Source organism: Pinus tabuliformis, chromosome 6 (assembly GCF_031772625.1).
Source record: "Pinus tabuliformis cultivar Carrire ecotype Pingquan chromosome 6, CPIR1, whole genome shotgun sequence".
Lineage (NCBI taxonomy): Eukaryota > Viridiplantae > Streptophyta > Pinopsida > Pinales > Pinaceae > Pinus > Pinus tabuliformis.
This window is the reverse complement of record NC_142292.1, coordinates 1,711,035,053-1,711,107,141: the sequence shown is the minus strand read 5'-3', so window position 1 is coordinate 1,711,107,141 and position 72,089 is coordinate 1,711,035,053. Positions and strand designations below refer to the sequence as shown.

Here is a 72,089-nt window from a genome sequence, read left to right as displayed (position 1 = left end):
GCCACTATCGATGCTTACATTAGCTGTAGAGCTGGGAATATGACCATCAAGAATGGGCATATGTCCAAGTAGTTAGTCCTGTAACCTCCTACTCAGCCATCTCTAGAGCATTATTTACCTTTATGGTTGGAGGAGGAGGAAGAAGATGAAGTTTATTCCACCCAAATTTATACTTTAGAAACAACCATGGGAGGAGGACAACATGATGAAGATGATTTTATTAAATACATACTCGAAAGTCCAACTCCCAGTACATTGCCCTTAGAAGATGTAGTAAAGGAAACCCAGAACAATCATCCAATTGACCTATGTTTGGCTGATTCCAACCCCCTCTATGTCAAAACCATAGAATTCGGCCCTGAGAGAACCTTGAAAATCAATCCATCTCTTTCTGCTCTCCAAGAATAGAAGTTATGCAACATGCTAAAAGAACATCTAGATGCCTTTGCTTGGAGTTACAAAGAAATGAAGGGAGTACACCCCTCAGTGTGTACTCACCACATATACATCAAAGAAGGTTTCAAGCCAGTCTGGTGGCCCCAAAGGAGGATGAATCTAGCTCTTAAAGATATAGTCAAATAAGAACTACAAAAACTGCTAGATGCAGGATTCATTTACCCTATCTCCAACAGTGAGTGGGTCTCTCCTTTGGTGTCAATTCCAAAGAAAAATTGTAAGTGGAGTATTTGTGTCGATTACAGGTGTTAGAGCCTAAATCTACCTCAAGCTGAGGAAGGTAGGATCCAGGGCCAACATCAAACCACTCTTAACCTGGTAGCTAGCCCTACCAAGTCGGGAGAGGGCTCTCTCTGGGTGAATCTCAGCAAAATATGATCACTAAGGGCTTGAGATGACTGATATAATTACTAATCTTAGGATAGGTATGTGTGCAAAAGATTTTGATTGAACAAAATGATGTTTTTGTTGGCTTAAATGGAAAAGCAAATTTTGGGTGTGGGGAATGAGGCTCAGTTTTGCAAAGATCTCAATGGGGCAAGGTAGGCAACTGATTTTGGCACTTCAAATCAAATGAGGTGGAGGGATTAGATAGGTGAGGAGTTGAATAGGGAAAGAGAAGCCATGGATCCTCTCCAAATAGTTCAAAACATCAAGAAACTAAAGCAAACCTCAAGTAGAGCACTGCAATTTCAATGGAATCTACTTTCACTCTTGTTTGATTTAGTTAGGAAGAAACAAGATAGATAATGTCATACATAACACATAAATAAATTCACAATTACAAAGAAAAGAACTGTACCAAAAAAAATGCCACATGAATCCCAAAGAGTGCTGCAAACCCTGGTCTCAATTCCTTAGCCAAAATACTGATATGAGTGTACAATGAAGCTCCTTGCTTTCTGAAGAGTCCAACCATGCTAATGACTGAACCACATAATATAGACAAACCATAGCTCATCCTAGCCTCTAGGGGTCGAGCTCACTAGTTTAGGAGCTGTTCCAACTAATTCTAAACTGAGAACTAGAAATTAGGCAATGGAACAGCATGCCTCTAGAAACAAGGAAACTGATTCATTCAGTTTCAAACAACTTTTTAATAGATGAATCTACCTCCATAAGTGAAAATTTGACATATTTACATCATGATCCATCCATGTACATTAAATTACATCACAAATTTGACATTAAGAAGGTGAAAAAGTCAAACTGGCAAAGCTAGGCGAAAAACAGAGCATTCTTGGTCAAACTGGGCCAAATTTCCTCTATGCGCCGTGCCAAATTCTCTATGCGTAGCGCCTGTTTGAAGCCACTTTTGGAGGCCTTATTGGTGTCCAAATTCACTCCAAGTGTGCTTGTTTGAAAGGTCTTCCTATCTACTTTCCAACCCAAGTGGAATTTCCAATTTGGCCTCCATTGGCCCCTCCAAAAGTCAGTTCTCCCAACACTGCTTCCTGTGTGTCAAAATAGGGGCGGTGAGGTCATTTTGCGAGTGTTTTTGACCTTTTTGAGGGCTCAAAACTTGTCCAAATTTCTTTGCCATTGGGAGGCAAGCATAGTTTTCCATGCCAAATCCAAAAATGCTAACTTTTTTTCATTTGGAGGCACCTATCAAAAGCGAGCGCCAGGTGGCGCGACGCATAGAGCAGAAATTCCTTTTTTTTGAGAAAAAAATTCCAAAAATGCAATAAGTGCCCCAAATTTTTTGGAATTTGGGTTGAATCTTCTCCATCAAGTATTTTGTTGGGCCAAGGAAGCCTCAGCCAATATTTGAAGTCCTTCATGCTCCTTTCACCTCTTTGATGCCTTCTTCAATTTTTCCTTTAAGCTCCTGATTCTCGCCTTGCAAACTTTGTTTCTCACCATATAATGATATGCCATGTGTATCAACAATGTCTTCTCCTTGTTGGCCTTCTCCAACAACCTCTCTAAGTGGATATTGGCTCTTTCAAGCCATGACTCCCGATCGGCATTGACCTCTTGCTCAAGTGAAGTGAGCTCCACCCTCCTCCTTTGGGCAGCTTGGCGATTCTCCCGAATGTTTTGCAACTCGATAATTGCTTGCTGATCTTCAAGCTGCTTATTTCTTTGCTCTAGGTACTTTATTGTCCATTTAACCATTTCCAAGTTGAGGGATAAGGCATTGACGTACGCCTACTACTCTTGGATGACTTCTTTGAGATTTTCTCTTTGCAGGCCCATATTAGTATCATCACCCTCAATGAGAATAAAATTAGTCTCCCGCTCACCTGATGGTCATTCATCCTATAATGGCCTCTTACCTTTGTCCTGAACCTGTTGTGCTGATGATGGAAGTGAGACCGCTTCCATCCCAGGTGGAGATAATACTCGCTTTGCTGCTGCGAACAACCGCCTAGTGCCCTTCTAATAAGTGATAAACACCGGCATACTAGCAGTCTGTGTCTCATGACCCTCATGTTGATATGAAGGTTCACCCATCTCATGCAAAACCTCGGGAGGTCCCGGAGGAGCTGTGAAAAACTCACGAGAAATGAAGTCCTCCCAAGTGATGCCCTACAAGACAAGCTGATGGATGACCATAATCTTAATGAGAGAAAAATGGTAAATACTGTTGAACTGCTGCTGAGGAGTCTTGTGCTATACTAGGGTGGTCATTTTCTCAATATTTCGGCACATGAAGTAAGGGAGGTTCATCATCCTCACCCTAGTAAAATGCATCAGCACCCTGATATGGTAGGTATATAAACAGGAAAACTAGCCCTCACAGCTGAAATACTTCATTATCAATTTCATTAAAGGAGCATATGAATCTTTGAGGTACCGAAAAGGAAAAACTCTGCTGAGTTGTCTCAAATAGCTGGGCTTGATGTATGGTTCATAATGCTGCCGGTCAATTTGTTGCCTCTTGTTCCATTGCTCTCCAATGTTAGGAATACCGGTTGCTAGTGAAATAGATTCTGGTGTTAAAGTGAATGTGACACCAGCTAGAGTGGCTTGACCATCATGTAAATGAAGCACAAACAACGAGCCAACTCATGATGAAATTGAATTCTAGCAACCATCTCACAAAATTCATAGTAGGACTGGTGTTGGAAACAAGTGATGGTAAGAGGGTAGGCATGTAACTCAGCAAGAGTGGTTGGTTCTTCTCGAATATGTTTGCCACCTCAATGAGGCCTCCTAGGTGCATGTACCTCTGTAGGTGAGTCACTGTGTGTCTCCTCTTCTTGATCATATATGGGATCAGATTCCATCTCTGCTAGTGGGTGAGCTGTCTTGATGAGAAGTAGGTGATTTACGATGTTCTTGATTTCTACCACCAAGGGAAAAATATGTGAGGGACTATGGAGGGCGGAAACAATGAGGGATTTTTGGGACCGTTGGGATAGGGTTTAGTTAGGGAAACAGGGGATTAGGGAGTAATTTGGGAGTTTTGGGTATAGCCCTAGGGTTTGGGAATTTGTATTAAGGAGTTGGGAAATGGGAATTGGGATAGAAATAGATGATGTTTTAGAAATATGTGAGTTTAGGGAATGGGGAATCAGGTGAAAAATGAGTGAAGGAGTGAAAGGTGAAAGAATGGGAGAATGTACTTGGCAGCCACAACAACCAATGCAAACCCTAGGTATCAGTTTCTTGGGAAATAGCAAGAGGGTAGGGTTTGATTTTCTTTTAGACAACCACCATAAATTGTATGAAAGACTATTTTACTAGCAGTGATAAAGGCTCAACCTACTTGCACAAATGAAGCTCCAAGCATTTTGGACGATTTGGAGTGAGTTGTTGAAGAATTTTGGCTTGGCAGCTCTATGTGCCACACCTCAAACCCAACGCGCCGCGCCTTGTGTATGCGCCACACCTGATTACTTTTACACTGGAAATTGCAGCCCTATGCGCCGCGCCTGCTAAGTGCACCGCGCCACTTGCCCAGTGCACCACGCCTCTGATTTCGGGCAATTTCGGGCAATTTCTCTTCTTTTACTTGAACAAAACTTTGCTCTTATTCACACTTTGTTGCTTGAATGCAAATGGGCTTTTCAAATTGAAAACATAATTTATATACAAGAAGCTTTAAATATTTGATTCATACAAACCCACTTTTATAATGTTTGGAATATGACTTTATTTTTTAACTCTGTTTTTGAGCTTTTTCACTTTATTTGAGCTTGTGATGAACTAAATGACTTGTGTTTTGTTTGCTTTGCAGGGGATTGGAGCTACTGAGGCTAGGGAAAGTGACTAGGGTTGCAGGTGGAGTGATTTACATATGAAGGAAATAAAATTACATGAATTTATACAATAAAATCTGAAATACTCTGTTTTTCCTCAAAACAGAGTTTTGAGGAAAAATACATCTCTGAGCACTTGATTATGAAATTTATTGATACTGGAACCTCCTCATGTGCCTGTTGGCTATTATTGGACATTTTGAAACCCCTTTTGATGAAACCCTAGACCTAATGACAATGAAACCTTAGAAGAATGACTCTTGAATTTTAAAGAAAAAATGGCGACTGTACATGATTTTGATGAATAAACATTAGCCAGCAGGTAAATGGAATTAGGGAAACTGTAGGAGAAGCCACTACCGTCAGATGATCCATGCGCCTAATGGAATGCAGCTGACTGGGTGGGACACCTAATATGCAATGCAACAAGAGGATTTGATCTCTGACGGAGGGATGAAGATATCGACACTAACAACAAGGAATTGAACAAAGCCACAAAGAAGGACCATTTCCCTCTACCCTTCATTGACCAAGTGCTAGATGGCCTGGCAGGGAAAAAGTTTTTCTCTTTCTTAAATGGATTCAATGGGTACAACCAAATCCAAATCATCCTGGAAGACCAGGATAAAACCACCTTCACTTGTTCTTGGGGTACTTTTGCCTATAGGGTCCTTCCTTTTGGCCTATGCAATGCTCCTGCCACTTTCCAGAGAGTAGTCCTGAGTATTTTTGCCGAGTTAGTCCATGACGCGGTAAAACTTTATATGGATGATTTTACACCTTATGATTGTGATTTTCAAAAGGCTCTGTCCAACCTAGGCAAAGTACTGCACAAATTCACTAAAATGAACCTGTCTCTCAGTTTAAAAAAATGTGAATCCTTGATGACTGCAGGGACCCTGCTAGGTGATTCAATATCTGAGCAAGGACTGCAGGTGGACCCAAACAAAATAGCTATCATCTAAAGGAACCCACGTCCTCAAAAGCAAAGTGATGTTAGAAGTTTCCTAGGGTTAGCTGGATATGACTGAAGGTTGTTAAAAGACTTCAGCAAGTTGGCCTCTCCTTTATTTGGTTTGTTGGCCAAGGATTCTAAGTTTATATGGTCAAAAAGCTATCAAGATGCCTTAGACACCCTAAAGAACAAGTTAACCACTACACCAATTCTCTATGGCCCAAATTGGGCCCTTCCTTTTCATATTCATGTTGATGCCTCACACAAAGCCATAGGAGAATCCCTAGGTCATATAGATGAAAACTTGCCTTATGCTATCTACTTTATCAGTAAGAATCTATCAAAGGCTGGACTAAATTATAAAGTGACCTAAAAGGAACTCCTGGCTGTTATGCATTCATTGAACAAATTTAGGCATTATATTATAGGCTATCAAACATTTGTGCATACTAACCATGCTACAATCAAATATTTAATGAATAAACGAGATGTGAATGCTCGGATTATAAGATGGTTACTTTTATTACAACAAATTGATCTAACTATCATTGATAAGCCTGATAAGGAAAATGTTGTTGCAAAATTTTTGTCCAGATTAAAGTTTCCTACAGGTGAAGAAGGAATGGTTGATGACCAGTTACTGGATGAGCACTTATTTTCTATTTGAGTTCTCTCTCCATGGTTTGTTGATATAGCAAACTATTTGGTATCTACATAGTTCTGATCAAATTTGTCCTCCAAAGAGAAGAGCAGGATAGTGAGGAAGAGTGCCCCCTTCACTTGGATTGGGCGAAACCTCATCAAACTTGGCTCAGATCAAATCTTGAGAAGGTGTGTGAGGGAGGAGGAAGTCTTTGACATCCTTCTGACCTATCATGATGGGCCTTGTGGAGGTCACTTTGCAGCGAAGAGGACAACATTCAAAGTGTTACAAGGAGGCTATTATTGGTCCACTCTTCATTAGGATGTGAAACGTTATACTAGTAAGTGTGATCAGTGCCAAAGGATGGGAAGGCCTACTCCAAGAGATGAAATGCCTCTATAGCCTCAGGTGAGTTTTGAGCCATTTGACAAGTGGGGCATGGACTTCATTGGATGTATTGACCCTCCTTCCAAGAAAAAGCAGTACATCACTATGTGCACTGACTATCTAACTAAGTGGGCTGAATCCAAGGCGATTAAGTCAGAAACAAAAGAGAAGGTAGCTGAGTTCCTAAGGGATAATGTATTTTACAAATTTGGGTACCCTACAGAGCTGGTCACAGACCAAGGCAGCTAGTTTACCTCCAACATGATTGAAGACTTACTCATCCAGCACAAGATCAAGCATAGAACATCCACTCCCTACCATCCACAAGCTAATGGACAAGTAAAGGTGACCAATAGAGCACTGGAGGGCATCTTGACTAAAGACGTAAGCAACAACAGGAAGGATTGGGCAGATAGACTAGTTGAGGCCACCTGGATAATACCACTTGGAAGACCACTACTAGATTCACACCCTATGCACTGGTCTATGGGAAAACGACCCTGTTTTCCATTGAATTTGAGTATAACACATTAAGGATGGCAACCCAACTAAATATAGATCTCAAAAGTGCACAAAAAGAGAGATTGCTCTAGTTGAATGGTTTGGATGAGTCTAGAATGCAGGCTCTCCTACATACAAAGGTAATTAAACTTCAGAGGAAGATCTGGCATCATAAGAACATCAAGGAAAGGTAATTTCAAGAAGGTGATTGGGCTTTGTTATATGATTCTAGGTATAAAGACTTCAAGGGCAAGTTAAGGACAAGATGGCTAGGACCTTATGTTGTAGAAAGATTTCATGATAATGGTTTAGTACATATTAGAACCATAGATGAAGATGCCATTCCTTTACTTATTAATGGACACCTACTGAATAATTACAAGAGACCATTGTTAAAACAAGAGTTCATTGATGATATCAATAAAACAATGATGGTATTGGAGCAAGTTTCAGCTCCTACCTCATCAAATCGCTAAGAGAAAAATAAAAATAAAAAATAAGGACTTAGGTAAAAACCTCCATGAGGCGCCTGAGTCCCACCATTGGGTTGAAAACCTCTTGGGGCAGCCCAATGGTTTCAATAAAAAAAATTCGAGAATAAAATGAGAATAAAAAGATCCCTTGGTGAAAACCTGTCTTGAGGCATCCAGGGCAAACAACTAGGTTGAAAACCTCTCAAAGGTAGCCTAGTTGTTTTCAAAAAAAAAAAGAGAGAAAAGAGAAAAATCATGAAAATTTCTATTTTGCAAGTCATCAAGAAGGACGAGAAGAGAGAAAAGGAGGATCACCAAGAGACCTATTTCATTCACATTTTACTTTTTGACTCATTTTCATTCATTACTCTACCATTTCTTTCATCTTTTCCTCTCCTTTCCTTCAGTTTACAAGGGGGTTGTGTTTTCTACAGTATCCCCTGTAAACCTACACGATCCACTGAAAACCTACATGATGATCATGTAGGAATCACTTGACCTAGAAATCCTATAGGAAGTGACTCTAAAGAAAAAATGACTTGCTATGTTAATGAAATAGCACCCCTACACCATCATTCCATGACCATACTTATGTCCACCTTCACCACCCCTGCATTCACCCTTAAAAAAATATCAGTTTCAAAAAAAAAAAAATATTGAAAAAGAAGGAAATAGAGAGAAATAGGGAGCATCACCTGAGTGTTACTCATTCTCGACACTCCTAGTCTCCCTCTCCATCGATGTCACCATCCTAAAACCCCCAGCAGAAGATATGATTAAGAGTTATGAGGGAGAAACAACTACAGGACATCTTGTAGGAAATCTTGTAGTAGCCTATCCCACAGAATACAAATCATAAAAACAACAAGCTTCTGACATGATGATCCAAGAGCAAAAGGGACTCCAAAGCAGCAACAACACCATCATCTTGAACACCAGGTACCTGCACCACAAAAGAATCATCAGAGAACAACAAAAAAGGGAAGAAGAATAACATGCAACCAATACACACAGCAAGCACCTCCGGTCTTCAACCACTGTAGCAAGGTATTAAGCACCACAGGTAAGTATCCCGCTCACTCTCTCATGTGCATAATGTAGTCAAAAGATTTAAAGGTTACGAGTAAGTTGGTTTATAAGCAAAATGTGTCCAGTTAACTTGGCCACCTTCAATCAGTCAACAAAGACAAAATAATTTGTCCTCTCACATGTGGCAGTAGTCAACTCAAAAACAGAAAGGAGAAGGACAAAAGCAGTTAAGGCTACGGAAGCATGAAGTGGGAGTTGATTACGAGGAAGTGGGGAATGATGAGGTGGTAGTGGGGACCAATGGTCCAAAAATGGAAATTGTACCTTGCCTGCCAGCACACCACCTCACCCCAAATGACCATAAGTCGAAATAATTGTTGTCCCCATGCATTCATGCATTCACTTCCTTGAGGCTTGCTCTCACAAGTTTCTCTCATACCTAGGCAACCTACAACAAGGAAGGAACCATGATTTTTTTGCACAGGAATTCCTACAGGATTGCACAAGAAATCCTACAAGATTACACACAAGATTCCTACAGGATACACAGAGACAGTTTACAGGATAGGCTGAGAGGAGTTTCAAATGGGAAAGCAAGGGTGGGGACCACAAAAAACACTATGAAGAGGTAGGCATTGTAATTACATCCCTCTTTCCAAGTAAATTGAACAAAAATCCTCTAGTTTGAGTGAATTTGGAAGCTATGCAAGAGAATTGTCCACAGAGTCATCTTAGTCTTTTACTTCTGCATTTGAAAATTGTATCAACCATCTCATCTCCTCAAACCTCACCAACCAAGATTAGAGGAGGGTTTAATAAGAGGGATCCCACTAACACTGCGAGAATTCAAGAAAACTCTCAAGTACTAGAAATCTTCACAAGGGATAATCGGATAGGGTTTTTCGAAAAATTAAGGGGGTATGATGATGAGGTGGCCCGAGATTTTTCTCTCTCCCTCATTCCACTTAACAGAGTCCATGCCATTGTTGTGATAAGAGGCCTCTCCATAGAGCTCACCCATAAACTCATCATGAGATTTACCACACTTACCCTAGGAGTACCACGGAGGAAGGAAGACAAAGGAGATAGCGAGGTTGCCGAAAGGAAATACTTTTTAGAATGTTAGGTCCCTATACTACTATTGTAAGCCCTTATTGTTATTAGTGCAACCCCGTTATTATATTGTTGTGTCCATGTAGTACCAATATTGTTATTATTGTACCCCATAGAATCCCACTATTGTTATTGTTGTGCCCTTACATTATTATCGTTATGTCGGCTCTGATTATATTATGACCCCTTATACTCCTATATATAGAAAGGAGGTCTTGTCATTTGTATCTGTCAAGAATTATTCATTTGTTTAATGTAAAGAAGATTTACCCCTCGAAGAGCCTAAATTATAAGGCGTTTATCTTTCTTCTCTATCTTTTTGTGAGCTAGTTTCATAACACTTGGTATCACAACTTTGGATTCTAGGGTTTCGCTGCTCCAAAATAGGTCAGTGTGGCATTTTCGCTATAACTGTTTTTCTGCAATGTTTCAAAAGCTACAAACAAAACCCATTTGAGATGAGGTCGCAATGATCCTCAGGTATGAATTTATAATCTTGTCTCACTACATTTTTGGATATATCATCTGAGTAATTTAGGTTTTTTACAAGCTCCAAAATTCCATCTCAAACAGGTGATCATGGAATTTTCACTATAGGTTTGTTTCTACGAAATTTCAGACTTGGAGATTAAAACCCATTTGAGTCGACATCGCGGTGAAGCTCGGGTCCAAATTTCAAATCTTGTTGCACTATATTATCAGAGATATTGTCTAAGACATTTAGGTTTTTGCAGGCTCCTGAATTACATCCCAAATAAGCGTCCTTCATAAAAATCATTATAACGTTTTCTCTGAGCATCAGATTGAAATTTCATAAGGTTTTATAGAAAAAGGATGGACTGTATTTATTTTTATATAATTTTTAGGTCTGAAGGTTGAAACATTGATACGTGGCACTTTGTACAAGTTCACTCTACTGAAAAAGTATATAATGAGGTCATCTTGGGAGATTGGGCATAACCCTTTCTTGGAAAATCCAATTTCGATCCAACTTTTGGTAGTTGAAGGAGGACACAAAGAGATACTATAGGTGAGAATTACAAACCTTGGAGATCTGAACTTTCAAAGATACAACAGATTGAAGATCGAGATCCTAAAAGCAAGAAAAAGAATTACTCGAATCAAGAAAATAGAAACACCTAGTAATCAAAATTTGATGGATGATTTGAGGAATGTGATAGATGCTAAGATAAATAGTTTTATCTATTCCACAGAAGTTGATATTGATGGTATGAAAGAATATTGGAATAAAGGCATGGAAAATTTGAAGAAAGACATGGAAGGTTTGAAGGAAGGTGGGACAAAGTTGCTACAAGAAAGGCCTCCTAACGATGAAAAGGTAGTACATGAAACTCTTGATGAGAAAAAAATTAATGTTGATCATGATTTCATATAATCTAATGTTGGATTGAAGATCCAACATATTCCAAAGATAGATATGAGGAAATTTGATGGTAAGTATCCCATAACATGGACACTACAGATAGATAAATATTTTCATCTACATGAGGTGCAACTGTTACAAAAGGTACATATTGCATCTTTATATTTAGAACTGAATCAAATTTTATGGTTTGAAGTTCTTTGTTCCTATAAACCACTTGTCATGTGGTCAATTTTCATGGAGGAAACATTATGATGATACAAAGAGAAACACCTTCTTTAGCCAAAATATCAAATAAAAGGGTTCAATGGCAGAGCACATTGAGGACTTTCAAAAATTGAATATAAGGGTAAATGATATTCCCGAGAAGGAAAGTATTGATGTCTTCATAGGGACTTTAAAGGACAACATTCAACATGAGGTTCGTCTTTGGGAACCCGATTCATTGGAGAAGGCATTCAGGTTGGCAAGAAAAATTAAAAGCAGAATTATGGAAACAAGGAGTCCCACTACTCACAACTATAAATATGGAAGTGTTTTTGCTCGTAGCCTTCCACAACCCACAAGGTTTACACCACAACAATTGGACGAAAAAAGAGAAAAAGGGCTTTGTTACATTTGTGATAACAAATACAGTAAAGGTCATAAGTGTGTTGAGAAGAAATTATTTTACATAGATTGTGAAGAGGAGGAAGAAAAGGGTCAAGAAACATCAAAAGAAGAGGATATAAACCAGGAACCAATCCCATAGAAAGAAGAAATGAATATGACCATATATTGTAAAGCATTAGCAAGAACTACCACTCCTCAAACTCTCAAGATAGAACGACATATCAAGAAGAAAAAGGTTCAAGAAGTGAAAGATCACATCGAGAAAGAAGAAATGAATCTGACCATACATTGTAATGCTTTGGCCAGAATTACCATTCCTCAAACCATCAAGATAGAAGGACATATCAAGAAGAAAAAGGTAATAGTGTTGATTAATTTGGGCAGTACCCATAATTTCATTCATTGTAAGATAGCCAAGGAATTGAATTGCTTCTTACATCCAGCACTAGGGTGTCAAGTGATGGTTGCAAGTGGAGGAAACATAAATTGCTTTAGAAAGTGACATAATATTAAGCTATCCATGCGAGAATATGTATTGAATAGCCCAATGCTTTCCATTCCAACTGGTGGTGCTTTTGTTGTACTAGAAGTCTAATGGCTACAATCCTTGGGTATAATAGATTTTAATTTTCAAGAACTTTTCATGAAATTTTCTTCAGAAGGAAAGGAAGTTAATTAAGGGGTATCATAGGGAAACCAGGGAAGATAATCAGATCTAATGGAATGACAAAGCTTCTAAATAAAGAAAAAAGAGGCGTAATTGCACAATTATGTTTGTTAGAGGTTCTCACATCGAAATCATCTATTTCTCCAGATCTCCAAAAAGTCTTGGACAATCATTCCAAGGTATTTGAGACTCTCAAAGGAATCCTACCTATTTTTTATCATGATCATGCTATTCATTTAATTCCAGGAAGTGTTCCTCCAAACATCAGGCCTTACAGATATCCATATGCCCAAAGGAGTGAAATTGAATGTATGGTTGCAAAAATGCTAGAGGTTGGTATAATTATCCAACCAAATTCAATAAATGAAGCAAGGGATGAATGGAAGAATGATGAAGAAGGGTGGGATCTCACTCAAAAGTTGTAGAAGATCCCAGTTCAAACAATATTTCTAGAACTTGACAAGGAAGGAAAAATCATATTGGAACTTGAAGCAGTCACAGAACTGAGGAATCGACAGCTATGAAATTGATCAATTTCAGAGTATCTCATAAAGTGGAAGAACTTACCCGCTGAAGATTCCACATGGAAGGACGATAACTTTATATAGAAGCATCCATAACTACTCAAGCATTGAGGACAACACCTTTTGAAGGAGAGGGGCATGTTAGGTCCCTATACTACTATTGTAACCCCTTATTGTTATTAGTAAAACCCGCTTATTATATTGTTGTGTCCATGTAGTACCAATAATGTTATTATTGTAGACGATAGAAGCCCACTATTGCTATTTTTGTGCCCTTACATTATTATTGTTACATTGGCTCTAATTATATTATGACGCCTTAGACTCCTATATATAGAAAGGAGGTCTTGTCATTTGTATCATCCAAGAATTGTTCATTTGTGTAATGTAAAGGAGGTTGCCCCCTCAAAGAGGTAGAATTCTAAGGAGTTTATCTTTCTTATCTATCTTTTTGTGAGCTGGTTTCATAACAAAGAAGGTGAGGAACCTATTAAGGACAAAAATGGAGTAAAGAGAGCAAGTCTTCCATATACCTGGAATGAGGTGAGCTACCAACTTATAAAATACATTTCATGTGAGGGTAGGTATAGTGTGGTCTATGGCTATCATTTTAGGCTTCTTGAAGAATTGATATTTGGAGTAGAAACACCCCCTCAACACAGGCTCAACATACCATACTTCCTACTGCAATTACTGATAGAATCAAACATCAAGTTACAAGAGGGAAATTCCCAACAGTTAGCTCACCATGGTTAATTAGAATCCTTAGAGAATATTCCTTCCAAAACCTCAGAATTCCTATACAATGGTAAGTTTTCAGAGACATGCAGGTAGAAGAAGACATCAAAGCTCTTACATATGATGTTAGTCCTACTATCAGTGAAGAGGAAGAGGAAGAGACTGAGGTAGAGGAAGAAGAAGTGGAGAAGGAGGAAGAAGAAATAGAAGGATATGAAGCTGAGATGGATGAAGAAGAAGATGAAACAGAATAAAATGAGGATGATGAATAAACAAAGGAGGATGTTAAGGAGGAAACGGATAAAAATAATGAGGATCTACAAGAGGAAGAAGAAAGGAAAGACATAGGTGAAGAAAGCAATGGGATAGAGGGGGAAGAAGACAAGGAGGAGTTACCTAGGGTGTCTCCAGAACCCACTAAGAGAGAGGAAGCAACTGCCCTCATTGCTCTTAGCACCTCCATCAAGAAAAAAGGCAAAAGACATAGGCATACCCCTTTATATTTGAAGACAAGGAAAAACACAAGAATAAGGCAAGGGAGACCCCAAACACCAACCAAAATTCCCATTGTGATTGAAGACTCACCTAAACAAAAGCAAAAAATGCCTTCCCCTAAGTCTCCTATCACCTATGTGAGAAGTCCTATGCCTAGATCCACCTCCTCCAAGGGAAAAGCAATCCTAGAGGATACACAGCAGGATCTACAGGAAGCAGAAGCAGTCTTATAGGATACTCTGCAGAACCTACAGGAGACACAAAAATTGGAAAATGAGGTAGGCCAACAGCAAGAAACTAAAGAAGAGGACTCAGAGTCAAAAGAACCTAGCCCCAAACCTAACCTTGACTCTTACTACAGGGTTATTGAAGGAGGTAGGGTCATTCCTCAAAAAAAAAATATTCCACTGTTCTTCAAGCTTGGGAAGGAGAGAGCTAGAACTCACCAATGGATGCAGATCACCAAATCCAAGGGGGTGGAAGACATTGGGCACATGGAGGATAGGCTAAGGGAGATGGAAAAATAGCTAAGTAGCTTGAGAGACAGAGAGGCCATAATGAAAAATCAACTAGAAACAAAAAACTGCATGGTTGAGAGGACACCTACAAGAAAGAGAGAATCAATTGGCGTGTATGGCTAGTCTCTCTTTAGAAGCAACCTATTGTAGGATGCCAACTAAATCCTATGCCCTATAGCTCAAGGAACAATGTCTATAGTTCCAAATCAAGACCCTAGCAAAGATAGGCACCATGCCATTTCAGGACTACAGATAGTTCATTGATCTTTGTGATCATATCACACTAGAAGATAGGGACAAGATGTCTGAGTTTTATTTTCACAACATGGGCTTAACAGAAATGAATGTATGGGAACCTAATGCCAATCTCGGAGATTTACAGTTGATGGCTTTGGCATCATGGATGAACCATGAGGAATCAAGGGGTGCAGAGCTGAAGAAGATATTGGCAAGAGAGAAAACTGAACCTCTTATGATCAGAGCCGAACAATCAGATCCCATGGCCCCGATCAGTACCCATAATTTGATTGCAAATGATCCTCATCTTTCACCTAGATATCTTGCTACCCAAGAGCAAGCAATTTCACATCTTGTGGACATGTTCAGGCTGTTTCGGGATGATAGCATACATTATTGCTTGAGGATATGGAACACATTGCCATACATCTTAAAGAGAAGAGAGTACCACTCTCCTCAAAGATTGAGAGAAGCACTAAACATGACACCCATGTACAAGAAATCTATGAAAAGGCTGAAAGTAAATTGGATTGGCCTGAAACTTAGTCCACCACTACTCTTAGGAATGCTAGAAGGAAGGAAGGAAGAAGAAGAAAATAGGTAGTGGGAGGACATAGAAAGGAAAGTAGGTTTCTATGAACAAGAAGAGGAAACCAGAGCAGAGGCATGGGATGTCAGGGACGCCACTAGAGCTATGAAGGATATAGATATTGATTGAGTTGCTCAATGGATGAGCAACACTTTCAGCAGGGGGGTGAAAATGAGTCTCATCATTGGGTAATTATATGGGCCTTAATTCACCTCCTAGCTTAGTCAAACCAAATTTTCTTACAACTTATTGCATGCTTTTATTATATTTTGTTTATGAGATGAATTAGAGTTGGATATTATGCCTAGTGGACTAATATGCATTGAATGCGGGATTGAAGGAGAAAATCAAGGATTTTTGACAAATAATAAGGTTAAAACTTGAATGGGACAAGGGAGAGGGATAGTAGGAGGTAAATACTCCTCATTTACTTCTCCCCCATTCGAAAATTCCTCCATCCATCACACAAGTTTGGAGTGCAAGCAGCTAAGCCATGAGGATTAGAAGGCAGCCGAGCAAGTGAGAGACAAAGAGCTAGCGTATCTTGAGTTTGGGAGCCAAGCCTCCCTAATTTTAAGGAAGTCACTAGGTACTTCAGTTCTATAAGTAGAGAGGCCTAGAGCCTCATTAGGATTTGAATTTTTGTTGTAAAACTATAAGCTATTTTTGAGCTCCAGACTTGTGAAAGTTTTATTGATGTAATTTTATGTTTTGGTAATAAAAATGAGTTTTGTTTTGAGCCAGCATTGAGTTAACTCAGAGGGCTAAATCTCTTGGGTTAGGGCCCAAACCTAGTAGCCAAGGCTCCTTTTTCTTGTATATGTATCTTTAGGTTAGTCTCATAGCTTCATTGTTAATTTGCTTTTAGATATGTTTTCATTGCAGGTAGTGTAGATTGGATTGGTTGTTTATTAGCTTGCTTCCATTTGTGCCTTACTTTAGTTAAAGGGTAGCAGGGATAAAAGGAGTAACACAAGGTTGTCATTCGGTGTCTTGGCCTCATTTCGTCCCTTTGGGATCATGATTTGATGAAGGGACCCTTGTGCAACCCCAAAAACACAGATTTCTATTTCTTGCATAAGCTTTAGAGTTTACTGTATTTAAGTTAACATTTTATCAGTTTTGAAAAGTAGGATTTCATTGCCATCTCTTCTATCTTCACTCTTTCAGTATATCTCATCCATTCTTTCATTCCTTTAGGCAATTTTCCTCATCCATAATGTAGGCAGTTAGTTCATTAATTCTGCTTTTCTAGCTTATGGGATGCTTCTTGTTTACATAGCTTTTTGGGAATTATACATGTTTTATGTAGAGAAGGTGCTTCAGGAGTAGAAAAAGACTCCATAGCCAAAAACCACCTTGCATTTCATCCACCATAGTCATTCCCTGTTTTCACCATTGCCTTCACTAGTTTTCATCATTTTACATAGAAATTTTTCCAAGAACATTGAGTGAATCCAACCATCCTCTATCTTTGTTGTTGACTTCTGAGTGACCCTAGACCTTTCCTTAGTTCATTTCACCCATATACCACCTTCCCTAAGTCTTCCATCACCTCCAACAGGTTCCATTTTTCTCTCTGCTATATCCTGTATGTTTAGAGGGAACCCTATAGGTTTCTAGTACATCCTGTAGGTTTTCTTGAAATTTCCTATTTTGAGGCCGAATTGAGGGAAAACCTCTAGGAAGTCACAAAAATCCTCCCAAGGGTCTCCCACACCATCAAAACATCTCAACCCTTCCATCCATCCTCAAACATCCTTAATTCACCTGCCACTTCACCAAAAGAAATTAGTTTGCATACTTGATTTTGCATGAAAAGGAAAAAAGACAAAAATAGATTTATTTCAGTCCCTTTACTTGCACATTAGTGATGTTTAATGCTTATTACTTCCATGCTTAGATAGTAGCATTTGGTTCATGTTAATTTAGCATTATTGCAAAGCATAATTTTTTTGGTAGTTAATTAGGAAATGGTGTGCTTTAGCATTGAATTTCGGTCTTTTCCATTATTGCAGTAGAATAGCTCTCCCTTAGAGTAGATTTCCCTTTCTTCCATCAAGAAACCAAGCTTCTTATGACTCCATAGAAGTTTGTCTTGAAAAACCCAGTGGTCTCTCGCCAACTGAACCATGACAAAAGGAAGAACCATAACTTTTACTTGTGTATATAGCACTGACACCTCCAAGTTTGTATGAACCCCGGGTTGACAAAGTAAAGCTAGTAGCCCAGGAGTTGCAACATTCTTGCTGTAATACTGGTGCTCATCACTTTTTGGCACCGTTTGCAAGGAGGTGTGTAAGTAACGTGTGAATACTGTTTCTTTCTTCTATTTCTTATCTCTAATATTTTTCCATTATTTTATTTCTGCAAAAGTAATTTAATTGCTTCCTTTTTCAATTCTACGTTTTCTTCTTTCCTTTCCATTTTGCAAGAAAGATTTCAATTCAACAAGTAGTTTTTCACTGAGTCAGTATTTTTCATTTAATCAGCGATTTTAATTCTGCAATGTAATTTCAAAGTTTGAGAAAAAAACACAAAAACCAACCCAAAAACATTTCCTTTCATGCCTTGTATGAATAGGGATAACTTAGGGAAATTTTTGCCAAATACCCCCACTGCATCAAATAGCCAACCATCCCTCTACTTCGGTGGCTGTGAACTCGAGGAACCCTTAGGTGAGTTACGTGAAATATTTGAAGAACCTACAAGGGAAGAAGAAGAACCCATTCCTATTGAACCAATGGCTAAAAACAGAGATGACAGATGGAATAGAGAGAGAGTTGAGGGTGCCTTCCCCATTAGGGAAACCAATGGGGACACTAAGATGAAAAATATAAGCCCCTCTACCTTACCTCATTTCCACGGCTTGACCATAGAATACCCTGGCACTTTCCTATTTGAGTTTGTTGTTATATGCCGAACCTATGACTATACAGATGATGAGCATAAGTTGAAACTATTTCCATCTACCCTCAAGGATGCAACATTACACTAGTTCATGGGTTTAACTAGGGATAGCATCACAACTTGGGCTCAGGAGGTAGGTGAACAGTGACTGCACTCGTGGTATAGTACTCTGTGCATTCTTCTTTGAGAAGATACTCACTATCCGTCCTCATGTAGAAATCTGAGATGCGGGTCCAGAGGAGCCCAGGATGTGCCACTGGGGTAGCTACTACATAGAGGAGGAGGAGGGGGAGTTGGACGGGTATTCCGACCCAAGTTTTTCACACATTGGGATCAGATGCCCTTTTATATTGGCAATTACCCTTATAGAGGAATGAACTATCAGGGAGACCCTGACTTGCCACTTCTGAATGGGCAAGAATGTTGACTAGAAGGTATGTATTAAGTTGTTATTTTATGGTGCATTTTATATTTATATCACATGTATATGGTACTGAGTGTGAAATACGTTGTATACAAACATAGCACTGACAAATTTGGCAAGATATGTAGGTCAAACTGTAACTCTTGGGGCTACAGATCACGGGACATCATCATCATAGCAAGGTTGAAAGGATACTGCGTTGCTTGCTGATTTGCATCATAGGTTTGATGTACTCTTGACCAGGGTTTCTGAGCATGGATGGCATGAATTAGAGGATTGATACACAAATGAGTGCACCAATATTCCCTCAAAGGGTGAGGTATCATGCATCGTGTGGTGATGGCTGGTTAGGCAGTGTGTGATCTACATGTAGGTGGCACAAACACATTGGTGCGAGATTTGTCGGGCAGTGACTAGATGTAGGGACATGTGGATCCCTTTGATTTTGATTTTTGTAACATGCTATGGGCATGTTGGATGTATTTAGAGTTGTGTCTTCAAACACTTTTATGATACATAATATGATTATGCATTTTATATGACAATGATGGCTCACCATTTGTTGTGTTATCTTCTGTGGTATACATGTGATAAATGTCAACCTAGAATGTTGTTTGCAATGGTATCTACATAGTGATTTTGGGCTTTAGGCACATGACTAAATGTAATGGTTTCAAATTCACGTACCAGCAACTTAACTCATAGATACTTTCTAAATAGGACTTGGTTATGCACATGATACACACCATTCAATTGCATGACAAGCAACACGAAATCTAAATGAACACGAAGATGAAGGATGTGATGAGCAAGGGAATTGACTAACAAACCTATCACTACATCATATTTGGCCTTATTATTGGTGGCAGATCCAATGCACATGCTGTTCTAAAGGACTAACATATGCAAGGGGGTAAAAATGGCCTAGGCTACTAAGGCTATATTCCTGGAGAAGCGACTCACACCGTCGACATGACCGATGTACAGTGTGGATGATGCATCCATCTGAAAGGTGTGAAATACAATGAATGCGATGATGCAATCTACCTAACTTCATGGTAGTAATAAAGACATACAAATCAAAGGGATCTGCTGTGAGAATAATTTCTTGAGTTAGAGTGCATTGGGAGAATTAGGAAGGAAATGGCCTTCACAATCCTCTGAAGAAATGCCCACTTGCTTAAGTGTAGGGGTAATCATGGGTAGACATAGCTTCCATGGTGTCCTCATCAGGATAGGAAATGGGTGAATGGGAGGAATAATGAGTACACGACATGGCAGAATTACCTGGTGTATCAACTTGAGAAAGAAGTTTCGCATACACATCATCCTTCATGGTAGTAGATGGAAGATCTACAAATGTTGAGACCTAGGATTTTGTTGAAAGAGGTTCGATAGAAGCGCGTGTAGAAACCTTAGAAAGGTTTTCCTGCAAGGAACTCAAGGATAGAGATAGGTAAAGGATGTGGCCTGTAGTGCCTGTCATCTCAACATTGGGGGGAGGGATCACAATAGTGGGGCTAGAGTCTCCCTATTCTAGTTTACTAGAATAGGTAGAGGAGTAGATGATCCACTATGAGTGGCCTCGTATTCGGGAGTTGCCCTAAGGCAATTAAAAAGATCATCGAGATGAGGGCAACAGTGGAAATAGTTACCATGAAGATCACAAAAGGCACAAGGGTGGTTTTTGCACAACATTTTTAGTTTCTTGGGTGGGCTTGGCAAGTTAATGTATACTTCTGGGATATTTGACTCAAAGAACGCTTCATGAACCAAAGGCTTGAATTGAGGAAGTTTGGGACAATTATTAGTGGCATGCCCAACAACTTTACACAAAGTGTACGGTGGTGATGGATTTGGGGCCTTAGGAGCTGAAGGAGCTTGGGGAGCCTTGCCTTTAAATTCTTTCCTTTTAGCTTTGCCCCCTTCGCAATAGGAGTTAGTTCCTGTTGACGTCGTAATAGAACTGAAGCAGTGGAAGGGGTCATGGGGGCTGATTGAACTGGGCTCAAAGCATGATAAGGTCTTAGCCGACCAGGCAGAATGTTTACAGGGGGATTGATGTACCATATTGGGATCCCCGAAATCGTGTTAGGAAGGACCAGCGAATCCATGATAGGGACAGAAAATACTCTCGGAGGGGGAAATAAGAAAGGTCTCTGGCCTGCAAGGTAATGTCCCGACAAAATAGCTCCTAGATGGTTGAAACCTGGAGGAACAGTTACTTGTGGAAACATAGGAGAGGCACTGACAAATGGAGGAGCTCCTGGGGGGTGGATACAGAGGGCTCAGCTAGAAGGGAAACAACAGGGTGTTGAGGAGCTGGTTGTTAGTCAGGTGTACTAGACTCCTTAAGGGTAGCCTATGACACTTGTAACATGCAATCACTCATAGAGTTAGGCTCTAAGACGGGAGGGAGAGGACCATGGAAAGCACCCAACAATGAGGAATCTTTATAGACTCTGGGTTAGACACTGGTGGTAGGAGTTGAAGGCTATTTGTCAGACACTGATGAGATAATGGACTTAGGGGAGGTCATGAATGTTGGATCATAGTAAGTCAACTGATTGATGGTAAAAATATTCCCTTTGTGGGGGAAGAACATCTTGTAGAACACGAAAGATGCGATGACTGACATGGCGTACGTGTGACTACTACCTAAAAGAATGTTGTAATATAAAGGGGCATTAATGACTTCAATGTAAACATGGATAATCTTTCCCTCAAGTGGCACTAGATAGTTGTTGTACATGCCAAGGGGCTGGGAAGAGTGTCCATCCAAAGCACGCAAAGTGACGGTGGAGGGGGACAACTCAAGTGACTTAAGTTGTTTCCAAACAATAGTGGACATCACAAAGGTGGATGCACCTTTGTCAATAATGCATCGAGAGATGAGGGCATTATGGACTCTAACTAGTATCTGGAAAGCAATAGGTGAAGGCAATGGGGGATGCTCTGATGTATCAACCGCGAAGACAATCAAACAATCATCAGAAGGATCTACTACACCCAAGGAAATTAGTATAGCTTTCTTTTGAGATAGGCACGATTGGAGGACTTCCAGTGTCAACATGATAGCAACTGATTGCGCCAAGTCATCTAGTATAATGTATGTATGGACAGCTTTGTTAGAAGCCACATTATGGAGTAATGGTCCCTTTGGGATCTTAGGAATGGCCTTAACTTTAGGTTGAGGGATATGTAAAGGACCATTTGGTGTCATAAGAGGCTTAGCAAACAATTTGGTTTTGGACTTGGTAGCTGACGAAGTCGAGGGCTTGTCATATTGACATGACTAAGTCTGTAGGTTGATATTGGACGGGTTAACCACATCAGAGTTCATCATAAGGATTTGATAGTCACCGGGACCAAAAGGTTTTGGGAGATGGGCTACTTGACCTAGTTGAGACTGAGTAGTAATAAATGCTTACTGAGGGAAAGCATTTTTTATTACTGTCGGTTGAGATGGCACAGGATTCTGAGGCAATTGTTGACCTCTAGAATTTGCTTGAGCTTCCCACATTTGGCGCATCTGGGGTAAGAGAGGACACTCATGTGTAGAGTGGCTATGTACACCACAACATATACAATGCTTTTTCATATGAATAGCCTTGTTCTACTTAGGTTGGCCGCCCTGTTACTGGTTGTTGGTGTTAGGTTGGCTCCCCTGGGGTTCACTAGGCCGCTTACCTTGATTACCTTGGTTACCCTTGTTACCCTTCCCCTTATTCTTTTTCTTCGAATTTTGAGTATGGGTCGCACTCTGTTGTGCAAACACCTAGACCTAAGAGGGAGATGGCTATTGGGTCTGAGGATGCATGGGATGCTGCGATGCTAATGCTTGAGGGGCTAGAGCACTAGGTTGTGCCTAAGGAGGATCAATAGTTTGGTAGACGGGTTGGGGCCCTAGAAACATGTTGCTCAAAGGAGGGGCATAAGTGTTGGTGGAACTAGTGCCCCCTTGCTGGTAGCCATAACTTTGTTGAGTATATGATGAAGAGTGTGAAAGGGATCTAATGATACCGTCAGCCACGTGAGATTCCCCCGGTGCATTGGCACTTCCAAGATGAGGGAGGTCTAGGATGACGGTATAGACATAACCAAATTGTGCACAAATTAGATCATATCTTAGAGCTATTTAGAGAGCTTCTTCCTCATTCTGAGGAAAATGGGATGCGAAATCCTTTCCAATGGGAGATAAAAGGCTCCTAAGAAACCAATCTAGACAGACATGGTCTTCAAAAGGTGGGGCACGACATGTGCTCCTCCTTCGATGCCATTCTTGAACATGGTCAGAAAGGTGAGTGGCGGAGGATTGATGGAATGTGGTCAATAACTCCATGTGAGTGTTGTACCAGAGATATAACTAGAAATATGAGAGGAACTCTTTACCAAGAGTCAGAAAAATGGAATAAGATGCAGAGGGTTAGTCTACATACCATTTTACGGTGTCTCTAGTGAGCATGCATTAGAATAGTCGAAGACGAATGGAGTCATCGGTCATGGAGTTGGACGAACACCACATGTGGAAGGATTGAACATGGTTGGCAGGATCCTCTCCAGCATTACCCTCAAACTTTTGGATGTGTAAGGGAAGCCTAGTCAGGATAGAGGGCCAACGAGCATCATGGTGTATGGGGTCGTTTATCAACTGGTTAAAATCTGGTAGACTTAACCCAGCCATAAAGGGGAGCATGGGGGTTGTCGTAATGGTTCCTTAGACTGTTTTTCTTGATGTGGCCACCGGGATAGAACTAAAGCCAAGACTAGGTTTGGTTCCTACACCACTGTGGATCTAGACAGGGTGACAATATGCGGTGAAGGAGGCTCGGAATCAGAAGAACCAAGAGAAGAGTTGGTATGTCGACACAGAGAGCTATGAACTCGAACTCGACGGGGAGGGGTGTTATGCACAAGCGGAAGCTAGGGGTGAAGGCCTAATAGTCTCTTCGAAAAACGCCTTTGTGGCGCAATGGTGGTAGGACACACATGACACGGAAATGGTGAAGGAAGATCAATAATATTCCTTTGTCTCGATGAGGGGATATAAATTTATTATGCTAAGTCCTGGCTTGGAGATGTAAACCAAGTGCACTTTTCTTAATGTGTGCTTGTGTGTGCAAGTGTATTAATTGATTAAGCCCAGATCATGTTTGTAAAAAAGAAAAAATCTTGCTAAAAATAAACTAAAATTAATAACAGAAAATGAACAACAAAACAATTAACTAAACCCCACCCAAACTGGGTTTGCAAACACTGTACTGCTTGGTGGCTAAATCGATGGAAAATACACTAAAACAGTTAAGAGATCTAAATGTCAGTGTGACTGGGATCAAGTGACACTAAGCTACTGGAAAGTGGTGCAACAACAACAAAAAACCAGAGGGGAAGATCACTGCAAAAAGATAGGGAGATGGGTGAAACACCTAGGGAAACCGATGGGACCCTAAGGAAAATGACCAAACAAGTTTAAATTTGAAACTATGGATGGTAACAACCTATCTTAACAAATCTGAAACAGAAGGGTACAAATTTGAAAAATGTGGCTGGAAGCTCTGCATAAATTGAGACTACTCACTTAACTAATCTCCTCCTAGAAAGGTGGAAGCGTACTGGAAGCCCTAGAGGAGGCTAAATTAAAATTTTATGAGTAAATCAGAGTGGATCAAGGCCTAAGTGGGATCAGAAAGAGGTCAGACAACCCAGCAGACAACTCTCTGCAAAACCCAGAAACAAATCTGAGAAAAACCCTAGAACCTAGAAATCGCAAGTTTTAACCTGTTTTCCAGTAGGGATTGCACTTTTTGGGCATATAAGTGCACTCTGCCCTCTAGATTACACTTTTTGGGCCAGAAAGTGCGATTTCTACTCCGTGGATCCGAGTCAACAAAGCTTGGAAAAAGGTGTCGCCTTTGTCATGGCTTGTTCTTGTGATCTATGGAAACGACCAGAAAGCTTGCGAAAGTTAGAAATTTAATAGATCTAAGGTTAAAAGACTAGGAAACATTAAGAGAATTGAAAAAGAAGAAACCCTAAACTGAAAACCGAAGGTCACCCAAGTTTCTAGATTTGAAGTATCAACCTAGTGGAGACACCAATTTTGTTGTAGTGTTTTCTTCTCAAAGATGTACAAAAAGAACCCACTTAAGATTTTGGATGACAAACAATCTCAGAAATATAAATGGATACTAAACATTGTAGATCTGCAACAACTGATAGAAACAAAACCCGCCAAAGTCTGTGTTATGCTCTTCACCTACGAGAAGATTCCAAAATACCAAATATATGAAGAAATACAACACAGAACACATAACAAAATGCGAAATAACAAGAAGTATTTTATTATTCAAAGATGAAAGCAATGTTCACTTGCCTCTTCGAGGGGGCAAACTCCAATAGAGTAGAGCTCGATTACAAAATAAGACACGACACTCCTCAATGGGGAGTCTCTATCCTTTATATAGGATTCATACATGCAATACCATGGGTTAGTACCATTGTTCTCTTAATACCATCTATCTAATACCATGGTCTGTTTGCAACTAACCGTGGTCCCTTTCTTTAAATGCAGGTCAACCACTTACAATTATTAATATGGGCTTTATTGACTCTTTAACTAACTATAACTATGACTCAACCCTATTACATAAATAAGGGGGTTAGGGTTGGACCCTAACATGCCCTACCACGTAAAAGCAACCTTGTCCTCAAGGCCGAATCTGCAGAAATTGCTAAACAATAGTGGCTAGTTCCTAGGTCACATCTTCTAGAGAGGAGTCTTTCCACTTGACAAGGACTTCCTTGATCATGTGGCCGCGTATATGTCATTCTCATGTGTCAAGGGCCTATTCATGTTGGATCTAGAGTGAACCTTCTTCATCCAATTTAGTTAGACTGGTTTGAATTTTGCAATTGTTCCCCACCACTTTCTTGAGGCATGATACATGGAAGACGGGATGGATTTTTGCAATTGGTGGGAAGGCTAGCTTGTAGTCTATGTCTCCAATGAACTAAAGTATTTGATAAGGTCAGTAGAATTATGGAGATAATTTCTGACAGCCCTTGTCTTTGAGTGATGTTTTCTTGTATGGTTGTAGCCTCAAGAATACTCGATCCCCTTCTTGAAATGTGCGCTCTAAATGATGTTGATATGCTTGTTGCTTCATGTGATTCTGAGCTTAATGGAGATTATCTTTGAGATGAGCTAGCATGGTTGCATGGTCCTATAGGAGTTGATCCACTACTTTCACCTTAGAGCATCTAGGAATATAAGAAGTAGGTGAAGGGGGCAGTGGACCATACACTGCTTCATATGGTGTCATCTTGGTGGTGGCATGATAGTTAGTATTATACCACCATTCAAGTAGAGGTAACCATTGTACCCATTGATGTTTCTTTTCTAAAGTGAAGCACCTGAGGTAGCTATCCAAACATTTGTTGACTGCTTTAGTTTTCCCATCAGTTTGGGGATGATAGGAAGTACCTAGTTGGATTTGGGTGCTTTGTAGGTTGAAAAGTTCTTGCCAGAAGAGATTGGCTCATGATCAGACACAACTGAAGTGGGAATCCCATGTAGTTTGAAGATCTAGTCCATGAAATATTGAGCCACCAATGTGGGGGTAAATGGGTGGGGTAGGGCACAAAAATGAGCATACTTGGAAATTTTGTCCACAACCACCATGATGACTGACTTGTTTCTTGACTTCGGAAGACCAGTGATGAAATCCATAAAAACATCCATCTAGATTGAGGCAGTGATGGGCAATGGTTGTAAGGTGCTTGGGGACTTGACTATTTCTCCTTTGTGGCATTGACACATATCACATTCAACTACAAAAGTAAGAATGTCAGTTTTCATGCCTGTCCAAAGGAAGGAACGACGAGTGCGAGCATAAGTCTTCTGAAAGCCTACATGGCCTGCAATGGCAGATCAGTGAAACTCTACCAAAATATGTGTTTTGAGGGTGGATGTCAATGATATCACTACTCTATCCTTATAGCAAAGAATCTCATCCTTCCAAGAGTATCCCACTGTGGAATGAGGATCTGCTCCCAAGTTATTAATGAGTTGGGAGAGAGAAGGATGTGAAAACCATTCCTTGAGGGCTTCTTCAATCCAATCTAGAATGGGAAGAGGGATTGCTAGCAGGGCGATTTCATCCTCAAATCGGTGTGATAAAGCATCTGCTACTACATTTTCACACCCTTTCTTGTAAATTATCTCATAATCACATCCCAGCATTCTGGCCAGCCATTTATTTTGTTGTGGTGAGGATAGATGTTGCTCCAAAAAATATTTGAGGCTTTGATGGTCTGTGCGGATTTGTAAACACTGCCCCAATAAGTATGGTTGCCAGGTATCTACTGCATGTAATATGGTCATCATATCCTTCACATAGGTAGATTGTCCCAGATGTTTCCCACTTAGTTGTTGGCTGGTGAAAGCCAAGGGTTGACCTTCCTGCATTAAGACAACCCCAATACCTGTACCTGGAGCATCACATTCAATCACAAAAGATTTGGTGAAGTCGGGTAGTGCCAATACGGGAGTGGAACACATGGCTTGTTTGAGAGCCATAAATGCCTGTTGTGCTTCACCAGTCCAGAGGAATGAAGTTTTCTTGAGAAGCTGAGTGAGGGGTCTAGCAATGTGACCATAATTGCGGGCAAATTTGTGATAGTAGCCTGTGAGACCCAAGAATCCTCTCAAACTCTTCAAGGTCTTTGGTTGGGGAAAATCCTTAATTGCCTGGATCATTTTCGGATACACCCTGACACCTTCACTCCCCACAATGTGGCCCAAATACTCAACTTCTTCCATGCCAAGAGAGCACTTGGAAAATTTGACAAATAATTTATGCTTTAGAAGTAGTTGAAAGAGTAGGTCTACATGTTGAAGATGTTTTTCCCAAGTCAGGTTGTAGATGAGAATGTCATCAAAGAAAATGAGAACAACTTTTCTAAGATATGGTTTGAGCAGGTGATTCATGAGACTCTGAAAAGTTGATGGGGCATTATAGAGACCAAATGGCATGACCAAGAATTTATAATGGCCTTCACGAGTTCGGAAAGTAGTCTTGGGAATGTCTACTTCTTTCATGCATATTTGATGATAACTCAAGCAAAGATCTAGATTAGTAAAGAATTGAGCACCATTTAGTTCATCCAGCAAATCATCAACAACTGAGAAAGGGAATTTATCTTTGACTATGAGCTTGTTGAGGGCCCTGAAGTCTGGACACATGTGCCATTCCCCATATTTATTGAGCACCATGACCACATGTGATGAATAAGGACTGATGCTAGGACGGATGACACCAACTTCTAGGAGTTCCTTGATGATTTTTTCAATTTCATTATTTTGGGCGAAAGGATATCTATATGGGCGCACATTCGGTGGTTGTGCCCGTGGGACCAAAGTGATGCTATGATCATGTTCCCCTCTAGAGGGTGGAAGCTCATTAGGTTTGTTAAAGAACTATGGGTGGCAGTTTAAGACCTGTTACATCTCAGGATGAATATGAAGAGTAGTGGGCTCGATGGCATGGATGGCATTAAATTAGGCAATAACTCCATGATGGCCCTTTTCCAACAACTTTTCCATTCGATGCGAGCTGATGATAGAAGGAGCACTTTCCTGGAGTCTGTGGAGGGTATGCATGTGCTCATTCTACTTAAAGCTCATATATAACTCCTAGAAATCCATTGTGATTAGGCCTAGTGTGCATAGCCATTCAGCACCCAAGACAATGTCACAACCGCCCATGTTGATGGAAAACATGTGGGTCTTTAGGTGGTAATATCCCATCTGAACTTTGATATTTTCACAATGGCCTTCACATTTCATTGTCCCCCCATCAGCAATCTATACCTGGAAATTAGAGACTGCTCTGACAAAACAATGAACAGCTTCGGTGACTCTCTAATTGATAAATTTATGTGTGCTGCCATTATCAATCCATACTAGTACAGGGCGATGTTTAATAAAACCTCTAATTTTGAGAGTTTGGGGAGCAGAAATTCCTGCCAAAGCATGGGGCGAGATAACCAGTTCTTCTGGCATACCTGGGAGCTCATTGTCATGCTGGTTGTCCTCATCTCCCTCCTCTGGTCCCTCAAAGGGTGGGGCTTCCTCAAATTAGTTGTGATCAGTAACATCAATTTTAAAGAATTTGGGTTCCTTGCATTTATGCCCTAAGGAGTATTTGTCATCACGGTAGTAAAACAATCCTTTCTTTCTTCTTTCAACCATTTCTGCGGGGGACACCTTTTGAACCTTAAGTGTTTGGGTAGTGCCCTGAGCATAGGTGGGGTGTCCCTTGGCTATGAAATTTGGACGAGGTGACTGGGCAGATAAAGCACGTTCCACTTCAATAGCCTTTATGCAAGCTTCCATCCATGTAGATGGGTGGTGCATCTGGACGTGGGCTTGAATGTCTTCTTTGAGACCACTTATAAAACATTCCAAGTAGAATTCATCTCCCAGACCTGTTGTGCGGATGGACAATGTCTCAAAGGCTATAATATAGTCGTTTATTGTGCCTGTTTGTCGGAGCTTAGTAAGACGACCCAAAAAATTAGATTCGTGGTCAAAGCGGTCACAAATGGATTTTGCAAATGCCTGCTAAGTAATTTTCCCTGGATAGCATTTTTTATGCCACTGCCACCATTTCCATCTCTCTTAGTCCAAGTAAAGGCCTCCCGCATGTAGTTTAGTTTCATCATCTACAATGTTATTCAAAGTGAAATATTGGTCCATTTGTGCTACCCATACTGTCAGATTAGAGCCATCAAATTTGTACATGTCCAGCTTGGGTAGTCGAGGGTTGGAATGTTGGTGATTTCCGTGGAAGTGAAGACGATGGCTAGATTATCCTTCAAGTTATTCATTAAAACCATTTGCCTTTGATTGCAACGTTGACTTGCCCCTTGTGAATGTGGCCTTGAATGTCTAAATCTAGTCTGTTAAATAAGCCAATTGTTTTTCAATGGTATCGATCTTCTCATTGGTCATGGCTTAAGCTCTAGTTTCTACCATACATAGATCTGGGTCACTTGTCGTACCCAAAAATTGAAGCTGACAAGTGAACGGTACCACCTCGCTCAACTTGTCGTCCTGATTATTATGGGCTAAGTCTCTTATAAGCGTCCTAATATTTTTCATTTACTCCGAAAGGAGTTTTACTCCCTGCTTGTCAATACTATAGTGGCCAATTTCTAGAAAACTTAATCCTGTCCCATGTCTTGCGCGAATCACCCCAGAGTATGGGAGCCATAAGCCTTCCTGCAAAAATGGTCAGATATTCCTGTGAAACCCTCAACTGCTGAATGTGAGTTGGATTGCGGTAGCGATAGAACCCGAGCTACTAGATCTGACTGATACTATGTCGGTAGACCCCGAACTGGTGGATCTAGTTGTTGCGGTAGTGAAAGAACCCTAACTGCTAGATCTGATCTGGCAAAGAAGATAATGGGTGATATTCAGAGAGACGAGGGAACTATGGTCTCAAGGAGTGTCAGGTGCTATAAATCACAATATACATAAGGGTCCAATAGTAGTACTCGGCCCAAGCTTTCAGGGCACTAGCTAAGGAGGATCAACCATACCCTTAGCCGTACTACTCGACTACCCTATCATACGCACATGTAATCTCCCTGAGTGTTGTTCTTGGTGTATTGTAGCAGCAAGATGGCCGATGGTTTATATACGACGAGGTTGCAAGTGAGCCTAGGGGGCTTCCAATATACCTTGAGGGTATGTGGAAGACAGTCCATGTGCAGTTTTGTTTAATGCGCTACTACTCGAAGGGGTACCCACAAGGGTTACAAGGGAGTCCAACAAGCATGACCACCTCTTGTATTTCCTGCATGCATGCCTCCCCAAATCCGTAGGTTTATGTGCTCAACGACAGATCTTGTGGTTTAAATACACTCGAACATGTCTCTAGCCTAAAAAAATTTCTGCTAAAAATGGAGATACCACCAACCCTGGAAAGCAGTCTAATACGACTTGTTATGCTCTTAACTTGCAAGAAGACTCCAAAATACCAAATATATGAAGAAATACAACCCAGAACACAAAACAAAATGAGAAATAACAGCAATTATTTTATTATTTAGAGTTGAAAGCAAAGTTCACTTGCCTCTTCGAGGGGGCAACCTCCAATAGAGCATAGCTCAATTACAAAATAATTCACGACGCTTCTAATTGGGGAGTCTCTATCCTTTATATAGCATTCATACATGCAATACCATGGGTTAGTACCATGGTTCTCTTCATACCATATATCTAATACCATAGCCCATTTGCAACCAACTATGGTCCCTTTCTTTAAATGCGGGTCAATCACTTACAATTATTAATATGGGCTTTATTGACTCTTTAACTAACTATAACTATGACTTGACCCTATTACATAAATAAGCGGGTTAGGGTTGGACCCTAATAGTCCGGATCTATGCCACGATCATAGTTAAACAACAAAAATAAAGAGTAGTAACTCCATTCATCCAATGGAAACTAGATATGCAAAGAATAATTTTATTATAACACTTGTGAAGGGAACAAATAGATTTTACCAGTTCCTATCTATGGGATGGGTTCTTGGATATCTTCAAATGTCTTCAACTTGTGTAGATTCTCTCTCCTATATAATGTTTAAACCCAAAAAAATATGGTGTTCAACAATGAAAATAATCAGAGTTACAATAGTGAGTGCAACAATGAAAAAATCAAAAGTGAATAATGAATGGAAAACCCTTCTATTTCTAACAAAATATTGAGTTATCCTTTAATAATGAGCAATAATAAAATATAATTGATCCCATTCTTGGAATAACCACTTGGAATATTTTATTATATTTGGTTAGGAGGGAAAAAGTACTTAAACTTTTATTTACAAATAATAAATAAATAAATGATTTATTTATCATCTCAAGGAATTAGTTAAGGAATAATAAAAAAACAAGGATTTATTTAATTATTCCTAAGGGATTTAGTCAAATTTGACAAAGAATAATAATAAAACAATGGTTAAATTAAATTCCTAGAAGAAAATTAAATAAATAGTGGCTTATTTAATTATTCTTCATGGATTTAACTATAAATTACTTAACGAAGGTGGTTTATTAAGTAATTTTTCATAGTGAAAGAAATTTTACTATGGTAAAATTGGCTTTACATGGTGTACTTTACATGGAAGTGGGAAATGTATCTTCCATTGGTATAGTTTGCATTTAACAATGGGTATCAGGAGTCATTGACGAGGAGGACATTTGGGTCACTCTGTGGAGAGAGTTGTTGCTCTGGATTTATCCAGGAATGCAACAAGTTACATATATAATGATAAATGTAGAGATGCAGTAGAAATAACACTTCCTTTGGTTAATATCAAATAATGAAATATGCTTACAAATAGTATGGAAATGAAACTAGCTCAGTGATTGTAGCTTATCTTTGAGGAGATATGTGGTGGCTACATGCCTCTTAACTACCTTACAATGAGGCTCAAGGGCCTTTTTATTATTGATTAATAAGAGCAAACCCTAAATAACCAATACCGTAACCCGAGGAGATTGATCACCAAGAGTTTATCGGCCCCGTTGGGGTTAGTTGGACATCCAACTTCCAGGGGTTGTGACTTGGTCATATTATCTCTGTTTGATGTGCATTACCCTTTTGGAAAGATCTCTCTGATGACTATGACAGAAAAGAAAATTTTATCAAAAAATAATTGCCAGTAGATTGCCAAAAAAAGGTCAATTTGGGCCTCAAAATAGCTCTGAAAGTTTAGGACCCAAAAAATTGCTAAAAATAGTAAACTATGCTACAATTAAGGAAACTGAAAAATTGAAAGAAACAATGATGGGGGTCCAAGTGGAATTGGCGGGTGGCCACGAATATCCACCTAGATCAGTTTTAATACTCCCATCAATTAGAGTGATCCAGTGAACATGGTATTGATTAGACCAGATATATTAGCAGAGATGGAACAAGAAATGCGGGTTATCAAGTAGAATATAAAGGAAACACAGGATAGGCATAAGAGTTATGTAGATCAACATAGGGTATTTAAAGGATTTCATGTTCGAAAGCATGCCTACTTGTGTGTCAATCCCAAGAGGATATCCTTGATGATTGGATCATGTGCCAAGCTGGCACCTCGGTATTATGGGTCTTTCAATATTCCTGAGAGGATTAGACCATTGGCCTGCCAACTTTCATGACCTTTGACAATGAATGTCCTTAATGTTTTTCAAGTTTCATTGCTTAAAATATTTGTGAATGATGTTGATATTGTGATTGACTAGTTTGTATTACAGGTGGAACCAAAGGGAGAATTCCAACCAAAACCTGAGTGCATTTTGTAGCAAAATATTCTCATGCTCCAAAATCAATCAATTGAGTAAGTTACAGTGCAGTAGAAGCACTTTGGGCCTGACGAAGCTACATGGGCAATGTCTAATAAGATGCAGGCTATGTATCCTTCTCTATTCGCTGGTTGAGCATATATATATATATATATATATATATATATATATATATATATATATAATATATATATATATATATATATATATGTTTAATGTTGTTCATGGTATGATGGTCATGGCCTCAACAGTATGATATGATGTCAATGTTGCATCCGGTTGTGTTATAAAAATCCATGGGTATCATGTGTTTTTCTAGTTTAAAAGTGTCATTTAACACCAAGGACAATGTTCCTTGAAGGGGAGGGGTATGCAAAAACCCCTGGTTGATTTCCTATGTAAATAAAAATAAGACCAAGGTCATGGGACATATATTCCAAGATGAATGTTGGCAAAACAATAGCAATGGGTATCATTGGTGATTAATTTATGGCTATGGAAATTGGCAAAGGAATTAGAAAATGCAAAGAGGAAATAATTGACATGTATTTGCTACCACTCCAAAATTTCTTCCAAGTTGTCAGAAAAATAAATGATAGAGGTAACCACTAACCACTTTTGGAGATCAAAACCTAGCCTTCCTAATCTGAGAGAGGGCTCTCTATTTTTTATTTAAATTTGTTTTAGTTAATTAATTTTAGGCTAGTTATGATTGTTCTTGGGTTTTGATTTGAATTTGGGTGGTGGGATCACTTACTTAGATGTAAAAGGATTTTCTTTTACCATTGGTCTATGGGGTCAAATGTCAGACAAAAAAGAATGGATTAAGTTCTAAAAACAATGTCTAGAGGGCAAGACAGAGGAGTTATTGTAGATCTCAAAGGTTGGAAGGTGAAATCATTTCCAATAGGATCCAGGGAGTAATTAAGGGTTCCCTAGGTCGGATCATGAAAAGAATGAAAGAGGTCAACCGAGATGGGAGAGAAATGAACCGTTCTCAAATCCAGGTATCAGAGGAAAACATATAAATGACTAACTGTGCGAAACATAGTGTACTTAAACAAATTCTTAGTGATTTTCCAGTTAATTCATTCAAATTTAGGAAACAATTAAGTTTATGAAACACATAACAAGGTAACAAAATTAGAAAAAGAGGATACTTCACTACAATAGCTCATCTCATGAATCCTCTAGTGCAATCCTTTTATTACTTGCTCCAGCCTATTGACTTGAAAGATGGTACAATAACCCTTAGGTTTAAGATCAAAATAACTCTACAAATGTATAATAATCCACCCTCAATACATCGAATTATGAAGTATTTATACAAAAAGAATTTACAAAATATCTTAAACTACACTGAGAACTAATCTACAAAAAAGAAATATCTTCATGCAAGAAGATAGAGACAACTAATGAGTTGTTGGTTGTTGTCCCTTTTATTTGTGTTCTGTTATCTTTTATTCTTTGATATTTTTCCCTTTAACTTGCTTGGCTATTTGTTCTTCACACTGGATGTCATATTTACTTACAACTTTTCATCTGATACTCTTTGACCTTGCTGACCTGTTAATATCCTTTGACTATGTTCTTTACTTTTTACTGTACACTTAAATTTTTATTGTGTATTTTGCTACAGTAAATCATTCAGTTTTTCCCATCTTTCCTCATCTGGTAATTGGATATTGAGAATCTTTCTGTATATCTCATCTGCCTCTGTGTATTTGGATAAAGTAGGCTTATTGAAAAAAATGTGTTTTACCTCATGCTAGAGGTAAAACAAGTTTTCAAAAGTTTGGTATAATACTTTCCCTGTTAGTATGCTCTTCATGGATGAAGTGTTTACTTGATCTCTAGCCACTTCTCTGATCTTCTTATTGTAATCTTCATGTGTCATTAGCTTATCATTTATAACTAAGGGATTCGGTAATCCATTTTGCCTCAAAAGTTCAAACTTAACCATGAACCTGTCAATGGCCAGTTGGATTGTTTTGACACTTATCCTCCAAGTTCAACATCAAATTCCTCTTAGTGAGGACTCTTCTAACTTCAAAAATTGTACCTGTCCTATCAAGTATCTCTAGTTCTTGTGGCTCATACTTGTTCTTGGAGTTGAGGAAGTGGATGATTCTTGTTGCCTCCTCTGGCATATCTCCAAGTTCATCTTTGACCTTTTGAATGGATTTTGTAGCCATATTTATCAATTCAATTTGTTCAAAAATGACCTGAATGGATGGTCAAATATCATTGACAGAGTCAATGATATTGGCCCACAGTTGTTCCTTAGCTTGACCTAGAGGCTCATTCATTGTCAATTCTTTCTCTAGGCTTTTGATTCTTTCAGTCATCCTTGTGGCCTTCTGTTGTTATTATCAATGCATTATTTGGGACAATTTGTAATCTGTCTCCAGGATGGTGACTTTCTATTTAAGTCTGTTCATCTGAGTGGTATGAATGGACATCTCTTCCATTGCTTTGACTAGCCTGTTTTCTTCATCACTTGTGGAGTATGTTGTTGTTGATCATGTTGTTGATGTAGTTGTCGGTAGTGCAGTGGCCATTGGAGCAATGGGAGCTAAGGATGCTCCCAATGTAGAAGGTACAACAGTAGTAACTGTTGGAATGACGGTTGCAGGAGCATTATCTAGACTAGCTTGTTTGAGCTGCATCAAGCTATCTGGTTCTTTCTCCATCTCCTTCAATTGATCATTTAGTTGTAGCACTAGGGCCATCATCTCTTCATGATTGCTTTGACTTTCCAGGACCTCCTTTGTCTATAGGTGTTGTAAATGAGGCAACTTCAGCTGTTTCTTGAGGGCTACTATGTCTTCGTTCTTCTTCTTGATTAATTTATTTGTGGTCTTAACATCACTTGGGTCATGGCCCAGTTCAATGACCAAGTCCTCCAAGGAATTTATTCTGTTGTCTTTGATCTATGAGGAGGCCTTCTCCAACTTGAATTGGGTTGTCACATTATCCAATGAATCCTACAACTTGTGGGTAACCATGGCCTTTCTTGTAAGGGTGGAGTAAATCATTTCTCTAGCCTGCTTGTGGAACTCTATCTAATCGATGGGATGAACATCCCAGGTCAACACCTCAAAATTTGTCTTCTTGTAATATGCTGAGGTCTTTGGTTGTTGTATAGTGGGCTGCAAAAATGATATCTGCATTATCCCTGCTTTGATGTCAAAGGCTGACATCAGTCTGGTTTGCTTTGGTGGTGTAAGCTTGAGGTATTGGGCATATGTATCTACCTTCAATTTTTCAATCCTCATCTTTATCTCTTTGAATCTATCTTTGATATCATTTTCCTTGTCAGCTGGCTTGACAAAGGAAGAAACCTCCTTACTCTACTGTCTCTCTATCATCTGTGTGTTGGAGGTTGATGGTTGTTGTGTTTCACCTGATGCAGCGATTTTTTCACTTCTCTCCCCCATTTCCTCAATGTCAGTTATTTCCTCTGAAGCAATGTTCTCCTCCTGTTCAAAGATAGGATTCAACATGGGCCTTCTGCTTGGCTCAAACAACTCATCAGTAGTCTCCATGGCAAAGCTAGATTCCTCCTCCCTATTCCTCTTAGGATTCTTCTATTCATTGGATGGGATCTGAAGGACAACAGGAATGTTCATTGGCTCCCCTTGTTCTGGAACTTGCAGGAAAGAGTTGTGATCAAATTGTATTTCAATACCAATGTGTGTGTTCTCTACATCCACAACAATGTTGTCCATATCAAGCAAGGTGTTCCCCACCCACTCATCCTAGTTAGCAAATTGTTCAATGTCAAGTCTTGGGTGGTGGGTGTAATGTACCAACTTGACCCTGAGTCTAAGTTTAGTTATAACCCCCTTAGGGTCATACTCCCATTTTGTTAGAAAATTATATATTACGGAGCAATGGAACGCATAAAATATTGTAGAAATATAAACACAGAAAACGCACAAAACAAGAGAGACACAGATATATGTGGTTCACCCAGTTTGGGCTACGTCCACCCCGAAACAGCCAGTCCTTCCTTTCTATTATCCAGCAAAATGAAGAGACACAACCTACAGCAAATCCGCTGTAATATCTTCTGTTTTCTCTCACAGTCTCACCTCTATATTTCTCGCTCACAGAATACACATATATCACACAGCCTCAAATGAAATGCCCTCATACAAAGAGAGGGGTTGCCTTCTAGGGCAAAAAACCCTAAACTAAACATAAGTTCTACCGTCAGATCATCCGCCTAATGAACGGCCCAGATTGACTAGAAATTACTATACTTTTACAAGGCAATTTTCAGCTGTTTTTAGCTTCGGGGGCGCTGCCCCCGAAACCCCCCGCCAGGGGGGGCTCCCAAAGGTCGCAGCTGCCCCCCCTAGACCCCCCCTGCAGCGAATATTTTACGGGCGGCGTTGCCGCCCCCATTTCGAACTGGGGTCCTATGTGGCGATGCCTTTGAATATAGAAGATAATCAGGCTCCACACCCAACACATTTGAAGCTATTTCTGAACTTCACCTATTGTAGTAAACTGTCAGCCTCTAGTCCAGCTTCTCTATTGTTGCAAATGAATGGGCCCAATTGGTTTTTCGCTTTGAACTGGGTTATATTCCTATAAGCTAGGAAGTGGACCTCATGAGAGTTGATGATTTTTTTGAAGTATTCAAGAGAAAATATGGTCATAGGGAGGTATTTGGGCAACTTATAGGAGGCTAATTGGCAACCATAGATTCTAATCTCATTGTGGTTCTAGAAGAGGTACTAGTCTGCCACGTTGCTGTTCTTTCTCAATTGTAGCACTCTCTTGATCTCTGGGTTGATTCTAGGGTGAGTCTTAGAAGTCAACATGTTCATGACATGATATACAAAGGAGTCTATGAAGTCTTTGTAGATGAATGTTGTGGAAAAGTTGTGGACCAAGGGTGTCTAGTAGATGATTGATCTCTCCTTTCCCTTGGTATCCAGATTCAGGTTGCTCAAAGGGAACTTATTTGTCTGGTAATACAAGAACATATGAAACAACACTGAAGAGTATTTGAAAACTCTTTTAGTGGGTAGTCTAGTGAATTGCTCATGCATTCTATCTACAATGAACTGAGCATAATAAAAAATGATAGTAGGAGGCGTGTCTGGAGTAAAAATGGACAAGAAGGCCAAGATGACCTCATCCACATGCTCATCTGTGGTATATCTAAGGATGGATGACAGCATGGTGATTATGTGCCTGGCAGTCTTTGAAAAAAAGGTGGCAGCATAGGGTGGGGTACCTTTAGGAGTATGGTGGCCTTAAATTATAAAATTATGGAAGATTTTCTTGATTTTCACCTGGTCTAATGTGATGTATAATTCCAACAGGTGTCCAATGGATAGAGGGGTCAGATTGGGGCTAGATTGGATTCGAAGCATCTGGTTAATTGACTCAAGTGTAATGGTGAATAATAACTCATTGTTTGGGGAAACAATAGCCCTTTGGCTAGGGACATAACATGCATGGCAATAATGTACAATATCTAGGAAAGGGTGAACTTCTGGGAATGTGTACTTTGGCAAATTTGATTCCCAAATGTTGATGTCATTAGCATGGTTTAAAAATTTGTCCTTACTCCAACAGTTGAGCTATAGAAGGTGGGCTGGAGTTGCAGTGTCCTTTATTTGGAAATCCCTATCTGCTAGGGCCAAATGGTCAATGTCTAGGTGATGGGTTGAGACTAGTCTAACATCTAGAGATGTCTAGGTAGCCATTTTGAGGATAAAATTTGGGAATTAGGTTTGTAAAGATTGTATAAGTGAAGATTTGAATAGGTATGTACAAAGATAGCATATTGGAAGTTTGCAGGATAGGGGTTTAGGTATTTCATGGGGGAAATATTCTCAATTTTGGGGAAATCAGTTAAATTCAATTAATTATTTATTGAATTCACTGTATGTTTTTAAACTGAGAGAGTCGTTATAGTTTTTTGTTAAAATACCTAGAAATGGTGGTATAGGCTGCAAACTGGTGCGAATAGTGGTTGTAGAGGGTATTGTGGCTTCAGTCACGCACTTGAGGGCTGAATTGGGCTTCCAGAGCATGTTTCAGAGGCAGTTGGTGGTCAAATTCGATTGCAGAGGCTTAGGGTGGCGTAGGAATTCTTAGGAGGCTTTCACAGAGAAAATAAGCAAAAAAGGGTGAAAATGGGTGTCTTTCACCTTTTAAAAGCCAACGGTTAGAAATTGGCAGGGAATTTCATAATGAATAGTGATGGTTTTGGGCTTACATGGGTAGTCGGTTTCATTTCTCATCGCACTATTGTTGGGAGTGGGGTGGTAATTTCCTGAGAGCACACGAGTTAATGAGGAGATGCGATGTAGCCAAAAGGGGCTCGAGAAAAACCATGAATCTTGCGTGCTCTAGGGCAGGTAAAGTTCAGGAGGTGAATTAAGGTGATATGGATGCATGCTGTCAGCTATGGGGGTGACAGATGTAACATCTGTCATGCAGTGAAGTTGAGTGGCGGGAGCAGGGGTGGAGATTTTTGGGGCCCGAGGGAGTTAATTACACTATACTATAATTAATTAATGAATTAGCGGGGTCAGGCGTACAATGAACATGTTGTATAGTAATTGGGGAGTTAATAAAGTAATGCGGGGAGGGGGGAGAAGAGAATTTAAACATAGGATAAGGGTTTTTAGTGGGTTTTTAGGCAAAATAGGGAAATTAATAAGGGGAAAGTGGTTTGTTCAAAGGGAAAGGGTTTCACACTAGGGAAAAGGGGTTTTGGGTTGGGAAATGACTTTTGGAAGGTAATTTGTTAGGGAAATGTGTGAAACCAAGGGGCAAGGGTGAAATGAAGTGAAAAAGGGTATTTTCTTAGGAAATGATGGGATAATGGGGAAATTAGTAAGTATGTAGTGGGGGGTGAAATGGAATGAGGGGAAGTTAGCCAAATCAACTTGTGAACATCCTTTCACTTTCATAACTGCTCCTGCACACTGCAACATATGATTATGCATAATAAATGTGCTTTTGCTTCAATCAAGTTTTTACTTCTGAAAGAACGCACTGGCCATCTTTTCGTGCATAGTTGTTGCAACATTCAAGGAATATATCCACAAGTTCCTGGAGGTTTGTCTAGATGATTAGATTGTATTTGGATTGGTTAAGCACCATGTTGCAGGCTTACACTTGATGTTGGATACCTACCGATGACACCAAATCATGCAGAACCTCAAGAAGTGTACGTTCATTGTTCCCTTTGGGAACCTATTGGGACATGTGGTTTGCAAACAGGGACTAATGGTAGACCCCATGAAGATTGCGGTAATTCTAAATTTGGAAGTGTCAAACAGCTACACGCTACCCTGGGACATACGGGGTATTATTGGAAGTTCATCAAAAGTTATGCCTAGATCACCGCACCGATGGAGAAGTTGTTGAAAAAATATGTCACGTTCTATTGGAATGATGACTGCATGAAGAGCCTGGACGTACTAAAAGAAGAATTGGCCTCTGCGCCAATCCTAGTCTTCCCAAAATGGGACAAGGAATTTCATGTCCATGTGGACGCATCATGTATAGCACTGGGAGCAGTACTAACATAGGAGGGTGGAGAGGGCTTGGATCACCCTATTGCGTTTGCGAGTTGCAAATTGTTTAAAGTAGAAAAGAACTATTCCACCAATGAATGCGAGGGGTTGGCTATGGTGTACGTGCTCCAAAGATATCGGCACTATTTTCCAGTGGCACACTTCAAGATGTATACAGATCATTCCATGCTGAAATACTTGGTCAATAAGCCTGTGTTGGGGGGGTGTGTTATGGAGAACTTAGCACCTACAAATAAATACTAATTCAATAGACAAGTAGTTGTGCCTAGAACAACATTTTAAATTGATTTATACTTTTCATATAAGCAATAGATAAGAAGAGGGGATAGAATCCCTACTTGTAGTTCGGCTTTCCTCTCATCCCCCTTGTATTGGTTCCATTGCTCCTTCCCATACTTAATCCACTCGAAAAGTACCCTGTCAACAAAACAGATGAGAAAAACCAATCAAAGCATATGATCCATTGAATATAAATGAATGGAATCAGAAAAAATTCATACATATAAGCATTATGAAAGAACACAACATATGGAAAAAGGTTCAAACACTTTATTAAATAGAAGAAGGAATTACAACCATCAGTGTCTGATTCAAAGTCATTCCTCTAGCTTGGATCCCATCCATATCACATCAAAAGCAAGACAACCTTGTGGCATCACACCATTTTCTCCAAAGTCAAGTCTCATAGTAGTATTATCTCCTTACAATTCAACATAATCCAGCCCCTGATCACTTAGATGAGTGGTCAATTTATAGGAAGATGAAGGAGATTTTGTCATTAACGGTGACATTGAATGCCCTTCCATACTTAGAATTGGTTCCATGGAGGAAGGGATGAGATGATAGGATGCTCCTTAACTCGTTCCTCATCCAATTTCTGAGCTCATAGGAGTTGATAAGACATGGAAACTTCTAGATGACTCCAAAAGATAAGAATATTCCCCAAAACCTATGTGAATTTCGCAAATTCTCACCCAGCACAGGTGAAAGGAAGCCTAAGTGCTCTGCAGAGCACCCTGGTAGTGGACTTAACTGCTCTGCAATGCACCTTCATAAGGGCTTACCAACACTGGTCCCTTTAGAGGCAATTTTTGGATGTCTTCAAGTCATGAAACTGTCTAGGAAGGAGGCATTCAAAGGGTTGATTTGTTTAGGGCATGAAACAACTAAATTTAGGGTTGATGAGCCCTAAAACACTGATCTGAATGTTGGGGTTTCATGTGCCCAAATGGATCTGTAACAATTGCCCCCTAAAGCATGAAGTCGGAAAAATGCCAATGTCGCATGAAATGCTTTACGATGTGATGAGGAGGTATCGAAGTGGAAGGTGACCTACATCAATTACAATACATATATCATGATATTTGATTTTACATGAATTGTTGGGGGAAGGCATACCCATGCTCAACTTATAAACTTTCATTACATGTACATAAACAGTTGTTTATAGATATAGACCCATGATCGGAATGACTACCAATGTAAAGTCATTGTACATATGATTTAGTACTCCTGATATCACAGCCCGGATGGATGAAACTAGATCCAGGGTCTTCAATCTCATTCAACCATTTGCTCAAGTATGAGTCTAACCATGTGAATATGTGATCTGAAGTCGAACATGGGAAGACACCATCTGATTACTAGCCGATGATGTAAGTTGTTAACAGATGAGAGAGAAATCACCAATAATGATAATGATCCTCAAGGTACTGCAGTGCATTCTGCATGGTGTGAATGGATGACTTGATGTTGAACACCATACAAAGTCTTTCGGTCGAAGGTCATTGATGTATGCCTATCGCCAAAAGCGAGGAACCTACCATTGATGTATGCAAGCCTCAAGATACTGAATGGGTGTTTCTAAGTCAACTTCTTGGATAATGAGTTGATGTCAACAAGAAGCGACTCATCGTAGGAGGGCCTTGATATATCCCACATCAACGACATGAAATGAGTGTAGTGATTTTAGCGATGGAACTTGACTGACGACACAAGGTTCAGGAATGGCGGTTATGAAAATGAAGGTTTATGGTATTACAAAATATGGATTTTGACTGAATGACTTCTCTTGAACATGTCAGCGACACTAAAGTGAATTGGTAGCATTGACCCAAAATGAAGCAATGGATGGTATGATAAACCAACGGTGTGATAACCATCAAGCTAATAACCCAACCTAGATAGTCATTGTGATGGACTGAAAGTGTCAGGTTCAAAAGCAACTGCTACCTTAAAGTGGTTCTCCCCTTTTTCCATTTTTCCCAGTCATTGCTGACCAGTACCTCTTTATTTTTATCAAGCTTGAGGAGGATAACATATGCTTGTTGTATAATTTCACCCTTCGAGCGAATCCATTGCTCTTTGATGTTTTAATGTGTCTAGTGAAGGTGAAACTCGATCTTGTCTAGATGGACAAGTTTGTCTCTATTTGATGTTTTTAACAAGTTTAACGACAAAGATAACTTGGTCTTTTTCATGTTTAGAGAGTCTGAAAAGGTACAAAAAGAAAACTCCACAAGCTCTTTTTCGTAAATTAATCTCTCAAGTCTAAAAAATCGTAAAATAATACAAGAGAGATATCATTTCCAATCCATTAATGAGCTAGAAAGGACCCGCACTTGACAATATTTTCATGTTTAGAGAGTCTGAAAAGAGCTTAAAGAGGACTCCAAGGGGGTTCCTTTTTCATTTTTAACAAAGCTTGAAAAATAGATAAAAGTGTGCTTTGTGGTCAAAAGTAAAACTTACAATCGAGCACATTGAATTATGCAAATCAGTTGTAAAACCTGCTCAAAACATCACCAAATGGATTAAAAGTATCTATTTCATAGGCAAATACTAATGTTTAGTCAATTAATTAACATGAAATAAACATAAAATAAGTTTTTACCATTTGGAACTCACCAACCAGTTTTGTGCTCTGAGCTCATTTTTTACCTCAAACTTCATCGGCTGATTGTGAAAGATTCTATGGGCCATTTCTTGAGCTATCTGGACCAGGTAGGAACTAAACCTCTCTACTTTCTTTTCAATCCATTATTTTGTCATTTCATGCAAATTTTAGGGTTTTTTTTGGGCCCTTGGGGTTTCATCTTTTTCCCTGGGATCAGCGCAATCTTTCACATCGAAAATTGCGCTGAAGATAACCTAGATAGAAGGCTAGATGCTTTGCAGCGCACTATCTTTGTGCCTAGGCTGTGCTGGGCGCATTTCCCAAGTTTGTTTTAGCTATTAGCTCCAAAATTTGTCCTGTTTTTTGCATGGAAAGGATCCTAATTTAGCTTATGATTGTGTTTTAGGCTTTCATTGGATCAGAATGTTGATTACATGGTGAGAAAGAGAGCATGAAGAACAAGACATGGTTGCCCTAAATAACCCAGGTACAGTTGAGGCCCTCAGGAATTGCAGGTTACTCAAATACTTTAAGTTTTCCAGAATGAGGCAACAAATAAAACTATTGCAGTTCCTTGTTCGTGCATGGGATCCGATAGATCATACATCTTTCATTAGGGACAATATGGTCCCTATTACTATTAAGGATACTTACTTTCTTACCAGACTGTCGAGGTGCAGTGCCCCCACCTCACTTTCTGGATTTGCCCGTGGAGGTGAATCGGTGAGAGATTAGATCATACGATTTTGTCAGCCAGGTACATAGCCTAGCAAGGACGGGAAAATAAATATTTGGGATGTAAGTGATTTTCCTTTAAGAATGATCCTCTTCATGATTGCAAAATTGGCTGGCAGTGTGACACTACATCTGGCGAATAGATCTTATATGCAATATGCACTGGAGTGTCTAGAGCCAAAATCTTTCAACTAGAGCGAGGTTGTACTTTCACTGCTAAAAGAACAACCGACTAAGGTAGAAAGGGGAAAGATGAAGAATTTCTACTATGGTACGATCTTGATTTCTTTTGCTTTAGAGAAAATCCCATTGGTGCAACTACAAAATGTATCACTGGGTGTGGTTGGTCCTAGAGATTAACGTATGCAAAGGTGGGTTGAATTGATGGCTCGACATGCTGGTCAGTCAACAATCATTTTCTCCCCTGCATTTTTCAGTAGGCTTGAGCGACAACATGTTCTTATTGACAAGCATCCATACTCAGGGATGGATTATCGTAGAGATCCAAATTTGATTCTACCAGTTGGAGTACAATGGGGTGCTATGGGTAAGTTGTTTGACCAAAGTGCTTTTTGATGTTTCAAGTTTCTACATGTTTTTTGTGTTTTTTAATGTTTCCAAGACTAAACTAAAATTAGTCTTATGCATACAGATGTGGGTACTGTTCGACCTGCGGTACGCCAACAGGTTGTAGGTGGGCCAGCACAAAGAAACATCGGAAGAGAAGTTCTCCAAGACTTGGAGTTGGCTCAGACCTTAGCAGAGTTGTAGGATCACATAGAGGGATTAACCCTTGGTATTCTGGATATCCAGATCGAGGAGTTACCTATGACGATACAACACCACACTATTGGTGTTCCTAACCGTTGGTCTAGGCTTTCGCGCATGATAGCACAGGCTGTGACCTGTTACCATGAGCACCACTAGATCTACTTAGGATATTTTGTATGCATTTTTTAGTTTTCGGGTCAGATGACCAAATGTGTCTTGGGCATAAATTTTGTAAAAACTTTTGAATCACCTATCTATTTTACTTTTAGAATTTTTATGGTTATATGAAATCCTATTCAACTAATGATGTGAATTGAAAATATTACTTTCACATGTGTCACAAATATCTATTTAACACATAATTTTCTAGAGAATCAGTTAATGTGTTAATATTTCTGGAAATATGTTGATATTGAATGTGTTCAAAACGTCTTTCCAAAATTTGAACTCTAAGGAACATACAAAAAAATGTTGGATATCAAATAGTATAAATGTTTGTTAGTTGTAGTACAATGAGTTGTGATTCCAGCCTAAAGATGATTTGGTGAATGCCAAGTGAAATGGCATCAAAGAGTAGTTCACTCAATGCGCTATACTCAATGATATTGTTTGTCGATCGACCGACACAAATCCCTTGAAAGCTCACTAACTTGCCACTTGGAGTGAAAATGCCCATGCTGCAGAAGACAAATTCTACGTACTATGACTAGCACCATTGGTGAAACCAACAAAAGTTTCCAAAGACTCCGACATCTGCAACAAATGCAAAGTGGATTACTAACTAGATAAAAAACTCTAAAAGACACACATAGACACATGCAATGAAAGCATATATGAGTGAGTTTTACTACACTTAATCAAGCATAGTAACATTTTAGGTACAACCCATTTCGAGGATGTGACAATGGAATCCCATCATAATCTACTAACTCGTAGACTCCATTTGTCAGAACATGCTTGACAACATAAGGACCCATCCACATTGGTTCAAATTTCCTTGCTCTAAGTTTATGAGCTTCCTGATTATAAAGCAAGACTAGGTCTCCTTCTGAGAAAATACGAGGCTTGCCATTCCTATCATATTGTGCCTTAATACATTTCTTATGTGCTTCATTAGCCAATGCGGCGACGAGTTTCATGAAAATGCATTAATTCCAGGAAATGCAGTTCTTCTTCAGAAGTGTCAAGTAACAGGTCAATCACGAGTTTGAGAGATGAAATTCCACATTGTATCGGTAAGATTGCTTCCAAACCATACACCAACTAAAAGGGTGTAAATCCAGTTGCATTTCTCAACAAGGTTTGATATGCCCACAAGGCACATTATAGGATTAAGTGCCAGTTTCATTTATAAACCCCTATCATTCTTTGCAACATCTGCTTTAGGACCTTGTTGATGGCCTCAACTTGTCCATTCGCTTGCGGGTAACATGGGATGGAACTATCATGTGACAATCCTAACTTAGCAGTCAACTCAGCCATCATGTGATTGCGAAAATGTGACCCATGATTTGTAACTATGGCTTGTGGTACACCAAACTGGGCAACCACATGGTTAAAACAGAAAAGAGCTGTCGTTTCGCCGATGTTGTTCAATGTTGGCATTGCCTCAACCCATTTGGTAAAATAGTCAACGACGACTATAATATATGCATGCCCCCCGACCGAGATGGGGTTACGTGTCATAAATTCAATGCCCCAGTTGGTGAATGGGCCAACAACAGCGACTTGATGCAATGGTGTAGGTTGTAATCTGGTTTTTCGGTCATATATCTGGCATGCATGAGAGCTTCTGACAACAATAATATAATCTTTAAATATAGTTGACCAGAAGTAACTAGCATGAAGAATCATTTGTGTGGTTGCATATCCAGATAAGTGTCCACCATAGGCACCTTAATGGCAATCATTCAATGCTTTCTTGGCCTCCTCATGCATGAGGCACCTTCGTAAAACCGTATCAATTCCAAGACGGTGAAGTGTGTGGCCAATGATCAAATAATATTTGGTTTGGTAATGAATACGTCATTGTTGTGAGAGAGAGGTATCTTGCCAAAAAGTTTGGGTTTGGAGATAAATCAACATATCTCCATACTAGGCATCAGATGATGAAATTACAAACCAAGACTCATCCAAAATTGATGGTTCAGATGTTGAATCGATGGAGGTTGATGGAAGGTCACATAGTAACTCAGGGAAAACTATAGATTTCTTTGATTTAGGCTTGATGAATTCTAAATCAAATTCCTGTAAAATAAATATCCATTTTGAATATTTCCCCCCTAGAAATTGACGTGACAAAATTTATGTCATAGGCTTGCAATCTGAAATGACAGTTCTTTTCCGTAACAAGATATAATGGTGAAATCTTTGAAGAGCTTGTACAATTGCCAAAGCTAGCTTTTTGACATAAGAGTACTTACTTTCTATATCGTTGAGATTACGGCTCAAGTAATAAATTGGATGTCCAATCCCATTTTCTTCTTGGACTAAAATCGTGCCAATGGTTGTATTTACAACGACGAGATACAAGCAATAGTCATTTTGGTAATTTGGAGAATACATTAATGAAGCTCTAATTAGGGTATCTTTAAGAGCGTCAAAGGAAGCTTGCGCAACCTGATCCCAATGAAAGGGTATCTCCTTTTTCAAAAATTTTGTAAAACCTTTAGCCATTTCAATGTAATTAGGAATGGACCTCCTCGGAAAGTTGGATTTCCCTTAGAGTCTCTGTAACTGTAAAAGATTTGAAGGTGGAGGCAAATCCAGAATTGCCTTAACCTTTAATGGATCCAGTCGAATCCCTTCTCGAGACACTACAAATCCAAGCAAGCGACCAGACGCAATGCAAAACACACACTTGTGTGGATTGAGTCGAATCTTGTAGTGTCAACACCGTAAAAATATAGCTCTCAAGTGTTGCGGGTGATCAGTCTAATTTCATGAATGAGCAGGTAAATTGTCAAGGTAAGGTTGAACAATGTGCTTGATGTCATGGAAGGGATAATTCATTGCCCTATGAAATGTGGCCCCAACATTCTTCAAACTGAATGGGAGTTTCCTATAGGTGAATGTGCCCTATGGAAAACTAAAAGCCATTTTCGATTGGTCCTGTGCGCGTATATTGACCTGATTGTAGCCGGAAAATCCATCGATAAATGAGAATCTTTCGCATCTAGCACATTCATCAATAATCTAGTCGATAAAAGGAGTAGGATAATTGTCCTTTGGACATGCCTGATTTACATCCCTATAATCGACACACACTCGTATTGTTCCTTGTTTCTTCATGACAGGAACAATGTTGGAAACCTAGTCAGTAAGAGGAACAGGGTAAATGAAACCAGCCCACAAAAGTTTTTCAACTTCTACTTTAATTGCAGTAGCTTTCTTTGGATGAACAAGTCGAAGCCACTGTTGAACCGGCTTGACATCAGGGTACATTTTAATTTTGTGTTCAACAATACTAGAGTCAATGCCTGGCATCTCCTCATAATACCATGCAAAAATATCTCTAAATTCACGAAAGATAGTACGGTAATTATCAAGTTCCAATGGAGAACAATATTTGTCGACATGAATGTTCTCTACAATATTAGGCTTCATTGACATATTAATAGAAATCATTTCTTCAATATTTGACAGGTTTCACTCAGATTTGATTGTGTCTATGAAAACTAATTTCGATAGGAAATCAACAACTGAGGGGTAGTTTCATTCATTTTAGTAATCTTCGATGTCATCTAGAATATGGGAATGATGATGATAATCTTCACATGGTTCCTTTCCTATCATCACTGATTGGATAATTCCTTCATCCGTAGAATGTATATGTGAAAAAGGATCCGAAGAGGTACCATATTCTAACGACCTATCTACCCATAAAATTGTTGAGTGTGGATTTGGGTTTGCCGTACAAGCCTGAAAAGTTGATTGCTATGATGATTCAATGGAGCTTAATGGCATCACCTTTATATTACTATCAACTTCAACTTTGTTGGTAATCCTCCTTAAATCAGATGAGGTGGAGGAAATCATGTTGCAAGTCTCTACTCTTGCCACTTCTGCCAAATCAAATGGTGACGGTATGGTAAAAGTACCCATTAGGGAAGGATCTTTAAAGATACCTACTCCAACACTTCGAAGTGACAGCAGGGGTCCGTGTACCAACAGAATGCTTCTCGTAGCCTATGAACTATTGGCGAAGAAGGCTAGCTTATCAATGACTGTGATTCCACCCTTAAAAGGGAATGCAATAGTAAGAAAGTACATGGAAACCACCGCAGCCATAGCATATACCCAAGGCCTTCCCACTAAAATTTTGTAATCAAGGGGTTCGTTAACTATCTCAATTTCAACAGTAACTATTTTTCCCCCTAGTTCAATTTGTAGGTTACTGAAAATCCCACAAGGAGTATATGTTCTTCCATAAAAATCTTTCAACATGGTTGGTGATCATGACAACAGTGGTGAATCGAGTGTTTTCTAGCAGCTCATGGACATAATGCAAGTAGATGCCCCCTCATCAATAATAGTTCGGTGAACATTCTTGTTAGGGCCTGAATCTTCCTTAGGCTGAAGGAAGGCAAAATTCAGGGTAACCACAAACCACGCTCAGTCTGGTAGCTAGCGCTACCAGAACAGGAGAAGGCTCTCTCCAGGTCATGCTCAGTGAGAAATAAACAATATGGTCTGAGATGACTTAAACTAAATACTGATTTTAGGCTAGTAAATAGATATGAAAGAGGTAATTGATTGAGTGACTGAATTTTCTGGGCTGTAGGGGACCAAAGGACAGCAGGAGCTGAGAAATTAAATCAAAGACACAGATTGTTTCTTGAGGCATGATAGGCAGGAAGTTTAGCAATCAAATTTGAATAATATGGAGTGGAAAGACTATTTGAGAAGCTGAAAAGGGCATAGGTGATGAATCCTTTTCATACAGAAGAGGAACATAGAACATGAACGCTTTCCCAAGGTAGAGCAAATAACAGGATTCAACCTCTCATACTTAAAAGCATTCAAATTGAAATGATCATGAAATCGATGGTAAAACATAACATGGTACATATGAAACAGAAAGAACAACAAATTGCTAAACTCACACCGCATGAGTCTCCTGAATCAGAGCTGTATCATTTCATTAATTCTCTGCTAAAACTGTACAGTGAAGCGCTGATTTCTTCCCCGTTCATCGTAAAATTCCCACCCTTTACAAATGGTTTTTCACTACAATAAATAGACACAATCTGTGGGAAAACAGATCGACACGAATGGGGAGTTGTTTAAACTAAAATCCTGAGGATAGGAAATGAACCATCCATCTGTTCTAAAGACAGAACAACGTTCCATTATTCTACTTGAAAATTTCTGATGACCTATGAAAAGGCGACAATTGTAGCGTGAATCTCATTGAATCATTACTAAAGACGAAAATAGGTCTCCGTTCCTATCTCTCTGCTGTCGCAGATGTCTTCACTAATTTTAGCTTTCGGTTTCTGACTTTTCACCTTCCCTTGGCCGTTTGAATAAAAACCAAGTTTTTATAACTAGCATCCTTTGCGACATTTGGGGCGCTTTCATTTTCATGCAACAAATTTTCTGGCATGTGATGATACGAGTACACCTGTCAAAGGTCTCCATCCAAATCGGCCTCTTCTATTCTTCGGACTGCCCACTTCCAGAATACAAACTATAATTATTCCTGTAAATGCTTCTCTGGCTGAGTACATTTTTACTGTCATTGCCTAACAGCCCTTTACTGGAACCTTGATCATTCTCATTAATTTTGATTCTGATATGTTTAGACTCATCAACTTCTATTTTATCAGCAATAATATTGTCAACTTGACATTGTGAACCAGAACGGTGCCAATGATCATCTTGTTTCCCTTTTGTTCTCCCAACCGATAACTCTTCAATAGGAGTTGCGTCGGGCACATTACTAGGCTAGATATTTAATTGATTCTGACAACTGAAAGATGCAACCTTGCTCTCACTGATAGAAGCTACTATATCACCATCCAATTTTACTGGCTTCATCTGTATGACTTGCATGCTCTGCATCTTCGATGTTATTCTCTGATAATTCTAGCAAACTTTGACATGGTGGTCTCTTAGAATTCGAATTTTGATATGAGATAACATACAAACTGCTATCAATATCAGGTGGAGCACCATCGACCAAATCAAGTTTTGATAAATCCAATGCTTTCATAAGCTGTTCAACTTCCTGTTCATCACCCCTCCTTCCCCGGCAATCACTAGGAGTTGAAACAAGAGAGTCTTCAAATGATTTCCCCCTTGAAAGGGATGGAGAAAGAACACCCAATGTTGCAGTGGTGGCAGCATCAACATCAATTGAATCTTCATCAGCAACTCTAGGGGGGAACTCATGTATTTTACTCGCATCCAGTGCTGCAAGCTTTTCCATGAGAGTATTATATGAATGTGATCCTATTACTCTTGCAGTCTCTTTGTCTTGCCGCATCTAGATCCTAGTAACTTAGGTTATCAGTGATCATAGTGACTGTTGTTTAAAACTTCTCTTCAATCAGACACATTTCTTCCCTGGCTTCTAAGGATCAAAATCCAGCCATGCATCAGCCCAATGTCTAACAGGATGAATATTGCACATTCTCGAGCAAACTCAAAATCATGTATATGTCTGAAGCGAACATTAACATCTATCCCAGTTGTAAGGCAGGGAAGTAAATCAATAGCATCCGCAATGTTCTGCTGCTGGTTTTGCACATACCTGGCATCTTTGTTCTCGATATTGCTATTTGAATCCAATAATCTTCTAGTCACAAGTGAAAGCAACCTTTGCAAAGAGATCTTTGTTGTATCTGGGCTCAAATTTATGATGTTCCATAAAAGAAGAACATTGCCTATCAAATCCGTGCAAGTCAATGGCAATTTGGAACCTTTCTTGGCAGTTTTTAGGCCTTTTGCTATGTGCGCCACGCAGGAGGCCCAATGCGTCGTGCCTCCTTGATGCATCGTGCCCTTGTAATTTTGCACTGGATGGTCGCGCCCAGTGCGCCGCGCCAGTTGCCTAGTGCGTCGCACCCGCAATTTCATCCACAATCTCGGCTAGAAATTTATTTTCGCAATAACTCAAATTTTATATCAAGATTTTATGATGCAGAGTTGTGCATGACAACTTATACAAACTGAACACACTCTTCAGCTGTTATGTCATTTTCTTAGCTGTAGATCTACAATCTACAACTCTTTTAACAAATCATGCATTGCAGCCTTAAAATCTTCATAAAATCTCTCCTCAGAAAACCTAGATGCACGCTTTCTTGCAGCTGCAGCAATGTTTAAGCGCTCTGCGTCTAGCATTGTCATAAGAACATATATAGCATCACCAAACTCATCTACATTTGTGGCCATAAACCCAGTCTTTTGTCCATCTTCATCCAAAACAATGTCCATCTTTGGTCTCGCAGAATTGTGAGCAATTGGCACTGCACCAGCTGCCATGTATTCCACAATACTTATGCCAAAATGTTCATCCGTCATCGAATGAAGGCTAGCAATAGCCCCTCCAAGGAGATCCACCAAGTCATTGTAATTCACATTGTCACGAAATTCAACTTGTTTATCAATTCCCAGCTCAGAGCATTTCTTCCTAAAATGAAGTAGTCTCTTTTCATCTTCCCTATTTTGACAGCTTCCAACAATTTGAAGCCTCCTTACAAATTGCACATCCGAATGTTCTGGTGCTTCCATGTTTACTCTTCTAATGGCAATGGAAAAAGCCTCTAGTTGAATACCATGGGCCTTCTCTAGTCGAAATTAAGCAACTGAGATGAAATTTTGTAATTTCTCTGATCTCTCCAAAGGAAGTGCCCACTTGGTCCATAGTTCATCAGAAGTCAACAGTTAAACCCAAGGAAGCATCCCGGAGAGAGAGTGTATTGCAGGGAGGGTACACTCTCCTAATTCGTTGAGGTATGTTCCATAGCTTTTCAATATGAGGTTGTGTCCATGAAGAGTTGACCATTGCCAAGTTTGAATAGAAACCTACCCATCCATATTTCCAAGTCATAAAATTGTAGTAAACTGCCTTACCTCTCAATAACCAAAAGATGCTTGCAATGGCATTAACATTATTATACATTGAATTGCGGCTCAGAACACGAGAAAGCATATTTGAACTGATTGTTGGATAATGTGTGTAACAAGTAACCTTGCAGCCAAACAAATGTGTAACAGGGTATGTGAAGGCATAACCACTTGTATCAAAATACAAAATAGGTGTGAACTTGTTAAGAGCTTCCCATGTGAGTAAAACTGAGCCAAGACATTGGCCAATAAGAGTAAAGTGGGGATAAGTGGCTGCCTCAATCCAAATCCTTTTATGCAGATGCACCACCTCTTAAAGTAAACTCTGTTTTTGTTGTTTCCGCTTGACTTTTTGAACTGACGATGACCCTCTTTGTCAATTTTGCAGGGGTGTTTGGCATGTGATCTTGGCAGAGGATGACCAGGGCTGCGCCTAAAACATTGCATGTTTGAGCTTTAAAAATTACATATTCACTACAAAAACAAATTTGACGATTTCTTCTTCAAAACTCTGTTTTGAAGAAGAATCATTCTCGAGCCTTATTGATAATGGACATTCTGAAATGAAGACTTATTGGAGACATCCTCATGGCCTGTGGGCATTATTTGACATTGTTGAAGACCAAATCAACTAACCCTAGTCCTACTGACTGAAATGACTCTTGCTGACCACGAGACCAAACAAGACTGTACATGACTTTAAAATTGACTTTGATGAACAGACCAGAGCCAACAGGGCAAGGCATGAGGGGTAATAAATGACAAGACCCTTCCGTCAAATTATGGCATGCCCCTAGCGGAATGCAGATGAATGACGGAATGAGACACCTAAAATGAAATGCAATAAGAGAACTGATCTCTGACGGAGGGATGTAAAGACCAACTCTAACATTGGCTCCAATGGGGATGGTAGCTCCTTGGAGGTGCCAAGAACTGCAGAGCTTTGGGAGAGCAGACCAATGCCTTATCCATTGGGCAATGGAGTCCAAATCAACACCACATTGTTAACTACTTTACTGATTGAAAATTTGACTCAAACTAACTTGATGCAAACTGGAATGACTGAAAAAACTTGACTCTAACAAAATAACTCAAAATATTAAGACCTGAACTTAAAACTTAAAGCTTGGTGGTAGTACATGACCACCTGTGTTTCTTACAAGGTAATATACGATCAAACTATATCAAAATGCTAATGTAACCAATCAAGCAGATGCCTTGCTGACTAATTCTCCTGATCAGATATTCCGGTCAACAATGGACACTGGTAACTGGGCATCCAAAAACATAATTGACCATGATCTCCTTCATCACTGAATATGTCAATAATCACCTTCACTGCGGACTGCAACAGATTTGCCATTGGATTCTGAAAAGCATGAAGATTGACCTCCTGCTAGAAAAACAAGATATCCTTTTCTCTTGATTCTAGTGTTTCTCCATAATGTACTTCAATAAGAGTATGTTCTTGGTCCTCAAAAAATTCTGAACAAGTAGATGAGCAGATTTCCTTTTCAAAGAACATTTCAAGACATGAAACATAGGAAGAAGAATCTGAAATGGAATCCTGAATGATCTAGTCTTCAGTAGTTTGAATATATTGTAGGTCATCTTCATATGATATGACAGCCAGATTCTCATTACATTCATCACATTCATCAATCATGAGAAAAGCAACTTTAGATGAATCTTGAAACCTGACACTAACAGTTAGATCATCTACCATAAATTCATCTAGAGAAACTGTTTCACTTACTTGAACAAAGATTTCATCTTGTTGTTCATGAAATAACTGGATTACCTCTTTATGAAGGCTTCGTTCTGATGACATGAGAACGTTCGGATTCATAACTCTGTCTTATTTATTCCAGATGATTTCAACAGCAGAGTTCTCCTTTATGAGATTCAGCACACTGTATTCTTGGTCATCATAATCTGAATCTGTATCTGAAATAGCTGTCTTGACATTATCACATTCTAGAATTAGCACTGGACTTCTTTGCATGCTGTCTTCTTCTATGGATAGATATGAAACGACACTTTTTCTTTCATCACTTTCAGCGATATGGACATCTTCAACCTGCTGATCTATAAAGTTGTTTGCAGGACTGTCATCCTTTTCAGAAGAGGAAGAAGTTCCATCATCACCTTCTTGACCATGTGCATACTGTAGATTTGCATTAACTTGAGCTTTAACCTGACCATTCAAGAGTTGATCTATCTCATCTTCAGACAGAGGAGATAATACTTTTTGTTTTCTCTTGCTCAAACAGTGATTGTCTTCATTAATTTCAAGTGAAGGAGTATACAAATTTTCCTCATACAGCTGATCCATTTCATGTAATTCATGTTGACTGTCAAGATGAAAAATTCCTTCATCTTCCACCGTACTAAGATCTTGATCCTGCTGCAAATTTTCATGATCGTCGTGATGCTACTGAAGTGGTTTTTCATACAATGCTTCCATGATTTCTCCATCCATTAAGTCATCACGCCCATAAAAATTCTCAAGATTTTCAATAAGACTATGAACATTGCTACAACTGTCCTGAACTAAAGCCAAGGATGGATATGATTCTTTATACCTTTCAAAGAATATTGCATGAAAATCCTTTAAACAATAAATAGAAGCAGGTGGCAAACTTTCATACCAAGATTGGGCTTCGTCTTCCAGAGTAGCCATAAACATTTTCATCAAACAGTCTTCAGGAAAATTGATCTTTAATTTATGCACATGAATGTGAAATTTCACCAGATGAAGAGCAACGTCATTACCTTCCACATTTCTAAACATAGGCAAATTCTGAAGCCAATCCACCTTGGGCATTTTATTTGGAAAACCTGGGATGTGATCTCGGCTCATGGGAGCGTATCTTCTTGCAACCCGTTCCATCTTGAAAATGTCAAAGCTACTGATCTCTCTGCAGTGGAGTCACCATGAAGCACCAATTGCTGGATTCTTCAGTGAATGGAGTCACCAGGTAAATGATGTCAGCCTGCTTATGTCTTATTGTTGTCCACCATCAACCATGAGATATTAACTTAATACATGTACTGGGGCAAGACAATCTTCAAGAAAACTGTTTTCGTCCCCAGTGGAGTCACCATTATGTTAGGGCCTGAATCTGCCTTAGGCGGAAGGAAGGAAAAATTCAGGGTAACAACAAACCACGCTCTGTCTGGTAGCTAGCCCTACCAGAACAAGAGAGGGCTCTCTTCAGGTCACGCTCAATGAGGAATAAACAATATGGTCTGCGATGACTTAAACTGAATACTGATTTTAGGCTAGTAAATAGATATGAAAGAGGTAATTGATTGAGTGACTGAATTTTCTGGGCTGTAGGGGACCAAAGGACAGCAGGAGCTGAGAAATTAAATCAAAGACACAGATTTTTTCTTGAGGCGTGATAGGCAGGAAGTTTAGCAATCAAATTTGAATAATATGGAATGGAAAGACTGTCTGAGAAGCTGAAAAGTGCATAGGTGATGAATCCTTTTCAGACAAAAGAGGAACACATAACATGAACGCTTTCCCAAGGTAGAGCAAATAACAGGATTCTACCTCTCATACTTAAAAGCATTCAAATAGAAATGATCATGAAATGGACGGTAAAACATAGCATGGTACATATGAAACAGAAAGAAGAATGAATTGCTAAACTCAAACCGCATGAGTCTCCTGAATCAGAGCTGTATCATTTCATTAATTCTCTGCTAAAACTGTATAGTGAAGCACTGATTTCTTCCCCGTTCATCTAGAAATTCCCACCCTTTACAAATGGTTTTTCACTACAATAAATAGACGCAATCTATGGGAAAACAGGTCGACACAAATGGGGAGTTGTTTCAACTAAAATCCTGAGGATAGGAAATGAACCATCCATCTGTTCTAAAGACAGAACAACGTTCCATTATTCTACTTGAAAATTTCTGATGACCAATGAAAAGGCGACAATTGTAGCATGAATCTCATTGAATCATCACTAAAGACGAAAATAGGTCTCCATTCCTATCTCTCTGTTGTGGCAGATGTCTTCATTCTAATTTTAGCTTTCGGTTTCTGACTTTTCACCTTCCCTTGGTCGTTTCAATAAAAACCAAGTTTTTATAACTAGCATCCTTTACGACATTTGGGGCGCTTTCATTTTCATGCGACAACTTTTCTAGCATGTGATGATACAAGTACACTTGTCAAAGGTCTCCATCCAGATCAGCCGCTTCTATTCTTCAGACTGCCCACTTCCAGAATACAAACTATAGTTCTTCCTGTAAATGCTTCTCTGGCTGAGGACATTTTTACTGTCATTGCCTAACAGCCCTTTACTGGAACCTCGATCCTTCTCATTAGTTTTGATTCCGATATGTTTAGACTCATCAACTTCTATTTTATCAGCAATAATATTGTCAACTTGACATTGTGAACCAGAATGGTGCCAATGACCATCTTGTTTCCCAACCGATAACTCTTCGATAGGAGTTGCGCCGGGCACATTACCAGGCAAGATATTTAATTGATTCTAACAACTGAAAGATGCAACCCTGCTCTTATTGATAGTAGCTACTATATCACCATCCAATTTTACTGGCTTCATCCATATGACTTGCATGCTCTGCATCTTCGATGTTATTCTCTGATAATTCTAGCAAACTTTGACATGGTGGTCTCTCAGAATTCGGATTTTGATATGAGATAGCAGACAAACTGCTATCAATATCAGGTGGAGCGCCATCTACCAAATAAACTTTTGATAAATCCAATGCTTTCATAAGCTGTTCAACTTCTTGTTCATCACCCCTCCTTCCCTGGAAGTCACTAGGAGTTGAAACAGGAGAGTCTTCAAATGGTTTCCCCCTTGAAACGGATGGAGAAAGAACACCCAATCTTGTAGTGGTGGTAGCATCAAAATCAATTGAATCTTCATCATCAACTCTAGGACGAAACTCATGTATTTTTCTCGAATCCAGTGCTACAAGATTTTCCATGAGAGTATTATACGAGTGTGATCCTATTACTCTTGCAGTCTCTTTATCCTGCCGCATCTAGATCCTGGTAACTTAGGTTATCAGTGATCATAGTGACTACTGTTTCAAACTCCTCTTCAATCAGACATGTTTCCTCCCTGGCTTCTGAGGATCAAAATCCAGCCATGCATCAGCCCAATGTCTAAGAGGTTGAATATTGCACATTCTCGGGTAAACTCAAAATCATGTATATGTCTGAAGCGAACATTAACATCTATCCTAGTTTTAAGGCAGGGAAGCAAAATTAATAGCATCTGCAATGTTCTGCCGCTAGTTTTGCACATACCCGGCATCTTTGTTCTCGATATTGCTATTTGAATCTAGCAATCTTCCAGTCACAAGTGAAAGTAGCCTTTGCAAAGAGATTGCCATTGTATCTGAGCTCAAATTTATGATGTTCTGTAAAAGAAGAACATTGCTTGTCAAATCCGTGCAAGTCAATGGCAATTTGGAACCTTTCTTGGCAGTTTTCCGGCCTTTTGCTGTGTGCGCCGCACAGGAGGCCCAATGCGTCGCGCCTCCTGGATGTGCAGCGCCCTTGTAATTTTGCAGTGGATGGTCGTGCCCAGTGCGTCACGCTCCTCGAGTGCGCCACGCCAGTTGCCTAGTGCGCCACGCCCGCAATTTCATCCACAGTCTCGGCTAGAAATTTCGTTTCGCAATAACTCAAATTTTATATCAAGATTTTATGATGCGTATCTATGCATGATAGCTTCTACAAACTAAACACACTCTTAACTATTATTTCATTTTCTTAGCTGTAGATCTACAATCTACAACTCTTTTAACAAATCATGCATTGCGGCCTTAAAATCTTCATAAAATATCTCCTCAGAAAACCTAGATGCACGCTATCTTGCAGTTGCAGCAATGTTTAAGTGCTCTGCCTCTCGCATTGTCATAAGAACATATATAGCATCACCAAACTCATCTACATTTGTGGCCAGAAACCCAGTCTTTTGTCCATATTTATCCAAAACAATGTCCATCTTTGGTCCCGCAGAATTGTGAGCAATTGGCACTACACCAGTTGCCATGTATTCCATAATAACTATGCCAAAATGTTCATCCATCATCGAATGAAGGCCGGCAATAGCCCCTCCAAGGAGATCCACCCAGTCATTGTAATTCACATTTTCACGAAATTCAACTTGTTTATCAATTCCCAGCTCAGAGCATTTCTTCCTAAAATGAAGTAGTCTCTTTTCATCTTCCCTATTTTGACAGCTTCCAACAATTTGAAGCCTCCTTACAAATTGCACATCTGAATGTTCTAGTGCTTCCATGTTTACTCTTCTTATGGGAATGGCAAAAGCCTCTAGTTGAATACCATGGGCCTTCTCTAGTCGAAATTGAGCAACTGAGATGAAATTCTGTAATTTCTCTGGTCTCTCCAAAGGAAGTGCCCACTTGGTCCATAGTTCATCAGAAGTCAACAGTTAAACCCAAGGAAGCATCCTGGAGAGAGAGTGTATTGCAGGGAGGGTACACTCTCCTAATTTGTTGAGATATGTTCCATAGCTTTTCAATATGAGGTTGTGTCCATGAAGAGTTGACCATTGCCAAGTTTGAATAGAAACCTGCCCATCCATATGTCCAAGTCATAAACTTGTAGTAAACTGCCTTACCTCTCGATAACCAAAAGCTGCTTGCAATGGCATTAACATTATTATACATTGAATTGCGGCTCAGAACACGAGAAAGCATATCTGAACTGATTGTTGGATAATGTGTGTAACAAGTAACCTTGCAGCCAAACAAACGTGTAACAGGGTATGTGAAGGCATAACCACTTGTATCAAAATACAAAATAGGTGTGAACTTGTTAAGAGCTTCCCATGCGAGTAAAACTGAGCCAAGACTCTGGCCAATAAGAGTAAAGTGGGGATAAGTGGCTTCCTCAATCCAAATCCTTTTATGTAGATGCACCACCTCTTAAAGTAAACTCTGTTTTTGTTGTTTCCGCTTGACTTTTTGAATTGATGATGACCCTCTTTGTCAATTTTGCAGGGGTGTTTGGCATGTGATTTTGGCAGAGGATGACCAAGGTTGTGCCTGAAACATTGCATGTTTGAGCTTTAAAAATTACATATTCACTACAAAAACAAATTTGACGATTTCTTCTTCAAAACTCTGTTTTGAAGAAGAACCATTCTCGAGCCTTATTGATAATGGACATTCTGAAATGAAAACTTATTGGAGACATCGTCATGGCCTGTGGGGTGTTATTTGACATTGTTGAAGACCAAATCAACTAACCCTAGTCCTACTGACTGAAATGACTCTTGCGGGCCACGAGACCAAACAAGACTGTACATGACTTTAAAATTGACTTTGATGAACAGATCAGAGCCAACAGGGCAAGGAATGAGGGGTAATAAATGACAAGACCCTTCCATCAGATTATGGCATGCGCCTAGTGGAATGTAGATGAATGACGGAATGAGACACCTATATGAAATGCAATAAGAGAACTAATCTCTGACGGAGGTATGTAAAGACCGACACTAACAATTCTTATTGAGAGATTTTACTTGAATTAGGAAAGCTAACTATGCTGGTAACTATGGTGTATATCTCGCATGGTTAAAAACCACAAGATTTGAATCCATAGGATCTATTCCGCCTATTGCTGATAGTAAAGCCTGCTTCTGGGAGGGATAGTTTTGCAACACCTCGAGTGTCGACATAGCAGAAGGTGATTGAGCAAGATCTTCCACTATGTTATAATTTTGATTTGCTCGAGCCCGAGGGTTGAATGTCGTTTTTTGCACAACTCCCTTTGGTGGTTTTATTGTTAATTCAGGTACAATGGGTGGAACATTTTCCGATGAAGTTGAATTCGAAGGATTAGGTTGATCAGTGGCCTGATTATTCAACAATGACAATGGATTTCCATAATCTTTCTTTCTCGTTGACACCAACACTTAATTTTGTGGCTTTCTGATGGATAACATGAGTACTTGGGATGTGGAAGCATGGTTTATTGCAACCAAATGTGTCTCCAGGGTTGGAAACAGATCAGTCAACACTGCCGATGTGTTTGAAGTCTTTAAAAGTTTAGTGACCTCAGAGCGATGTGGAAAATATCTTGTAAAATGCTCATCATTATAGATCAGACATGGATAACGAGGTTTCCTTACCATAGTAGAGGAATCAGATGATTTCTCTGGAGGGGAATTTTCTTGTTTCTTTTTGTTTTTCTCGTTTTTCTTGTTCCCTGGTTGCTTTGGATATTTTCCTTTGTCAGATGACATGGCATTAATCATGGAGGCAAGATTATTTTGTAATGCATTGGTAGTTTGATTGGAAATAGCAAGAGTTTGACCAGATGGTCTTCCTACTGTTTGCATGCTTGAAGAACTAATCACACCATTGCTGTCATGAGAGTCCTTACTCGATTATGGAGGAGGGTGAATAGTGAAAGCTGGTCGAGGTGCATTGGGTATTTTATCATAAACCATGACGGATTGTGTGTAAATCAATTCCAAGTATTGGGCAAAAGCAATAACTTACTCTTCTATGACAACTCCACCTTTTTCCACATCCTCGATGATTGATGGCAACAAGGATTTTATGAACCACTCAGGTAAAAGCTGATCGGGAACATATGTCTTAACCATTCAACAACAACGTTTCCACTCATGAATATGATCTGATATATGGGTAGCAGTAGTTTGTTTAAAGTTGCTTAGGAGTTCCGGTCGAGTCTTGTATCTGATGGGTAACTGGAAGTGGGTAAAAAATGTAGTGGCTAAAGTGGTGAAATTATCGAAAGAATCTCTTGGTAATTCAATGTACCATTTAGCAGCGGGACCAGTAAGTGTTCTTTGGAAAAGACGAAGGCTACACGAATCATCATTTAAGGAGTTTGATGAACACCACAAATGAAAGGTCTTGACACTAATTGATGGGTCTTCTCCAGGATTTCTATTAAATTTCAGAATGTCAGATGGTAACTTATGCGGAATTATCAACCACCAAGGTGCATATAAGATTGGATCATTAGCGAGCCAATTTAAATCTGGTAATTCTAAATTTTCTACAAACAACAACTTCTAATTCAAGTCAGGTTGAGCATACCCAGGATATGATGGAATTGCATGAGCAATAGGTATATGCATACTGACATAGGGTATCTGTATTTGGTAACCTTGGTATGGTTGTTGTTGAGAAAAACCAGCATAAGGTGGTTGTTGATAACTAGGTTGAATGTGTGGTTGTCCATAACCTGCAAAGGCTTGTTGACCAGGACCTTGGTAAGCTTGAGATTGACCAAAACCAAGTTGAGCCTATGGAACAAGTCCAAAATGGGGTTGGAATTACTGGAATTGGGGTTGTTGAAATTGAGGTTGCCACAGTTGTTGAATCAATTGTTGTTGGTGTTGGTACACATATTGTTGATTTAACGGTTGTTGTTGTCCAGCAATGAAAGGTTGCTAGGCTGTGAATAAACTATACTAGTGTAATCCTAGGTCAGTGCAGATAAAGTTATACTAACCTGAGGTTATTGCTGAACTCCAGAAACAAGTGGTTTTTCTACAACAATCTGAGGAACTTGAACTTCTTGACCTGAAACTTGTGGTTGCAAGGTAGAAGGATCAGTTTATATCGGTTGAGATAAAATAGTTTGAACTTGTGACTATGGTACAGTAGTAACAACAGGTGTAGTAGGAATAGCTGACATAGTTTTCATTGGTTGTGTTGGATACACAAGCCTCGGTTGAACTGGAATTGTTGGTTTCCATTGAAAAACTCTAATTCCAGATTGACTTGAATACTGTGGGATATTACCATATGGTAGTCCTCCGAAATAAGGAGGATATGGTTAATAAGCATATTGCTCTCCATATGGTGGTAATCCAATATTTAATGGATACATAGGTCTTTGTTGACTAGATTGCCCAACTTGATACTGATATGAAAGATCAAACTATTGAGTTCCCATTAGAGAAGAACCAGGTAAAAGTCAGGGTAAGGACATGGGTGATGACCATGGTGTAGAAGCAACCCCTAAGTGGGTTCCAGACAATGATTGGTAACCAACCGGGATGGACGATTCACCATATAGTTGTGACTCGGGTTTGGTAGAAAACATCGAAGAGGTTGTAACAGAAGATCCTGCTGCAGCTGCATCAGATGATATAGTGTGAGATGTTGACACTTATTCAGCCATAATTAACTAAACCAAAAGTTGTCCTAAGGAATCGACGGGTACTTAAAAATAAGCAGGATCAAATGGAGCGGAAAAATCAGGAGTATGAAGGTAAAGATAAAGCCCAGCTACAAAGTGAAATGGGGTTCCAGGTGTGGAATCTTCTTCTAATTACTTCGCTATAGCAATTAAACCCGGTGGAAGAACTTCACCGTCAGGTCCGTAAAATATTTTTGGTGCTGATAAAGTTGAAGTTTCAATAGTTACCGATGTCTTAGGGGTAACCGGTTGGTCATCTTTTGACAAAGTAACAACTTCTGAATGTTCAAATTCGAAGTCCAGATGTTTGGGTAAATGAACAACAGTTTCAGAGACAGGTTCCTGAACAACTTCAGGTTCAAATATAACTTATGTTTGAACTGGGATAGATTCTAGATTAACTTCTGGTTGAACTGATTCAAGTTCAGAAGTGCTTTCTTGTTGAGCAATTTCAAGTTGAGGATCAACTTGTTGTTGAGCAACCTAGGTTATTGTTTCACTAGGATCAGTGCTAATGTCCTTAGGTAATTGTGAAAATTCTTCATTAGAAACAGATGGGCTAGAAATAGTTGGAGTAACTGGAGTCTTAGTACTTGACAAAATAGATGATTCAGGTAATTCAGATGAAGAACTAGGAGCTCTTGATGTACTAGACTCAGTTAAGTGAGACCGCTTTGCTCGAATTGGTGTCACTTTAGGAGGAAAAGGTGGTTTGATCATTGTTCTCCACGAACGATGGGGTAGGGGTTGATTTTCCTCCACGATTTCGGATTAATTTTCTTATCAAAAAAGAAATAAACAAAAAGGGGTATACTAGGCAAAAGGTTTACCAAGCAACTGTGAACTGCAGAATACCTCCTGGCGAACCAAGAAGTATGGCTAGGAAATATCCCCGAATGCTGTGTTTGGTGTATCACAGTTTACAAGGCAGCCGACTTAGTTACTTAAAGATGGATAGAAACCTAGAGTTGTCCTCCCATATATACCTGAAGGTACGTGGAGGCCCAGTTCGTATAAGTGCTATCTAATGCAAAACCGCATAGTGAGAGGATTCCCATATACTTTTGGTACTATAACACTGCCCCATATACCCAAAGCTATGTGCACGATCTATGATATACTCATGTACGTGGAATGAGGTATCACACTTGGGATGTATTACAAACAAGTTACTGACAACTGCTTTTTTTTACGACGCTGGAACATGTCTCTAGCTTGAGCCACTAAATGTTCTTGTTAATGACAATGCTCCATTAGGTAAAATGATGTTTATTTTAAGTTGATCTTGCTTAGGAATTTCCCTTTCAAGTTTACCACATGATGTATTCTGAAATTCCTAGGAATGATACTATCATGATAAGCATTCTTTATTCAATTTAATGATGAAAATCCTAGCTACTTAGGGATAGAGAAATCATATTTCTTTTGATCAAAGAGAAAAGAGCACAATCTAAATGCAATTTCCCTACACTATTCCTATTCGCACGCACAAACTTTTTCAATGCAACATGCATGTATTTCTTTTTGATTCCCCTACTATGAATATGAACAAAAAGGAAATATGCACATACAATCAATCAATCTTTCGTATGAACGAATACTTTTACGACAGTTCAAATTCGAAGGAAGATAAGACTTTACGGCACTTTCTTTCGAATGAAGATTAATCAATTATATCCTAACTTTGACTATTAATCGATAATGACAAGAAAAACATGAAGAAACATTAATCAATCCTATCAAATTTGGGCTAGACTAGGAGATAAAAACTCATTTTATGAGACCTAACATTCATTGATCAATCAAAAAACAATCAAACAAAGAAAATTTGGTAAAAAACTCTTTCCAAAGGTGAGAAACTGGTCCTAGGACGATCAAGGCAGCCCAGAGTAGGAGACAGTGTGCTTCAGAGCACTGTCCCTAAGCCAAGGATGCTCTGCAGCACACTATGTCCCTCACAAGCTTGCACTGGTGACAGTAAGCCATTTGAAGAGGCAATTTGACATAGTTTTCACCAATTTTTCAATGAAAACAACTTAATTACAATCGATGAGCAAAAATAAAGTCTACAAGGATGTCTTAGGACGTGGATAAGCTACTAGGAAAGAGGATTCTTCCCTAGTGGAGTCACCAATTTGTTTTGGAGAATTTAGCATCTACAGATAAATACTAATTCACTAGACAAGTAGCTATGCCCAGAACAACAGTTTAAAGTGTTTTAGACTTTTCCTATAAGCAATAGATAAGAAGAGGGGATAGAAGGCCTACCTGTAGCTCCACTTTCCTCTCGTCTATCGATTCTGTCGCTCCTTCCTGTACTCAATCCACTTGAAAAGTACCCTTTCAACACAACAAAAGATGAAAATCAATCAAAGGATACGATCCATTGAATATAAATGAAAGGAATCAGAATAAATTCATACATATAAGCATTATGAAAGAACACAACATATGGAAAAAGGTTCAAACACTTTATTAAATAAAAGAAGGAATTACAACCATTAGTGTCTGATTCAAAGTCATTCCTCTAGCTTGGATCCCATCCACATTACATCGAATGCAAGACAAGCTTGTGGCATCACATCATTTTCTCCAAAGTCAAGTCTCATAGCAGCATTATCTCCTTACAATTCAACATAATCTAGCTCCTGATCACTTAGATGAGTGGTCAATTTATAGGAAGATGAATGAGGTTTCGTCATTAATGGTGACATTGAATGGCCTTCCATACTTAGAATTAGTTCCATGGAGGAAGGGATGAGAGGATAGGATGCTCCTTAGCTCATTCCTCATCCATTTCTGAGCTCATAAGAGTTGATAAGACAGGGAAACTTCTAGATGACTCCAAAATATAAGAATATTCCCCAAACCCTATGTGAATTTCACTCATTCTTGTCTAGCACAGGTGAAAGGAAGCCTAAATGCTCTGTAGAGCGCCCTGGCAGTGGCCTTAACTACTCTGCAGTGCAGGTCATAAGGGCTTACCCATGCTGGTCCGTCTAGAGGCAATTTGTGGATGTCTTCAAGTCATGAAACTATCTAGGAAGGAGGCATTCAAAGGGTTAACTTGTTTAGGGCATGAAACAACTAAATTTAGGGTTTGATGAGCCCTAAAACACTAATTTGAATGTTGGGATTTGAAATTCCCAAATGGATCTGTAAAAAGGTGGCTCTTATTGTTCCAAGAATATGATTTTGAGGTCGTTGTGAAGCCCGGACGCCTGAACACGAGACCATATCACTTGTCACGCATTGAGATGGGAGAGGAACCTACTAGTTTGGAAGAAGGATTACTTGACGCACAACTCTTTGTTGTGCACGTAGCAGATGGACACTTCAAAGACATAATCCACTTTCTTACGAATGGAACTACACCGAAAGAATACTCTGTCTAGCAAAAGAAGGAACTAGTGGTGCATGTGTCAGGTCTTTTTGTCATCGTGGGGCACCTATATAAGATGGGAAACAATGAGACACTGCAAAGGTATGTACCTGAATTCAAACGAAGTGAAATCCTCATGGAAGCACATGGTGGTGTTGCAGGAGGACACTATGCAGGGTTGTGGTAGCCATCCCTTCATCAAGATTCAAAAGCACACTGTAAGGCCTGTAATATATGTCAAAGAACAGCTAAATCGTCGTGGAGGGATGAGATGCCTTTGAATTCGTAAATGACGTTGTAGCCCTTTGAAAAGTGGGCAATCGACTTTATAGGACCTATCAAACCTCAAGGAAAGACAGGCATGAGATACATTATCATCGTGATAGAGTACCTGACTCATTGGGCAAAAGCGCAGCCGGTCAAAGATTGCACGGCCACCATGACTGCAAACTTTCTGTTCGAACACATGTTGACTCGATTTGGATGTCCGAAGGTCTTTATGAGTGATCACAGTACACATTTCCTGAATGAAACAATCAGCGCACTAATAGAAGAGTTTTAGGTGTATCATCTCAAAAGCACACCGTATCACCCACAAGCCAATGGGGAAGTAGAAGAATTCATGAAAAGACTAGAGATTGCGCTGACTAAAGTCTATAACGCACAGTGAAGTTATTGGGACCAGTGCATTCCTGCGGTATTATGGGTTTATAGGACAACATGCAAGAAACTGACGGGACAAACACCTTTCCAATTGGTCTATGGTGTGGAAGTTGTCATGCCAATGGAGTATATTGTGCATAGTCTGCACATAACAACGCTCACAGGTATGACAGATAGCGGAGCTTTGGAAGAGAGGCTCATGCAGTTGGAAGAAATTGAAGAGGAACGGTTCCTGGCTAGCTTCCATCAGCGGGTACAATATAAATGCGAAAAGGCCTAGCATGATCGCCATATTATGTTGTGCACCTTCAAGGTAAATGATTTAGTGTTACTGTATGACAGTAAGTTTGATAAATTCCTAGGAAAATTCAGAATGCATTGGATGGGACCATGTGTTGTTAAGGAGGTCACAGATGGAGGTGCGGTGCAGCTGGTAAATCTAAATGGAGAACCTTTCCCAAGAATATTGAATGGAAGTAGATTGAAGCCATACATGGGTGGCCCGACTATCTGAATAGCCCACAAAAGCACAGTCTTTGGCCTCCAAGTAGCCGAACGAAGGCACGGGACTATAAACAGAGGTAGGGAACGAAGGAACAGATCCATGGAAGCGGTTCCGACACCATGGTCTCGAAACAATGTGTACAGGAGATTCATCAGGCATCCGCTCAGTGCACTGTCAACCTTGTAGCTTTTCGAGCAGAGTTAGAGGGTCTCCACACAAAGATCTCCTCATCGATAGAGTGACTCAAGGGTGAGTCACGATGTTTGTGTTCGGGGCCTATTGGGCATGTAATCCCCCCAAGGCATGTTTTGGGGCTTAAAGCTGAAGTTTCGGTTAAGTCCATTGTAAAGACTCTGCTAATTGTGGGCACAGAGCACAAAGTCATAATAGAGTCACAGGGTTGTCCACCCTTGGTTTTGCAATGGTTTGAAGGATCTACCGATTGTATAAATAGAGTGAGGCTCTAAGTGTAGAAGGAACATCTAAGCATGATGAAGCTAAGGGATTGATGAAGCATTGAGTCAAGTGTAAATCGTGACTTTGGGTCATAGAGTAGGAGAAGGCTCTGCATCTAAATGCATGGAGGCCTAGTGGTCTGCAGCTGAGTCCGCGGACCTTCGCAGCTGAGTGCATAGGGCAGGTCGAGTTCGTAATCGTGGGAAGAATTAATAAAGAGAAGTTTTACAATATTTCTGTGTATCTTTTCCTGTCTTCTATATTACTGGGTGTGAATTCCAAGTTTACTATTTATTTATTGCGTGAAGTCATATGAATGTGATGACTAATTAAATATAATACAAGGCATCTGGTTACGCGAAGATAGCTAACTGTTATAAGAATATAGGTAAAGATCCCAGGTGTGACATAGGGAAATAGTACAAGCTGCTGCTGCAGCAGTGCGGAAGCCCCTCAACCCCTAGTTAGGATTGCATGAAGGCAAATATATCAGGTTGTGAATGCCAAGGAAGTGTGCGAAGCAACATGCATGAAGAGACTAACAATTGGATCAAATCAAACCTTCAGACATCTCAAAGGTGCTGAAACCTGGTTCCAGTGCCCCCCCATACTACTTCGGGTGAGACCTCAGTCTGCTCTCTGCAGACTATTGCCGAAAGGGCCAGTAGTATAGGGATTGTTTGGCTAATTAACTCTGAACTTGGATCAAGCCCCAACAATCCAACACTTACACTTTACTTACCCTAACATTTTTTATTCACTTTATTGGGTGGATTTAAGCTAGCAGACCATTTCTTTCCTTTTTCTTTGGAAAAGTAAACTATCTAATTCTAGCCTTATATCTTCCAGTGGCTCAGATTAAGCTTATGAGAATATTTTATTTTTCTACCTAACTACTGATCGGCCAAGATTAAATAGTTTGGCAAGATCTTTTATTGTCTAACTATAGACATGAAACTTAAAGCATGAAGTAGTTAAGATTAAACAATTTGACTATCGTGGGTTGTGGCATTTATGACAAGCTACACAGAACCATTATTTTGTACAGTAAAGTAAAAAGTAGTGGCACTTAGACTTGCATACTTTCATGATCTATTTTTGTTTGGGGCTCATATATTTTCACTTATTTTATATTTTCTTATTCTTTTTGTCCTTTGATATTTCTTTTAAGACATACCCTCTTTACATTTTTTAAATTTTTAATATGGAAAACATTTCCAAAAAAGCAAAGGTATGTACAATATTATAAGACTAACTATATCCCATTCAAAATCATGAATCTTATTAATAGAGGACTCTAACAGTGGCTCCACATGGGGATGTCATTTCTAGGAGAAATGTAAAGAACTCTAAAGATCAATAGCCTTTGAATTGGGACTAAAGTTACCTTGTAAACTGTGCTTCTGTGATTTTTGCCTTATTGATACTTATGATGGTGAACTCTTCAAAGCTCAGGGCCTTCTCTCCAGGCTTCAACTTCAAAAGGTTATCATCCAATCCAATCTACACTCTGCAATGTTATGTACAATGATGCAAAGTAAAGTGGACTATGTTTAATCAATGGAAAAGTAATGCTTTAACATTCTATCATTGATAGGTCCTCCTGGTAGATCTGATCCATCTATCTCTCACAGGAAAAAGGCATTGTTACCCCTGTAATCATAAATGAAATAAGGCCCTTGCCATAAGAAGTCAAATTTTCCATTTTTTCCTTTGCCTTACCTTCTTGAATCCCACTTAAGAACTTTATAACCTATGTAAAAATCATTGGATTTGTTCTTTTTATCAAATACCTTTTTGATTTTGTCCTGGATTACTTGTGGTTTTACATATACTTCTTCTCTAGTCTGCTACAGGTATATGGTCTGATTTATCCTTCTCAAGATATCATTTCATTACACATGTAATTCCTAGATGATCTTCATCACTAGCACTCCCATTGAGGATGGAAAACCAACATCCATCCCATATATTAACTGATAGGGAGATGTGCCAATGGAATTCTTGGTAGTTAGCTTGTCTGCCCATAAGGCACTGACAAAAATTTTGTTCCATGTCTTTTTGTTGTCTTCCAGTGATTTCTTAATGATATTGACCAGGCTTTTGTTAGAGGATTTTGAAAGTCCATTACCTTGAGGGTAATATGCAGTGGAGTGGCCAAGGGTAATGTGGTATTTGTTAATAAGTCTATCATTCTCTTGGATTTAAAGGAAGCTGCATTATCAATAATGAGCTTCTTGGGCCATCGAAATCTTGACAGGTTATTATTTTCTAGGAAAGAGATAATGATAGTGTCTGTGGCTTGTCTAGAAGGGATGGCTTCTCTCCATTCGGTAAAATACTTAGTGGCTTTTAGAATCCACTTATGTTGGGCTGAGGAGGTTGGGTGTATTCTCCAATGAATTCTAACCCCCATTGTTGAAATGAAATTTCAGTGGAGATTGGTTTAAGAGGCAAGGGTAAAATTTTTCTCTTTCCCTCAAATATCTAGCACTTATTACAGGAGGTCGCATGTTTCTTAACATCTGCAAACACGGTGGCCTAGTTGAAACCAGGCCTCAGAATTTTGTCAGTAGTAGTCTTCCAATACAAGTGTCCTCCACAATCCCTACATGAAATTCTTGCATAATTTTATTAGCTTCATCTTTCAGTAAACAATTTAAGAGAATACCACTAATGTCTTTCCAAAACAAAGCATTATTTATAATACAATATCTCAATGACTTCATTATTGAAAATCTAACTTTATTTCTTGTTAAACCAGGAGGAGCTTCTAAGTTTAGTAATAAATATATAATATCTGCGTACCAGGGTAAATCAGTAAAAGGTTCACTAATCTATGGAGTCACCATCTCTTCCTAATCATCAAGGGCACTAATGAAGTTTATATCTAGGGCCTGACAGTTCAATTCAACCATGAGTTTGGCTAAACCTTGGCCTTTGATAAGCTTAGTAGGCTTTATCTCTATGTCATATTCCAATATTGTGGCAATCCATTTGCCTCTCTTTCCTTCAGGCCCATTTTGTGTCAAAATGTCCTTAACTACTGAGTTTGGAACATAAGCAATGATGTGAGAATACAGAATGTAGACTCTGAAATCTTTGATGGCCTTTACTAAAGCTAATTCTTGTTTTTCCATAATATTGTATTTGAGTGTGGCATCTCTTAAGGATTTACTAAAAAATGCAATTGGTTGTTCATATCCTTGGTCGTTCTTTTCCAACAAGACTGCTGCAATGGTGTGTTTTGAAGAAAAATAAAAAATTATAGAGTCTTTCTGAAAATCAAGACTTATTAGGACTTGATTTTTGGTTAGGGCTTCCTTGATGGCTTCAAAGGACTGTTTGGCCTCCACTATCCATTTAATTGTTGAGTCCTTTCTTAGCATGTTATTTAGTTCTCTAGTCAATTCTGCTAAATTTGAAATGAATCTCCTAAGAAAATTTATCTTGCCTAAAAATGACTGTAACCCTTTAATGTTTCTAGGATGGGCAATGGTCAAAATGGCCTCTATTCTAGTAGGATCTATTCTAATTCCATATTTGGATATTATATGTCCCAATAGCTTTCCTTCTTCT

At 39.4% G+C, this 72,089-nt stretch overlaps 2 pseudogenes; both read right to left on the bottom strand.

Moving 5' to 3' along the window:
* Nucleotides 1-52,403: 52,403 nt before the first annotated feature.
* On the bottom strand, nucleotides 52,404-58,328 carry LOC149265587 (GDP-Man:Man(3)GlcNAc(2)-PP-Dol alpha-1,2-mannosyltransferase pseudogene; annotated as a pseudogene).
* A 755-nt stretch (nucleotides 58,329-59,083) lies between these two features.
* LOC149265586 (GDP-Man:Man(3)GlcNAc(2)-PP-Dol alpha-1,2-mannosyltransferase pseudogene) lies at nucleotides 59,084-67,406 on the bottom strand (annotated as a pseudogene).
* Nucleotides 67,407-72,089: the final 4,683 nt, after the last annotated feature.